Source organism: Ambystoma mexicanum, chromosome 12 (assembly GCF_040938575.1).
Source record: "Ambystoma mexicanum isolate Mex_15411 chromosome 12, UKY_AmexF1_1, whole genome shotgun sequence".
In the NCBI taxonomy this organism is placed as follows: Eukaryota; Metazoa; Chordata; class Amphibia; order Caudata; family Ambystomatidae; genus Ambystoma; species Ambystoma mexicanum.
This window is the reverse complement of record NC_090936.1, coordinates 1,086,824,177-1,086,896,265: the sequence shown is the minus strand read 5'-3', so window position 1 is coordinate 1,086,896,265 and position 72,089 is coordinate 1,086,824,177.

Genomic DNA, 72,089 nt, shown 5'->3' with positions numbered 1-72,089 from the left:
TGATTGGCCTGGGCGCGTGTATTTCAGAGGTGCGCGAGAAGTTTCACACGCGATCGGGCCTGGGGGAGCGTGTGCGTGTATTTCAGCGGTGCGCGAGATGTTCCACACGCGATCGGGCCTGGGGGAGCGTGTGCGTGTATTTCAGAGGTGCGCGAGAAGTTCCACACGCGATTGGCCTGGGCGCGTGTATTTCAGGGGTGCGCGAGAAGTTCAACATGCGATTGGCTTAGGCGCGTGTATTTCAGAGGTGCGCAAGAAGTTTCACACGCGATTGGCCTGTGCGCGTGTATTTCAGGGGTGCGCGAGAAGTTCCACACGCGATCGGGCCTGGGGGAGCGTGTGCGTGTATTTCAGAGGTGCGCGAGAAGTTCCACACGCGATTGGCATGGGCGCGTGTATTTCAGAGGTGCGCGAGAAGTTTCACACGCGATTGGCCTGTGCGCGTGTATTTCAGGGGTGCGCGAGAAGTTCCACACGCGATTGGCTTGGGCGCGTGTATTTCAGAGGTGCGCGAGAAGTTTCACATGCGATTGGCCTGTGCGCGTGTATTTCAGGGGTGCGCGAGAAGTTCCACACGCGATCGGGCCTGGGGGAGCGTGTGCGTGTATTTCAGAGGTGCGCGAGAAGTTTCACACGCAATTGGCCTGTGCGTGTGTATTTCAGGGGTGCACGAGAAGTTCCACACGCGATCGGGCCTGGGGGAGCGTGTGCGTGTATTTCAGAGGTGCGCAAGAAGTTTCACACGCGATTGGCCTGTGCGCGTGTATTTCAGGGGTGTGCCAGAAGTTCCACACGCGATCGGGCCTGGGGGACCGTGTGCGTGTATTTCAGAGGTGCGTGAGAAGTTCCACACGTGATTGGCCTGGGCGCGTGTAGTTCAGGGGTGCGCGAGAAGTTTCACACGTGATCGGGCCTTGGGGAGCGGGGTATGTGTATTTCAGGGGCTCGCGGGTGTTTTTACACGCGATCGGGCCTGGGGGAGCGGGGTACGTGTATTTCAGGGGCTCGCGGGTGTTTTTATACACGATCGGGCCTGGGGGAGCGGGGTTTGTGCATTTCAGGGGCTCGCGGGTGGTTTTACACGCGATCGGGCCTGGGGGAGCAGGGTACCACTCACCGTCTGCCTTGCGTGTAGAAGAACGCGTAGCCAACACCCACCCGCTGTGAAGTACTAGCGTGTGAACCCCAACGCCTGCAAAACACACGCACCGCACCCCACGAAAAGCAACGCCCGTGCGCGATACGTCACAGACGCGCATACGCGCTAAGGGCCTTTGGTCCAATGGAATCGCGTATGCGTGCTGATGCGCTTACGCGCTAAGGGCCTTTCCTCGATTTACACCCTGACTTGCAGAATTTTCACGTGCCAAATCACTCCGTATCAAGCTGGCCACGCGTAAGCACACGGAAGACCATGCTCCTGCCCAAAAGGCCGAATTACTGCCCCCCAGAGCCCGAGCAGCCTCCCACGAGCCATCTGCTGCTGCCTGCCTGCTGCTACCGTGCCCTGCCATTTGGTGCCTGCACATCAGCCATCTGCAGGGGTCCAGTTGCTGTGTCCACCCCTGCTGGAACAGAACAGTCCCGACTGGGATACCATCGCTCCACAGCCCATCCCCAGGACCCAGTTGCCCACCCACGCCTGCCTCGGGGGTCACCATGTCGGGGCAAACACCATCCGAGACCACTGGCGACCCCCAGTCAGAGGGGCAGAGGGCCACCAGCTTCAGTCAGAAGGAAGTTGGTGTCCTGGTGGAGCTTGTCCTGGGGCATTATGATGCCCTCTTCGGATCACCACGCGCCGACAAGGAAGGACGGGACAGGATCTGGGACGACTTTGTGGTTGCCATCAACGCGGAGGGGGTGGCAACCCGCAACATCAAGCAAGTCAAGAAGCGCTGGGAGGACTTCAGGTCCAGGACCCTCATAAAGGCCCGGCGCCTCGTGGAGGGGGGCCGGGGCAGCATGAGTACCATCCAGCTGAGGGTCCTGGAACGCATATGCCCAGCGCTCCATGCCCAGATCCTCGAGAGGCAGACCCGTCTGGAGTCGAGCGGTAAGTGGCCAAGCATTGCTGTGTGAGACAGGGCATGTTGCAGTGTGCTGGTTGTCTGATACTTGCCTGTATGTGTGACATAGGCCATGTACACGTGTGTGTGTGCAGGGACATCATGGTCATGCATGTGAGACCAGTAATGTGTGAAGCACACGGTTGGTGTATGTGTTTAAATGCAACATGGGGAGCCCTATGCAGAATGGACACATGAGAGCATGCCAGTCTCTGTTCCTGGACATGGGTGGGGGTGAGGGATGGGTGCTGATGCCATGTACATGTATTGTGTCCATGTCTGTGTTTCTGACCTGCGTGTCTGTGACTTGTGAATGCCATGGATGCATGACACATGTCTGTGACAATGTTCAGAATCACTGATGCAGCCTAGTTATCCTTGCATCCACTGTGTCTGGGGTGTACAAGTCCAGATGGATGAAAGTACGTTGAAGTGTGTGCATGTGATAGGCATGACCCATGATGCATGTGAGTCCAAAAACAACATTGTATGTTTCAGGAGTCCCTTGGACATGTTTGCCTAAGTCCATAGCATGCGCCATGCCTGTTACTGCATGTGTTTTGCCTGCACTGACCCATGTGTTGTGGAGGGACATGATGGAAGTGATCTTTGACAGTGCCACTCATCTGCTATTGTTTCCTGTCTAGGGGACCATTGTACAGTACCCTGATGCTTGTGTTCTATGTCTCCCTCTACACAGCGCAAAGTGAAGAAGAGGGCGGAGACGGCGCTGTGGAGCTAAGCGGCGGGGATGCCTCCACGGCTGCAGCGGAAGGGGGGGGTGAGCCCCCACAGGGGCTTGCAATGGCGGAAGATGGTGTGGAGCCATCCAGGTTGGTGGTTTCCACAGAGGAGGAGGAGGCCGCTACTGAGCCGCACATGGGGCCTGGTGGGGGCATCCCTGCTGGTGCAAGTGGTGCAGTCTAGGGGCAGGAGGCAGCACAGGCCGCCGTGGAGGTGCCTGTGCATGTCACTGTCCCTGACACTGTGACTGCACCACCATGCACCAGCAGGGATGCCCCATCCCAGGCCCGTCCGCAGGTAGGGGGGATGTCCATGTCATCTGACTCCCCTCCACCTGCGGACGAGGGGACCCCTGGCCGTATGGAGAAGGTCCTGATTGGTGTTGCGTTGCGCACGGCTGTCATTCGTGATGAGGTGCGTGCTTCCCGGGGGGAGCACGCATGTCATCACGAAGAGCACCGTGGCAACGTGGCCCAGTTGGGAGCGGTCATGTTCGGGGGTCTCGTACATGTGTCGGGCACTCTGGCGACCCTCTCCTCCTCTGTGGAGGCTATACGCCAGTCGTACTCCGTGCCATCTTCCGGCCCAGATGCCACCAGGGCCCCCTGTGGACCAGCCCCGACCAATGCAGCCACCTCGGTGGGGATCCCATCCCTGCCACAGTCGGGAGTCGGAGGTCCAGCAGGGGTGGACACACCAGCAACTGGACCCCAGCAGATGGAGGATGTGACGGCATCATCGGGCAGGGCACTGGCACGACGGCGTCGGTGGATTCCATCAGCCTGGATGCCGTCGTGCTGGCACAGGCAGTTGCGTCGGAGGCAGCGGCAGGCTCGGCGTGGGAGGCATCATGGCTTGGGGCCATCAACATCAGGGGTGCAGGCATCGGCCGGAGGGCAGGAGAACCCTGGAATGGGAGTGGCTTCGTGTGGGAGCGGTTGAGCCAGCAGATAGGTGCGGAGCAGTAGCGGGCAGAGGAGGAACGGCTCACAATGATCAGGGCGGAGAACTCCATGCGGAGGGCGCTGAGGCGGGCTGAGTGCCTCGAGGGTCTTCGCATGGAGTTGGAGCTGGACACTGCATTATCCCTGCGGGACCTCGGGGCCAGGGAACATGCCCGCCTCCAAGCCATTGAACAGGAGTTCGATGATGCCCTGGCCCATGACAACAACCAGTGAGCCGTCGGACTAGCCCGCTGCCCTTGTAAATAGTTATGTAGTTAGTGTTAGGTTTCCTTTGCTTTTTTATTTATTTTGGACCTTTTGGACAATGGGCCACATTTTTGTATACAGTTATTTTTATTAGGTAGTGTTGTTAGATAGGTTTCATTTCTTTTGTTGGGATCATGGACCCTGGCTTGTTCATCTGTACATAGTTCACTGTTGGATTTTCTTTTTATTTTACAATTTACCCATGGAGCAATGGCTTTCAATTATTATTTTCCATAGGATTTTCTTTTGTGGACTGTGACTTTGGACACCATTCCTTTGGATTATGATTTTTGGTTTTGCATTTTTTCACGGACATGCTTCTTTTTATTTTTTTACATTCCCATTTCTGTTTGTTTATTTTTGATTCAATTTATGTTTCCTTTAATACATATTTCTTGATCAAACTTCAATGTGTAGTATCATCTCATTGGTTTCATGCATATCATGATATGGGTTTTGAGATTCACTGACACCCATTGGGTGTATGTGAGGGACATGTGTTCGTTTCCAAACTTGCAATTGGTGTTCTATCATGTTATTGATATTTCTAAGTGGGTGGATGCAATACTCAGGTGGGTGTTTTGCATTTGGAGGCTGACCATAGGGACCAGGGATCTAGATTGTGATGACATGTTGGCTGGGGAACATGAGCTGGGGCCTGCTGGCAGGTGCCCCACAGCGCTGGGAGGTGGGGGTGCAGGGGAACATGAGTTGGGGCCTGGTGGAGGGTGCCCCACAGTGCTGGGGGGTGGGGGTGCAGGGGAACATGAGTTTGGGCCTGGTGGAGGGTGCCCCACAGTGCTGGGGGGTGGAGGTGCAGGGGGACGAGTGGGGGAGCAGGCTAGTCCCCCGTGGTGTGGGCTGCCTGCAGGGGCCGTGGAGGTTGTGGAGCGAACACCTGGGAGGACCCACGCGGCCAATTCACGTGTAGTACTCCACGGAACCCCTGAAATACACGTAACCTGCTGATGTCGCGTGTGAAACTTCCCGCGCACCCCAAGATACACGTAGCCAGGACATTCGCGTGTGGAACTTCCAGCGCACCCCTGGAATACACGTACCCTGCTGATATCGCGTGTGAAACTTCCCGCTCACCCCGAAATACACGTACCCAGCCCAATCGCGTGTGAAACTTCTCGCGCACCCCTGAAATACCCGCATGCAGCCCATTCGCGTGTGATACTTCCCGCGCACCCCTGAAATACCCACACCCAGCCCAATTGCGTGTGGAACTTCACGCGCACCCCCGAAATACACGTGCCCAGCACGATCGCGTGTAGAAATTCACGCGCACCCCCGAAATACACGCGCCCAGCACGATCGCGTGTAGAACTTCTCGCGCACCCCTGAAATACACGCGCCCCGGCCAATCGCGTGTGGAACTTCTCGCGCAACCCTGAAATACACGCACCCAGGCCATTCGCGTGTAAAACTTCCCGCGCACCCCTGAAATACACGTATCCAGCCCAATCGCGTGTGAAACTTCTCGCGCACCCCTGAAATACACGCACCCAGCCAGTTTGCGTGTGAAACTTCTCGCGCACCTCTGAAATACACGCACACGCTCCCCCAGGCCAGATCGCGTGTGTAACATCACGCGCACCTCCGAAATACACGCGCCCAGCACGATCGCGTGTAGAACTTCTTGCGCACCCCTGAAATACACGCGCCCAGGCCAATCGCGTGTGGAACTTCTCGCTCACCCCTGAAATACACGCACCCAGGCCATTCGCGTGTAAAACTTCCCGCGCACCCCTGAAATACACATACCCAGCCCAATCGCGTGTGAAACTTCTCGCGCACCCCTGAAATACACGCACCCAGGCCATTCGCGTGTAAAACTTCCCGCGCACCCCTGAAATACACGTACCCAGCCCAATCGCGTGTGAAACTTCTCGCGCACCCCTGAAATACACGCACCCAACCCGTTTGCGTGTGAAACTTCTCGCGCACCTCTGAAATACACGCACACGCTACCCCAGGCCAGATCGCATGTGGAACTTCACGCGCACCTCCGAAATACACGCGCCCAGCATGATCGCGTGTGGAACTTCTCGCACACCCCTGAAATGCACGCACCCAGCCCGTTCGCGTGTGAAACTTCTCGCGCACCTCTGAAATACACGCACACGCTCCCCCAGGCCAGATCGCGTGTGGAACTTCACGCACACCCCCGAAATACACGCGCCCAGGCCAATCGCATGTGGAACTTCTCGCGCACCCCTGAAATACACGCACCCAGGCCATTGGCATGTAAAACTTCCCGCGCACCCCTGAAATACACGTACCCAGCCCAATCGCGTGTGAAACTTCTCGCGCACCCCTGAAATACACGCACCCAGCCCGTTCGCGTGTGAAACTTCTCGCGCACCTCTGAAATACACGCACACGCTCCCCCAGGCCAGACCGCGTGTGGAACTTCACGCGCACCCCCGAAATACATGCGCCCAGGCCAATCGCATGTGGAACTTCTCGCGCACCCCTGAAATACACGCACACGCTCCCCCAGGCCCGATCGCGTGTGAGACTTCTCGCGCACCCCTGAAATACACGCACACGCTCCCCCAGGCCAGATCGTGTGTGAAACTTCTCGCGCATGCATGTTCCCGAAACCCGTAATACATGTTCCCCGCTTTGTGTTTGCTGTTTGCCAGTCCGGTAAACTGGTACAGGGTTGGCGCAGCCCTTTGCGATGGTTTTGCGATCTTGATGGCTTTTCCTTGCGCGAGGGCGTTCTTGGGGGCGTAACTGGCGCTGCTGCAGGGTCGCTGCGCCACTCTGCGCCACGTCTGCTTTTGGAGGCGAGAATCCATGAATACGCTGTGCGCGGAAATTGATTTTATCTCACGCGGCTGGCGCTGACATTCGCACGGGCACGCTGTGCGCCAGCCGCGTGCGACACTTTTGTGCGAATTTCCATGAATTACCCTGTTAATATGCCGGTCCGGAGACAACGGTGCCAGTAAATTTACAGGTACCGTTGTTTCCAGACCGGCATGGTCAGAATGAGCCCCATTGTTTCTTTTTGAAGTCACTCTGACTTCATTAAGAAATCATTTCTGTCAAGGACCGAACCATAATGGAAACTATTTATTTTTTAAGTCATAGGGCTCCCCTCCACCCCATGACATGGAGGGCTCCAGCCTAGGGTGTTCCATGTCATGGGGTGGGTGGAGCCCTCGGACTTCAAAAAGAAAGTTTCTTTTTGTAGTCACTATGGGCCTCATTACAAATCAGGTGGTCCGGAAATAACGGTGGCGGTAAACCCGCCGCCACCGTTGTTATCTGGACCGCCTGATCCCGACTCCTGCAGGCGGGAGGTGATGTTCCCGCCAGGTTTGACCTGGCGAGTTTAACACCGCCCGCCTGCAGGCAGACGAGGAAACACTGGCAGCATTACGAGATGCTGCCGGTGTTTCCATGATCCCCATTCCCATTGAGTCCCATAGGACGCAATGGGAATGGGGATTAACACCATTCCGCCTCCGTAATTCCCGGAAAACCGGAGTTGTAATGCCCTGGTAATTCCGGGAATCATGGAGGCGGAATGGTAATACGAGTCCGGCGGTAACCAGGTGGTTTTACCGCCTTTGGTTACCGCCGGACTCGTAATGAGGCCCTATGCCTTCATAAGGAAATTATTTCTGTTACAAAAATAATCTCTTTATGAATGCAGTTTGAATTCAAAAAGAAAGCTTTTTAATTTTTTTGGAAGAAAAATTATTTGCATTTTTTTTTCTCCAAGTGGGGCCCCCTCCCAGGACATGTGCTGCCAGGGGATCCCCGCACCGCGAGGGCTGCTGAGGCCCCTGTTATGCCAGTGTTTAGTGACTGAAATCCTTCGTAGTGGGGACATATCTTCCACTAGTTCCATTGAAATAAATGTACTTAAGAGCTAAACAAACATGTAGATAAAGGGGTGGGGTAGCCCAGTTGTGGATTGCTTGTGCATGATGTGCTGTTCATCTCTGTGTTGATGCTGCATTGCTGCTATTGAAGATTTACCAAACCAACCACATCCAAGATTCAAGTACAATGTTTTCCGCAACAACAGCACAACATAACATAACACACAAATGCAACAGATAAAAACAAAAAACTTCAGATCCAGAAAAATACTATGGATTTGGATTTCTAACAGCAGCGGAGAAAAAGACATGCACATTCATTACTAGGAATCACCCTATTGAAAAGATAGATTTAGGTGAAGCAGAAGTAGAATGTGAACTAGAAACAGTTCACTACATTACGAAATTGAATGAAATTGCGCCAGAAGGAATATCTAAGAGCAATACAATAAAATCAACTATTGTTTTAAATATTGGCCAATTTTAAATACAGTATCAATAAGACTAAGACTTCCGAATTGATGGTATTTATTTTTCTGTCATTTATGTCTCTATTTACCCATATTTATTTTTATTTTTTGCCCATGTTTGCTTATTTAGCCACATGTATTATTTGTCATATGAAACGAACTTGCAAACAGTATATTTCTGCATTTATTCAAATGCAAAAATGCATTTATTAAAACACATCACAATCATACAGGACACAAATGCAATGGTATTCCACATCAATGCCAGATCCATGTTTACCATATATACAAATGGTTGCTGCTGTGTATAAGATATATGACGCCACGAGGCCCTTGGGCTGCCTTGTGCGCTTTATAAATGCAAATAAATATGATGTCAGCAACATTAAAAACTTTAATACTATTTTGTATACAATGTTTACACTCTCCATGCTGCCAGTCTGCAATTTGATTCGCCTACAATGCATGATTGACAGCACTGGGAACTAAGCAGAAAGAATTCCTGTTTGATTTATTTCCATTTTTATAAATAAATACAGAGAGAAGATTGATTTCCCTCTGTATTCAAGTGTAGAAATCAGCAAAAATGGAAACAGTGAGCCTTAAGTATCAACTATTTTATAGGCATGCCGGGATTTGTCATTAAAAGCAAGAAAAACATTTTCAATGCAATCATCAGAGAATTTATCTCAACATTAGACTACTAACGTCAGGGTGCATTTCCATATCTCAGCTGCAGCAGAGTGAAGGAAAACCACCATACAATGCTAAATAAGTATTAAATATATGCAATTAAGTCCACATGCAGGCAATTGTGCATCAGGGAAACCCCAAGAACCATCCATGAAAGGACAACTGAACGCAAAAACAATATCTTAAGAATCTCCTCTTGGGAAGTAGCAGCATATACAGCATCACAGTTACAGTTTCAAGTAATATAGACAATTGAAAAGCATGTGAAAGGAGACAATGTAAAACAAAACAAGAACCCTACTGGATACACAGATGTATTTATCATATTTATTGGGTATTTCTAATGCCCCTCTTCACAATGTGTTTCAAGGCGCAACAAAACAAGAGGGGGATGACAAGAGCAAAAAACGGTCCTACTAGGCCTTGTGACATTCGGATTGTGCACGTGTAGTAACAAGAAGTGCGGAGCCCGTGAGATGGTGAGTGCCAGGGAAGGCCAGGTGGACAAAGCTAGGGGAATGCAGAGAGTGCAGGGGACGGAAACTACAAGGTAAAGGGCTGGAAGGGCTCAAGGGGTGCACGCCCAACCAGGCTAGTGCAGGGGGATGGGGTCCGAAGGGCAAGTGCAGGTTAAGGGGGCTGTCGGAGGGACCAAGACTGGACAAAGAATCTGAAAGAACCACGCAGCAAGCCAAGGCAGACAGGGACATTAGCAGGCAAGGGGAGAGGGAAGGAGGAAGAGAAAATGAAGGTCTTGAGAAGCTTCTGGAACTTAAGGAGATCCGGCTCAAGTCTGAGAGGGGCGGGGAGGCCATGCCAGAGGGAGGCCGCTGCTGCGGAGCGAGATCTACCCCCACACTCTCTGCTTGGAAAAGCATCTGATCTGCAGAGAGTTTTTTTAAGAATGTATTTTTTATTTAAGAATGTATAATGCGCCTAAGCTACCAGGCATCAAAGCACAAACAAAAACACAAGTGACCAAGACCAACAACAAAAAGGAAAGGACTTCCAAAATCGTACAGAAGTAGAATCAGAGTAAGCCAGCAGGGAATCAAGCAAATAATATGGTTTTGAGCCTTTTTCGGAACACATGGAGGCTCTTCTCCATGCCCAGATCTGCTCGAAGTGAGTTCCAGGCCCTAGAGGCGTGTACAGGAAAGGAGCGACCACCACCTCTTGTGCGTCTAACTCTAGGATGGGTCAATTTAAAAGTGCCTGCCGACCTTGTAGAATGAGTAGCTGATTGTTGGTGCAAACACGCTTTTAGATAGATATGGGCTTAGACAAAAGTACAACTAGGTTGTTCAGCTTGAATTCAATTTGGCTGAAAATGGAAGCCAGAGAGTCAAAAATCTTCTGGTGGATAGCTCCAATTTTGTCTTGAAAGAAGTTAGACAATGAAGTGCAAAGTTGCATAGAAGGAATGCCTATATTTGCTGAGGGCAGGGCAGAAAGAGCCTGAACCATTTAAACAGCTCCTGAGAGGAGTTTACAGCAGCTTCAATACGTCCAGAGAAGTAAACCTACTTAGCTTTGAAGATGGTGAGATGAGAAACTGACGTGGCTTCGCGAAAAGCCAAACGAGCTAGCGGGCAATAAACTAGCTACCATTTTTGTTCAGAATGACATTGCTGCTGGTGAAGACCAGCCAGGACCTCTGTAAACCAAGACTCCGAAGGGCGGGCTTGAGATTTGGAGGGTTTCAGGTGAACCAGAGAGTTGGCTGTGGACAGTAAGGCCATAGCCAGAGAATCAATATCTATCAAAATAAACGGGGCCAAGGCCTCCGTAATCCCAGCACCGACCGTGGTGGTAAGAATGTTGAACCAGCGACGGGAGAGGGGACGTAGGAGAGCTGAGAGATGACGTGTGGGCTCAACCTAAATAGAAAAAGGCACGACCCGGTGGTCAGTCCAAAGGATGGAAAAACTGGGATAGACTGTGACCAAAGAGGGAGAGGCAAACATAAGATCCAAAGTGTTGCCAGGCACATGCGTTGGACCCACAATCAGCTGTGCCAAATTAAGGTCACTCAGACACGAGACCAAGTTAACCACCACTGTATCTTTAATATTATTGGGGTGAAGATTAAAATCCCCCAGTACAACAAAGGGCTGATATTGTAGGCACAAGTCGATGAGCAGAGCCACGAAGTCAGCCACAAAGCTGGCATCATAGCCAGGAGGTCTATAGACAAGCAAAGCGTGCATTGTGCAAGAAGGCGGAAATTCCATAGGTAAAAGACATGCCTCCATATTAAGAGCAGGTGTAAAGGCTACTATGGGGCAGGGGAGGTCATTGCGGTGTATAAGTGCAATATCCCCACCTGCCCGCGGGGGAGATCTATCAAGTCTAACAATACTATACTCCACCGGGAGAGCGTGCATAAACGAAGACTCAGACGTATCTTTCAGCCAGGTTTCGGTGATGAACGCCAAGTCAGATGACAATCCTGCAAGAGATCATAACAATCTCCAGCATGGGCCACCACGGATCTGGCGTTCAGTAAAACACATCTTACCTGTGACTCAGTGCGAGTGGGTTTGAGCTTATAAGTCGCTGAGGTCGATACACAAGATCAGCCTACCAGAAAGGTATTATCACCAGGAGCAGAAAAATAAGTTCCTCACGTGAATAGAATTTAATACTAGGCGTATGAGCTGTGGCCCAATGTGCGTCTGTGCCGCGGATGGCTGCCGATGGGCAGGACTTTGGCCGGACTCCGGCACGGCTAGGTACTTCCACTGCTTTTTGCCAGGAAATACACTTATTCGGCACATAGTATTGACAGGAGCCAATCCGTGTTGAGGAAATCAGGGGCAGCGAAAACAGACTACCAAGGTGAATGCATGTCTGAAAAAAATAAGACAGGTGCGCAGCAGGACGAGCGTTGCACCCGCCAGGAGGCCAGGCAACCTCGCCCGCACCGCACAGGAATACACAGAAAATAACCCCAATAAAATAAAAGCAAATAAAGGAAGGTGACAAAGTAAAAAAAGCAAATATGCTGAATGCAAGAAAATAAACAAATAAATAACCAGGCATCCAGTCACCCGTCCGAGGCTTGAGTCCAACTCAAAGTCCCTGCAAGGAAATAAAAATAAAACGGAAACAAAGAATAAAATGTATTTACAAATGCAAGCGCTAGAAAATGCTGCTTAGCATAGTAAAAGCCAACTCCCCAATGAGGTCGAGGGCAAGCTAAAACACACAGCCCCATAACTGTATGGGGTCCTCGGGACTCCTCCCTGACTCCATGAATGAAGCCAAAGTCATCTTGATACACAAACAGGGCAAAGATCCGACTGATTGCGCATCCTACTGCCCAATCGCGTTAATAAACATGGACCCCAAGATCTATGCTAAAGTGTTGGCCAACCGCCTCGAGACCATCCTCCCTAAACTTGTTCATAGGGATCAATCGGGATTTATAAAAGGTCGACAAACATCAGACAACGCCAGAAGACTGACTCACCTTATCGAAAAGGTTCAGAAAAAGAATATCCCAGCCCTCCTTCTGGCGATTGATGCCGAGAAGGCTTTTGATCGGGTTGAGTGGGGGTTCCTGTTTGCGGTTCTAGGGGGAATGGGATTTGGCCCGGGCTTTATCTCACGGGTAAGGGCATACTACCAAAACCCAGTTATACGACTGGCAATAAATGGCCAAGTTTCCGCCCCGATACGGGTGGGAAGAGGCACCAAGCAGGGTTGCCTGATGTCACCGCTCCTTTATGCGCTCCACCTGGAACCGTTCTTGGAGATGGTGCGTGCGGCAGAGGATATTAAGGGAATCCCGTTTGGGGGCGAGGTCCACAAGATCGCAGCTTTTGCTGACGATATGATCCTGTCATTGACTCACCCGATCACCTCATTGCAGGCAGTGGCAAGAGAACTGACTAGATTCGGCCAAGTTGCGGGCCTAAAGATCAATGCCCATAAATCTGAGGCCCTTCCTCTCACTCTGTCACTCAGCGCAACCCGGGACCTCAGGAAGGCTTACAATTACAGATGAGTTGACTCCTCGCTGAGCTATCTGGGGATCTATCTGACCAAATCTGTGGAGCAACTATATGTAGCAAATTACCCTCCGCTCTTTCAGAAGGTCAAATCGAATTTGGTGGACTTGGGCCCCCTAGAGATCTCGTGGTTGGGTAGGATCAACACTTTAAATATGGCAATTCTCCCTCTGCTCCTTTATCACTTCACAGTCTTATCGGTCAGTGTCCCAACATCTTTTTTCAGGGCCCTGCAAAGAATAATTATCCGGTTCGTATGAAACCAAAAGCACCCGAGGGTGGCAGCATCCATTATGAAAGCCGTGCCATATCGAGGGGGAGTGGGACAGCCGGACTTTCGAGTGTATTACTTAGCAGCACAGATCAGGGTGATTAGGGACTGGCAAAGGAATGACAGGGGCAGGGTGTGGAGGCCAATGGACAGGGCGGTAATAGGTAAGGACTTGGAAGGGGTACTGTGGATGCCGAAGCAGGATAGGCCTACCAGAATGTATTGTAGTGCAATAACAGCGACGACAGGGGATGCCTGGGACCAAGCCATCAAGAGAGCTCAAATCACTTCCTTCCCTTCTCCGTTCTCGCCCCTGCATGGCAACCCGCAATTCACTCCAGCGGCCACAAACAAATTAAATTTTGATCCATGGTTCCTTGGGGGCTGCAGGATGATACGGGATATGATACTGGGGGGAGAGGTGAAAAACTTTGAGCAGTGTAAGAAGGATTTTGGTGTGGGAGAGAACCAGAGGTTTTCATATCTCCAGATCAGACATTGGATCTCCCATCCGTCTGTACGGCAGGCGGGTTCTCGTGCCCTTACCCAGTTTGAGAAGTATCTCGACACGGACACGGGATACAGGGGGGTGGTCTCGTCCATTTATAAAGTTATAAAACGGGAGGAAACTATATATTCTAGGACCTACATGAGCAAATGGGTGCAAGATCTAGGCTCGGATATAGAGGAACAGGAATGGGTCAAGCTGTGGTCCCAAATCCCAAAACTTGCAAGATCTATTCAAATCTGCGAGATCTGGCTGAAGCTGCTATTGCGGTGGCATCTAACCCCTCTCAGGTTAAATAAAATCTATCCCACGGTATCAGTTTATTGCAGAAGGGAGTGCGGCGCAGTGGGCTCCTGGGCTCACATTTGGTGGGAGTGCCCAAGACTCGATCCCTCCCTTCTGGTCTCTTGTTCAGCGGGCGATCACCCAGGTGTTGGGTATCCAGCAGGGTTGCGGTAGGGGGCGGGATTTACTGGGCCTTAATGCAATGCTGATAACTTTGCCCACCAGAGCGGACCGTAAACTGTATATGATAATGATGTTGTCGGCTGCATTGGTCCTGGCCAGGAAATGGAAGTCAAAGGACCCTCCACAGGAACACGAGTGGGCCGCGAAATTGTGGGCACTGGTGGCAATGTAAGGGCTTACCTACTCCATCCAGGGGTCACACATGAGGTTCATCTCGGACTGGGCCAACCTGTTGACATTTCTAAAGGCGGGAGTCCGCCGCGCCTGGTGCCCCAAGGCTATGAAACTATTGGGCATTGTTCGCCCTCAGGACGAATCAGACCTGTGAGGTCTTATATACTGTTGCTTTTCTAGGCTTTTTTTCTTGTTGTTTGGACCCCGCTTGGTGTCTTGGGCTTAAAACCCTACCTGGGCTACTGGACCGTTTTAATGAGAATAATGCATTTAATTCATCTCTTGAATTTGAGCTGTTGGCAAACCTGTAGAATCTGGGGGGGAGGGGGGCGAGAGGAGGGGAAGTGGGACAAAGGGGAGTTTCTGTTAGTATTAATTGCTTCCTTTTACATTGAAAACTGTTAATAAAAACTTATTGGGGAAAAAAAAAACACAGCCCCAGAATAGGCCAATCCGTGTTGAGGGAATCAGGAGCAGCGAAAACAGACTAGAAAGGTGAGTGCATGTCTGAAAAAAAAGAAGAAGGGCGCGCAGCAGGACGAGCCCTGAACCCACCAGGAGGCCAGGCAACCTCGCCCGCAATGGTTAAAGATTAAGGAGGAGGAGAGGAGGAGAGCCATTAAAGCCTTGGTGACTCTGACCCACGGTCTTAACCAACCCTAGCTTTCATGACATCAAGATTCTATCTTGGAATGCATGATGTTTGATACATTTTTGGTGCACGGGGAATGGCTCCCGACACTAACGAAATTGCAACATCATGTTTATTCAGGAAACTATGTATATGCATAATCTTAAATTGAGGGGGTTTTCCACTTTTTGTTCACCAGCAACTTGTTTGGCCAAAGGGCGACCTAGCAGGGGCCTAGTTATCGCAATTGACATCAACTCAAATATGACCTCTACCTTGTGGTTTGCCACTGACGGAATTCTGGCTGTTAAGTCTACACTGCCAGACCCTGTGGGGGAATATTTACTAGTTAATGTATACTAAAACCCGGCCAAGCATTCTATTCATGATTTTCACCTTTCTTTGTTGACAATTTTTGAATCCTGGCTGTTGGAAGGTCACTACCCCGCAATGATTGTGGGGGGTGATTTCAACGTCCATTGTGCCGAGGGCCACGGTTATAACCAACTTTCTTGTACCCCCTGAGTGCTTAATCAAAATCTTACATGGGGTCTTGAATGGGTAGCCCTCATGCATAATTGGGATCTACATCAATTGGATACCACAAGGTCCCTTACGGCTACCATTTTCACTTGGCACCGTGGCTCGTTGACATACTGGATCAATCACTTTTTTGTCTCTTCAATTGTTGTTTCAATGTGCAGTAAATTGATCTTTGTCGATCCATGTGTGGGAGATCATCTGATTATCAAGTTTTCCTTGAAAATGTCAATTCTAAAGCATGAAGTATGGCCCTTGTTGGTCCCAGTCATGCCGGACAGGAATGGCTCAGCCTGTCGTTGGGATAGGAGCACTTATAATAAATTAATCAAGTTTCCATTCCGGATTGACATGTTGGATCATGGTGAGATGCCTTTGCCTAACGGGGACATGTTTGTGTGGCTGCCGTACCCTTAGACGTAGGCATCATCCAAAGCATTACAAAGGTATCCTTTGAGTTGTAACTCGAATTGAGAAAACAACTCATCCGTATCATTTTGATCGAAGCATCAAATCCTCTAAAGATCAAAAACGACTTGATATCAAGTCACTGAGTGTTAAGGATCTTTCTGTGGAGGATTACTCAAAGTATAAGAAACTAGCCTGTCAGCAGCACAGAAGTTTTGCCAAATCGTTAAAGTAGGATCTTTACCTAAGAGATAACCAGTCTAATTCGAGACAATTCTGGGCCTGCATAAACAACACATTGAGCACTAGAATTTTTTCCACTGGAGATTCCATCTACAAAGACATTTGAGTGCTCTTTGTTACTAAGAAAGTTTGCACCCCGGATAAATTTACCAATCTTCCTGATTCGCTTGGAGCTATGGTCACCAATGGTGTGTGCCCCTGGGAAATTGAGGACGTAGTCTGGGCGATCAAGAAACTCAAACCATCAAAGGCCCCCAGCCCTGACGGCCTTCCACCTTTCATATTAAAAAAAGATCCTGTTGCTTGGGCTCCCTTCCTTAAACCGCATTTTGATTTCATCTATGGAACACACATTGTCCCTCTTTCTTGGTCCCAATCTATCATCATTCCTATCCATAAGAATGGAGTCCCGACTGACACAGGTAACTACAGGCCCATTGCCCTAACAGACTTGTTTAGCAAAGTATTTGATACTCTGCTGCTCAGAGACTTAAACATCTGTCTGAGCAAGTCTGACATTTTTTCTCGCTTTCAGGTGGGCTTTTGCCAAAACATGGGCACCTCCCTGAGCGCAATGCTACTGAATCACTTACTGCAAAACATTAAGGGCGGCCATGGCGGTAACATTTACATGGCATCACTGGACATGTCGTCAGCGTTCAATTGCGTTGTACACGAGCATCTATGGGGAGAATTGCTCAGATACAAAGTACTGTTGAAGTTCTTTCAGTTGATTGCCCTTTTGCATCGTAATTCCACCTTGTGAATTCGACTAAACAGGGAAGGCTTGGTTACTAGGCCTATCCCTGTTAATCTTGGCCTTAGAGACAGGGCTGTATTTTGGCACCCACTCTTTTCAACATCCACTTATGTGACATAGACAATCCGTGGAGCACTCACAACGTGATACCAGTAAAGTTGGGCCACTTGAAGATCCACTGGGTGGCCTTTACCAATGACATTATATAATTTGTTAGGCCCCATTGTGGCCTCCAACAAAAGCTTAACATCTTTCATTCTTACGCCGCAGGTAACAACTTTGTGGCCAATGGTGGTAAATCGAAGGTGGTCATTTCGTCCTAACAAAAAAAAAAATCATGTGGTGGTGCTTGGGTGCCGAAAGGGTCGAGTTGATGTTGTCTCTCCGTTACTTAGGCTATAATCTAATGAATATATACCCCCTAACTATGTGGAAGGCAGTCTTAAAAGATAACCTTTCGATTCCAAGATGGCCACCGACACAATAACACTGTAAGGGGAAGGCTCCCACCCAGCGCCGGAGAAACTGCAAATGGAACACTCCATACCCTAGGGTAGCAGGTAAATTGTTGTGGCAACCTGAGGAAGGCGTGGGTCCCCTGGAATTAAGGATACAGAGCGATCCTGCTGGATGGTGAGGGATATGCAGGAAACTACATCAAGACCCCGTTCGATCGCCATTTTAGAATTAAGGCTTGTTATGGATCGCTGAGGAATGGCATGGAACTTTCACTGGGGTAATAGCAGACTTGTCTGGACATTTTAGGCGGCTAGCAGTGTAGCGGGGCATAAAGATTTCCACCACTGTGAACTTGGAATCGATCGAATCAGGTGGAAAGAGGACTCGTGCTCTATTGGAAGTAGCGTCCGAGAGCCGCAAAGGAAGGGTACAAGGTGTGGCTCCTTGGAAGTGGTAGGACCTTGGCGAGCTCTGGTGAATAAAAGTGGAGGGCTAGGGACTCGAATCTGTGGCACCCTACAAGAACAGCAAATGACAGGATTAAGGTGAGCCTTCTAGTTGGACAGCTGAGATGGCAGCAGCGATAAGAAGGCATTGCATAAACCTTTTCAAGATGTCAAAGAACAGGCCAAAGGACACTAAGAGGGGGCACATGCCCCAAGCGGGGCAAAAAAGCATCAAGATGGTGCGCTGCAAAACCTTTGGCACAAGGAAGGGGAAGTGGAATTAGCTGAAGAACAGACCACCCAGGTCCAGGAAGATACGGCAGGGCCCCCAGGCCGGTCTATGTAACAAATGATCACTAAAGAAGTGTTTCAACAATGTTTTAAGGACTTCAGTGATCAAATAGCAGAGACCATACACTCTCAGCTGTGTTTAATTAGAAGTGAACTGGCTCAATCCCTCCAGGAGGTGAAAGGTGCAGTAACAGAATTAGGGGAAAGATCGGAATCTGTGGAAAACGTCATACAGGAACTGGTAGAAGATAACCGCAAGATTGATACCCTGACTGAAGAACTTGCAACAGCCACGCATAATTTGGAAATTCAGACTGAAGATCTTGGAAATTGCCCGAGGAGATCTAACATTAGAGTCATAGGGCTTCCCAAGATTGTGGCTGATTGCGATCTAAAGGACACGATACAACACGTTTTTGCTGATCTGCTCGAGCTAGAGGTGGGGGAAGAGGTGCCCCTCGATTGCATTCATCGAGTAGGTCCAAGAAGAGGGGAATCAGGTGACAGACCTTGGGATGTTGTTACAGCTATTCAGTGGTATGAACAAAAATAGACACTGTTGCAGGCGGCTAGAAAGGCTAGCCCCATTTAAGTGAATGGTGTGAAAATTCAGCTGTATCAAGACCTAGTGCAGGCTATGCTGGTAAAAAGCAGATTGATGGTTCCAGTGGTCAGAGCCTACTGCAGGCTCAAGTAAAATATAGATGGACATTTCCTTTTGCATTGTTGTTTGCGTGAGTAGGACGGCAACATCGTATCACTACCTGCAAGGAAGGTCTTAGGGTTTTGAAATTGGAGGAAAAGGGGAGTGAGCGACAAGGCCTGCCGAAAGAGACATTAAAGAAACACGGGGAATGGAGAAGAGTTCGAGGGCCTCAGTCGAGAAAGAGGCCTTCAAATGGACCTAAGGGACAATCAACAGCATGACTTGTGTACCAAGAATAATAGGTACATGGTTCCCTGGGCTCTGAGAGGGGAGGGATTGGTGGGCAGCAGGTTGGACGAAGATGAGCACATACCTCTGGGGTGGTGGATTATTGTTCTAGGGGCGTCGTGATTGGTGTGAGATGATCCTGGCACTTGGAATGAGGGAGTTGAGGGGTTCTATGGGTCCTAGTAGACCCACACAAGTTATTACCGGGCGAGTAATGAGATTCAATCTCCATGGTTCGTTGCATGGGAGGAGAGTTGGGTTGAGTCCGAGCGGTATGGGTTGGGGAGGGAGGACAGGGGGAGCAGGGATTAGTTGGGGATTGGGGGGACAGCTACCAGGTGGGAAAATGTTGTGTAAAAATGTATATGGGGGTGTAATGAACTCATGGTGGCAACAGTAAAGACAGACACAAGTGATCGCAGTTCAAGGGTGTTTATTAAACTGTATTTGCAGGTTGGAAAACTGCCTAATCTAAACCTAAATCTAAGATGGGAGCAAGCTACGACCATCAAATAATAAGGCAGTCCTAGTTACGCCTTGTCAAATAAAAGGGCCTATACTGAAAAAAAACGATTGCCAATCCTTACAGCTAAATACAAAAGGAGTGTAGGTTAAGATTGACAAGAAAGAAAGAAGTGTTCACAAATGATAAATCAGGATGTGGTAGCTGGGGGTCTCCCTTTCCCACGTTTTGAGCATGAGATGAGCCGGTACTCTGGAGCACAGCACACGCTCGAGCTTTCCCAGCATGAGACTACAGTTCCATTCTCAGGTATCGGGACCTTCGGTGGTTAAGTCTGTTTTCTACAAAAAATCTCTTGCCTCCGAGGACCTGATGTGCTCAAAATAATAAACAAGAAATTCCTTTTCGTATGTACGCTGTGTGATGACTTTCTCTAATGGATCCCCCTCTTCCGGGCTCAGATCCACCAAACGTTTCTAGTGATACCAGGACCAGTGATTGGTTGTTAGGAGAAAGACAGTTCAGAAGTGAAACTGAGTTTTTCTTTACTGAGGATTCCCAGCCTGACATGGAATATTCATGAGCATGTGGATCCATGCCAGACCTATGCTGGAGAACAACAGTTACAGGTAAGTAACTTGTTCCTTCTTTCTGTTTACTCCCTCCCCTGTGTGAAGAGTTCTGAAGCAGTAATATTGCAGCATTACATCTATATAAAAACTGTAACTAGAACAAGTATCTCATCGTGAAATGTGGCAATTGTGAAAAGCCACTAATTCGTTTTCTTTCTATCTTGAGTTGAACTTTTAGCATTACATAAGTCCTTAATTGAGCCTCTAGCATGTTGCATTGTCAAAATCCTTTTATAACTACAATAAATTCCACTTGATAAAGGACTTGACAAGCAGAGCCCTAGGCTCCTCCAGATTCTGTACACATATTTAGAAGCATTTTATGCATACCACATGGTACCAATCTGTCGCTGGAGCTCTCTCTCTCACTTTTCTCTAAACGTAGGCCACATTTTTTCATAGTTATGCCTGATCTTATTTAACTTAATTGTTTTGTTTGTTTGTTTGTAATCTATGTTTAAATCTGTGAATATGCCCTTTTTGCCAGGTTCAGCACTGAGTAAAATATGACATTGGAACGCAGTCTTGTTTGGCCAAATACATTTCCTTCATCATGAAAATGTTGTCTCGTGTGTGCTTTTGTGTATTCACTGATCAGCTAATGGTTATGGGTTTAAGACACACTATGGCATGGAGCCAGTGCTACAAGCATATGCATGTTTGCATTGCTGCATCAGTTTGCTTAATACATTCAAAAGAATTGTCAATTTTAGTCTAATTTGTTGTGCTTTCTCTTGGCGATTGAGCTGCAGGACTGTGTAGGGATTGGCTGCTTATTTGCCTCCAATCACCAAAGGTGGTTTGCTTTGGCGGAGAGCCCACTAATATTTCTCTTTCGTTCTTGGGACTTTTTTTCAGTTATTTTCTTTTAATGCATAATTCTCAAACAATGTAACTAAAGACTGCATTTGAAATGTAATCCATGGAAACATCAAAAACAAGAAGTGTTATTTGACCAATTATTGGCCATGCGTAGGAGTCTACAAAGTCCATCCTAGACTGTTCAGTCCAACAATACATTTATGTATGTTTCTGAGTTAAGATCATTCATGAGAGCGAAGCACAGCATGATCAAACCTCCCTATGTGCAGTCGAAGTTATTTGTTCCCTAACCAGTCCTGTAATATAGCCTTACAGACCGTTCGAGGGGTCATTATTGCAGGGTAATGACCCACAATCTTGTCTCTGGCATAAGTTGGGAAGGGACATTATCCCAAGAGATACCCTCCCGAGGTGTAGAAGGCTTTAAGTACATAGTGGTAGTAGCAATACATGTTTTTGAGATTTGTTGATGAAGTAAAAAATGTTACATTAGTTCTGGGTAAAGTAAGTACAGCGAGTAAATAAATGTGGTTTTATTTTGCAGTATTTCAATAACATGGTTGTTTTCCTAAGGTAAGCATTTTTATTGCAAAACTGGACCAGGTTTATCACATGCTTATTAGGTGTTCTGGAGGGTCAGAAGGCGGAGACAGGCCAGATTTTGTCATCTTTACTGATGCTTTATTTAAATAATAAGTAAATGGAAAAGGCCTCACTGTCCTAAACTGTGTGTTTCCCTGCTTAACAAAACTAGTGGGCTTGTCATCAATGTGTGATGTGCAAAAGTAAGCTCTGTCCTCAGTCCAAAACTAAACTATGCTGACCCTACCACTAAGACTAAACTAAAACCCAGGAGATTGACTCCCTTCTCCTGGAATGGCTACCTCAGCCTTGATATGGAATCATCAGATAGTTCTTGGCTATCCGTTGCATTAAGTGATTTAGTTCACTTAGGGGACTTTTCTAACTCCCTAGCTCCCCTTTACCCTGGTTTTGTGATGTGTTCTTTTCCAGCGTTCCTTGCCTTAGAATCAATCTTGTTGTTCCCATTCTCAGTCTTCCTCTGGTTATTTTCCACTTTACAGGGACTAATCTGATGCTCTAAGCAATAACTCTTAGTCTCTTGTTTGTTTGCTCTCACCAGGATATGTACTACAAATCCAATGATAATTCTCACCTTCCCGGTCCCTTGTATTACTGGGACAAGTAGGATGACCCCAGTAATGATTTTATCGCTTGACATTTCACTCTTTCACTGGGATTAGTAGGATGTGCGGGAGATCATATTCATTCCTAGCATTTGTGCGTTTTGTCACACCATTCATCAATGTTTTTTCTCTTACTGATACGAACAGGATTATGCCAGTGATGATCCACACTTGACCTTCTCATATCAATATTACTGGGACAAGTATAATTGTGCCAGTATTCATTCACTTCTGAACTTAATTTCTCACGATTACTGGAATGAGTGTGATAGTGCCAGTAATGGTCTGTTCTTGACTTTCTTACATCAATATTACTGGGACGAGTATGATTTGGGTACTTGTTATATTCGTGCTCCCTTCCGGGTCCCCCGCCGTCCACGTTGCCTTCTCTGCTGGGGTTTAGCATCAACAGGCCTGATTGTAGGACGGAGTCAGGGGGGAGTCCTCTTGTTGTCAGGTTGGCTCCTGCCTACTCTCTGAGGGCCAGGTAGGTTCAAAATTAAAAACATAAGTTCCTTTCTGATTGTACTTCGGTTGATAATTCTTCACCCATGGGTCCCCTTCTTCCGAACTCATACCCCTCTCGAATCTCAGCCTCCCTTGGTCGGGATCACTATGGCTTGTATTCAAACAAGTTGGTCTGTTACCTTCATGTGCCGTTGGGTGTTGGCTTTTCACCCCTGGATCCCCCTCTTTTGGGCTCAGACCCCTCTTGAATAGCAGCCTCCCTCTGTCAGGTTCACTATGGCTGTCATTCACATTCTTTCTCCTTTTGCATTCACAAATCTTTGGGTGATGGCTTTTCACCCCTGGATGCCCCTTCCGCGCTCAGGCTCTTCTTAAATGTTAGCCTCCCTCGGTCGGGTTCACTATGGCTTGGTGTCCCAAAAATTTCACCTTTCACATTCACAAGTCTTAATGTCTTTTTAAACAGTTCACTGCTGACATCTGTGAGAAACGTGAAGGTGTCTCCCTGACTAAACCCTTGGGATCTGTCATCCAGGTGGACAGGACACGACCATCGCTATTGGACCCAGTTCCTGCCGGTGGACCAGTGAGGGAGGATAACGTGGATGGGTGGTCCTCGGGGAGTGGGACACTGAGGGGTGAGACGCGGTATCCCCCTTCCTTTGGCACCTCTTCCCCATCCTCTGACATAGGATATTAAAAACCACTGCCCTCCCCCTTTTTCAACACAAATACTTTCGCACAACACAAAGGACAATGGACTAACATTAGAGCCGTTTACCTAACATGTCCCAATTCAAGGGTCAGGCAAAGTCGGGCAATTGATCAGAATCACACACACCTAACGGCCCTTTCCCTTGCCCACAGGGATAAAAGGTGGAGCCTGAGAGCACAGTACGAGCACGGCGGACAGCACAACAAAACGGCTAACCAGGCGCTGCAGTTCAAGAGAAGGAGAAAAGCGTCAGGAATCAAGAGAGTAGCGTTGATAGAAGTGACCTTGCCCTTTTCGTCCGAGGCCTGTGGTACCTTCGTGGAAGAGAGCCTAAGACCGCGAACAATAGCACAAGAGTCTTGCAGCAGATGTCAACAGTACACGGGGCAAGCCTACGCCGATAAGCAGGAGCGAGGGAAGTTCCCGCGCACGTGGTAACAGCCTTGACTCCAATCAAGAGGAAAGCCAAGCGGTTCATCACAGCCGGTGAGGCTAGGGGAGAACCGATAAGAACCGGGCTGTGTTAATTGAGTATCGCAAAGTGGCAAGTTTGAACCAAGTTCAATGAACTACGAAAGAACTGTAAAAGTGTTAAGGGGAGACCAGCTGCAGAGGGAAACTGGCACCATGTAGGTGCTAACTCTAGAGAATCTGGTCGATCCCCATCTGAGTGAAACTACAGAAACCAAGAGGCCATAGGAGGGCTACCGAAATAGGTCAAAGTGGTCATACTGAGGGTCAATCAAAATCCCTGGACTATCAAAATACTTTGATCTACAAACTGTGTGAAAGAAAGAGAAGTGAATCCCACAGTGAGAGGAAACAAAAGAAGCTAATCCCACCAACCTTGAAGTGTATGTATAAGTCATATGAGGATACTCTGGCCCCACTTTTGGCCCAGGTGTTTAACGAGGCCTATGAACGCGGTACCATTCCGGACTCCATGAGAGAAGCCGTAATTAATTATCCCCCTACTTAAGCCTGGAAAGGACGGAACGGACTGCGGCTCATACAGGCCTCTCTCTATGTTAAACGTAGATAGCAAGATTCTAACTGCCTTGCTAGCGAATAGATCGCGTAGAGTAATCCCCCTGTTGATCCATCAGGACCAAATGGGCTACGTGCTGGGGCGCTCCATCACAAGAACCTGCGCAGGTTACATCACGTCATATATAGCATGGAGCGAAGGCCTCAGAAATACGCAGTTGCGTCACTAGACGCCACCAAGGCCTTCGATTCGGTGTGGTGGGAATGGCTATATGCCACCATGGTTAAAATGGGGATAGGGCCAGTTTTTTTTAAATGGACCCTACTGGTTTACACCAACAGCCAGGGTGCACACGAACAAGACATATTCCGACAAGTGGTCCCTCCATAGGGGCACCCGTCAGGGATGCCCTCTGTCCCCCATGTTATATATCATCGCCGCTGAACCCGTAGCTGCTTACCTCAGACAGGAATACGGAGATGGGGCATTGAGATAGACGGTGTGACCCACCTCGTCTCCCTGTACGCTGACGATACACTATTGTACCTACACAACCCTGAGCATCTCTTGCCCTACATACTTGAGACCCTAGACGGTTTCCACAGACATACAGGGATCCAGATTAACAAAGACAAGTGTTGTCTCTACCCTCTCGCTGCACTATATAACAACGAATTCAGATCCCTGCCCCCCTTAGATCTTCAATGGCAGGTGACTTCCTTTAGATACCTGGGAATTACTATACATCGCAATCCAAACACAGAACACATCCTCAATACGGTTAGAGCTAAAGACACCCTTGAGAAATCTATGGAATTTTGGGGTAAGCTCCCGCTCTCAGTGGCCAGAAGGGCAGGTCTCCTCAAGATGGTGACACTCCCCCGTCTACTACACAATTTCACCAATTCCCCTTCAACACCCACCACCCCTCATTCTTTAGAGACATAAATAAACTCTGTAGGAGATTCCTCTGGCAGGTGGGTAGGCACAGGGTGGCATTGGAGACACTCCAAAGACCCTATGAGAGGGGAGGAATGAAAGTTCCCAACTTCGAGCTATACTACCTTACAAGTCAACTGAGACATGTGATGCGATGGATGGCCGACGAGATCACAACAGACACCCGACTCCTCCAACCAGCCCTGCCTCGACTGTTACTCAGAGACCTACTTTGGGTCGAGGAGGGTGTTATGCGACACTGTCCATACCTGGCCAAGCTTGGGACCCAGCTTTGGAAACAGGCCTGCAGATCAGTGGGGTCAGCGGATCCGTACTCCCCACAAATCTCCATAGCTGCAATCATGGCAAAATACTCATGTGGACAATTAGAAGCGCGTACCCAGTGGGAACCATATGGTGTGGCTATACTAGGAGACTTGATTCAGGAACAAGACATCTTAACATTCACCGAACTCAGCGAAGCCACAGGCCTACCTGCAGGACAGTTTTTGCTCCACAGGGCAGTGGTACAGGCTATGAGGAACAGATGGCCTGGGGCTGCCAACCTGGCAACGCAGAACGAGATCATAGAAACAATGCTAGACACTGCTTAAGGAGGCCATGAAACTTCACGACTCTATGAAGCCTTGATGCGGGGCATGACCAGAAATGAACTCAAATACAGAGAGAAGGGGGAAAATGAACTGGGCCTCGAATTCGAAGATAAAGAATGGGAGGAGATAACCCACTATCACAAAAAAATCTCCAGAAATGCCTGTTTACAACTTATCCAACTGTACATCACCAACAAGGCTTACCTCACACGGGAAGCCATATCGAGGTTCAGGGGTGCAGAAATCCAGATATGCCCCAAATGCGAGCCTAGGGCGGGGATGACTCATATGTTCTGGGGCTGTCCACTGATACGAGGTTTCTGGGCACAAGTGAAGGAAAGAGTGGCAAACGCGGACATTGAAGTGGAAGTGCATGAGCCAGTGGCCTGTATTTTGGGGAGATACAAACGCAACAGGAAAAACAAGCCTCTAAACAGACTCAAAGACCTAATTTACATAACGGCGAAAAGACGTATAGCCATGGGATGGAAAAGCCCCAGAAGCTTGAGCGAGGCTCAATGGTGGGGAGACCTTAGGAGGTGGATAGCCGCTGAGACTGGAGCATGGGAAACCGCAATCTGTCATGAACAGAGGCTAGACATCAGCGAAGAACTACACCGTTGGGTAACGATAACAGTGCCATTGCTCCACCCCATAGCGTCAGATGGTACCTCAGACGGTAGTATGAGTAGCCCTGGCCCGTAAACTGGCTCGATGAGGACTGAGGGATCGACCGTGGTCTTGGAGGGGGGAGGGAAGGGAGGGGAGGGAAGGAAATTAGATTTGTGATTAAGTATATTGCCTTGATAAATAACAGTGGTTTGTTTATATTGTTAAAACCCAATAAAGAAATAAACAATTTAAAAATAAAAACCTTGAAGTGTATAAAAGAGACGGCAATAGTGAACCCGACCGAGGGATGCCAGTGAGTAAAAGAGACAGCAAGAGTGAACCCGACTGAGGGATGCCATTGAGAAGGGGCAAATTCTAAATTCCCAAGAAACAGTGTGATGACAGACGTGAACCCAGCCGAGGGATGTCCACTATGAGCTGGTTGAAAAGACATTGAGAAACTAAGGGAAGAGAAATCCTGCTAAAGTATAGTGAACTCGGAGGAGGGAGGCTGAGATTTAAGAGGGTCCTAGCCCGACCGAGGGAGATCCGGGGGTGAAGCTATCACCCAAGTGTTGACAGTCGAGAGAGGTCCGAGCCTGAATGAGGGAGATCCAGGGGTGAAGCCATCACACAAGTGCTGGCAGTCAAGAATGATCCGAGTCTGACCGAGGGAGATCCGGGGGTGAAGCAATCATACAAAGCTCATTGAGAAAAGAAACATATGTAAATTGAGGAATACAATAAGTGAGGGGTCAGCTCCCAGAAGAGGGGGACCCAGGGGTGACGCCATCCCCCTATATGAACTGTGGTTAATAAATGAGAAAGGTCAGCGCCGAGAAGAGGGGACCAAGGGGAGAACCATTATCACCCTTAAGAACATTCATTTGGTTAAAGGAACTTTTGTTTTGTTTTACTTATTTAGAACATGTCACGCCCTTGAAGGCAAGAGACTTTCAGGAGAAACAAGACTTGGCCTCGGCAGTCCTGATAGCTACAAATGGAACTGTCATCTTGTGCTGGAGAAGCCCGAGGCTGTACTATGCTCCAAGATCCCACCTTACCCAGTACTCAAAACGGGGGGAAGGGAGACCCAAGCTACCGCATCCTGATATGTTATTTGAGAACACTTCTTTCTTTCTTCTGAAAATTACCCCACACCCTTTTTGTATTAGTTATAAGGTTTTGCAATAGGTTTCTTAGTATAGGCCCTTTTATTTTGACACAACGCCACTAGGACTGCCTTATTTTTCATTTGATGGTCGACGCTTGCTCCCATCTTAGATTTAGGTTTAGATTAGGCATTTTTCAAACCGGCATACAGCATTCATAGTTCAATAAACACCCTTAAACTGTGAACACTTGTGTCTGTCTTACTTGTTGCCAACATGAGTTCCTTATATGTGTATGCAGGAGTGGGATATGATTCAACTGAAGAAAATTGAAAACCTATGCTAATAATTGTGGGAAAATAGAATAGTTGATCTCCTAGACTCTGACTGTGTATCCATGATGAAAGAGGTATTATCCTCTCAACTACTTTTCCATCTAGTCAACAGGATTGTAACGCTCACCTGATTCCCGTAGAGGCGCCGGTCTTGACTGGGCGTATACCGTATCTGCAAAGGTGATGTGTAACACACGGCTGGCTCTTTGGGCTGGACCTCTGTGCACTGTATGTCTGACTTGAAGGGTAAGATGTCTGCAGATAGAAAATATGGGATTAAGGAACTGGGTTATTGAATGTCTCTCTCTTCTTCCCTTTCTCTTCTCCTGTAGAACCCCAAAGGTTAACGCTCTCACCTTAGGTAAGTGAACGCTGTGCTCTCCATCTGCCTCGGGGCAGGGTGCTGTAACCAGTTTCTTCACTGGATAAGGGGAGCAGGCCTCTTGACTTCAGAGGACTGCTGTCCGTCGTTTACTGCACGAACGGTAAGTTTCGAGTAATTCTAATGTCTTTAAAGTCTTTAGTAATGATGTTTCTTGTTTTGCAGGGTTCCGGCGATGGCGGATGCCGGGCTGAAGTGAGTTGAAGATGGAGCCCGTGTGATGAATAGAAGCGCCTGGAAGCACGTAAGTAAGCGCTTGTTGCCTGCTTCACGATGCGCTCTAACTGTCTTTTTATTTTGCAGGTACAAGTTCGGAGCGGCTGCAGGGTTCCGGAATACCCACTGGGTTAGATGTGGAAAGGAGTAATGGCACGTGAGTATTAAAGTTCCCCAATGTCTTTAAAGGCACCTTGTTTTGTCTTTCAGATGCGGGATGCAGCGCCGAAGGCCTCCGGAGCGTGCGAAGAGTTGGTAAGCTTTTGTCTTTCAGATGCCGGAATGCAGTGTGAAGACCTCCGGAGCGCACGAAGAGTAGGTAAGCCTTTGTCTTTCAGATGCCGGAATGCAGCGCGAGGCGTTGGTGACAGCCGATGGACCAGGTAAGTGAAGAGCTGTCACTGAAGACCGTAATGCTAACCTGTTCTTTCTTGTCTTTATAGGTGTTGCTGAAGACTGGATTCAGGATGGTAAGCCTTTTTCCTTAGGCCCAGGATCAGATGCAGAAGACACGATGAGCGTTCTGCTGCAGAGGATGCAGAATAACGCAAAGCAAGATTCATCCATCGGGTGTGGTTTAAATAGCCTCCTGTAGTGCTTAGGTGTCTCCTTCCACAGCCACGCCTAGGTAAGAAAAGAGTTCCTGCTTTCCAGAAGAGTTCCAGTGTTCTGAATCTAGGGAGTGGCTCCTGCCCCACCCAACAGGAAAAGTAGTTCCAAACAGAAGAGGATCAGAGGCTCAACTGGCAGGCAAGTAAGCAGCATGGTCTGCTGCAGGTAAGTCCACCCAAGCATTATGAGCCCGCCGCTTCCAGCGCTGGGACTGGGCATATTTATGAGCCTGGTGCCACTGGCGCCAGGACTGGGTCCAAAAGGTCCCAATTGGGACTGGTTGGCACTCGGAACCTGGGTTATGGATCTGCTTCCAAGGGAGTTGGGAAAACCCTGACCTTTTGGAAGCAGAGATCATGACAGTACCCCCCCTCAAGGCCCCTCCCAAACCGGGCTTCTCCGGGGGTTTTGGCTTGTCAGGAAATGTTCGGTGAAATCTTTTGATTAGGCGAGGAGTGTGGACATATTCAGCAGGTTCCCAGGATCTCTCTTGGGGGCCGTAGCCTTTCCAGTCAATTAGGTAAAATAGTTTAGATTTGGAGATCTTGGAGTCCAGAATGCTTTTGACTTCAAACTCGAGTTCTCCATCAACTAGGATAGGTTTTGGAGATTTAGTTAGTCGGGTTTGAGGTTGCACGGGTTTTAATAGAGAGACGTGGAAGACCGGATGTATCTTCATGTGCGGGGGCAAGTCCAACTTGACCGCTACTGGGTCTACTATGGTAGTGATGGAATAGGGACCAAGGTATCTTGGGTTGAATGTGCGTGGCCCTTTTAGAGGTAGATATTTGGTGGATAACCAGACTTGATCCCCTACTTGATATTGAGGGGCTTCCTTCCGATGTTGATCTGCTCCTTTCTTGTATTATTCTTTAGCCCTTTGAAGGTGAGAAACAGCTTCCTTAAAGGCTTGGGTGATTGTAGAACGCAGGTAGTCTACTGCTGGTGTTTCAAGATCTTGGAGGGGATCCAACTCCGAGGTTCGAGGGTGACTGCCGGACAAAAGAAAAAACGGGGTTTTCCCAGTTCCCGAATGGACAGAGTTATTGTAGGCATATTCGGCTATCCAAAGGATGTCTTACCAAGTTTTTTCAGTTTGTTGCAGCATGCAGCGTAAATACTGTTCCAGAGTTTGATTGGTCCTCTCGGTTTGTCCGTCGGTCTGAGGGTGGTGACAGGTCGATAGTCTCACTTCAATTTGAGCCGACCGACAGCAACTTCGCCAAAAATGAGAAATAAATTGACTACCTCGATCCGAAATTAGAACCGAAGGAAAACCGTGCAGTCGGACGATGTTTTTCGAGAAATTCTCGGGCCAGAGTTGCTGCTGTTGGCAAGCCTTTGAGCGGAATGAAATGCGCCATCTTGGAGAATAAGTCCACGATTACTAGAATCGTATTGTATCCGGAGCATGGAGGTAGATCGGTGATGAAGTCCATAGAAAGCGTATGCCAAGGGCGAGGTGGGATGTCAATAGGGCGTAAGAGGCCTGCTGGTCTTTCCTTTTGACTCTTGTTTTGGGCGCATACTCCACAGGACATTATAAAGTCTCTGATATCTTTTTTCCAAGACGGCCACCAGAAGTAGCGCTTGATCTTTTTTGAGGTCTTGGCCATACCGGGATGTCCTTCCATTAAAGAATCGTGATAACAAGAGATTACTTTTTTCTGTAAATCTGTGCTGGGTAGGTATAATCGTTCTTGGAAATACAATAAGTTGTCCTTTACTGCAAAGTCCTTTCCCTGCAGATGCCAATTCTGTATGTCTGCTGGAGTTACAAGTTGCCTGGCCTTATCCTTAACTTCCTCTATGGATTCTGTGGCGATTACACCCAGAATTCTTTGTTCGGGAATGATTGGTACAGGTTTAGGGTTGATCAAGTGTTCTTCCACTCCCATCCGAGAAAGGGCATCAGCTTTACCGTTCTTTGTACCAGGTCGATAGGTAATTATGAAGTCAAACTCGGCAAAGAATAATGCCCAACGGAGTTGTCTAGAGGATTGGGCTTTTGCGGTTTTCAAATATTGCAGGTTTCGGTGATCCGTAATCACAGTAACGGTGTGTCGGGCCCCCAGCAGATAATGCTGCCAAGCCTTAAAGGCAGACTTGATAGCCAGAAGTTCCTTGTCAGTAATCGTGTAATTGATTTCAGGAGGCGAGAATTTGCGGGACCAAAATGCCACGGGATGCAACTGATTGGTTACCGGGTCCTTTTGTGATAGAACTGCCCCCCATGGCAAGGCTTGAAGCATCAGTTTCAACGATGTTGGGGAGTTCGGGGCGAGGGTGTTTTAAGATTGGTGCAGAGATAAATTTAGTCTTCAAATCCTGGAAAGCTTGTTCCGCCTCGGTAGACCATTCAAAACGTTTGTTTTTCTTTAACAAGGCAGTGATGGGCTGGACTATTCGAGAGAATTCGGGGATAAACCTGCGGTAAAAGTTAGCGAAGCCTAACATGCTTTGCACACCTTTTACGGAGGATGGTGATGGCCATTTGAGAACTGCATCGACCTTCTTTGAATCCATACGCACTCCGCCAGGTGATAATATGAATCCCAAGAATTCAACTTCAGTCACGTTGAAAACACATTTTTCCAACTTAGCGAAAAGTTTGTGTTGACACAATCTTTCGAGGACCATTTTCACGTGTTTCCGATGTTCAGATTCCGATGAAGAATAAACGAGGATGTCGTCAATGTAAACAACAACACACACATCTATGAGCTCTCTGAGGACATCGTTCATAAAATATTGAAAGGCGGCCGGGGCATTGCAAAGTCCGAAGGGCATGACCTGATATTCAAATAGCCCATACTTGGTGCGGAAGGCCGTCTTCCATTCATCGCCCTCTTTTACTCGTACCAAGTGGTAAGCTCCTCTAAGATCCAGCTTTGTATATATGCATGCTTTTCTGACTTGGTCCAGGAGTTCAGGGATCAAAGGTAACGGATATCTATTCTTAACGGTGATCTGGTTCAGGGAGCGATAATCTATACAAGTTCTAAGGTCTCCTTCCTTTTTTGGAACGAAGAACAAAGCTGAAGAAGCAGGGGACTTGGAAGGACGAATAAACCCATTTGCCAGGTATTGATCCAGGTATTGTCGAAGGTGAAGGTGAAGGTTCTCAGGCTCGGTGAGGGCATAAATTCTACTACAAGGAGGAGTAGATCCAGGTATCAGGTCTATCTGGCAGTCATAAGACCTATGAGGAGGTAGAGAGTTAGCCTGATCCTTCCGGAAAACATCTTGGTATTCTAGGTATTCAGGAGGTAACTGGGGAGTCTCTGAAGAAATTGCTGCCAGTGCAACACCAGGTGGAGGGTGACAAGTAGAGACACATTCTGGAAACTGGACCGTTCTTGCTCGCCAATCGATCAGAGGATTGTGTTTCTCTAACCAAGGTATTCCTAGAATAATCTGAACCTGAGGGGCCTTGATCACATCGAACACGATCTTCTCATGGTGTCCATCTTGACTTACTAGCGTCACCTCTTGAGTGGTATGCGTTACTGGCCCGGAGGCTATCTCCGTACCATCCACCGTAGTAATGACGTCCTTTACAGCCTTGGGACAAAGAGTTAGATTCATCCTCAAAACCATTTCATGATCCACATAATTGCCGATGGCACCGCTGTCGACGTAAGCTTCAATTGCATGTAATCGATCCGGATTATCAGGGCTAATGAGGACCATAGGTATAACGAAATGCGAGGTCACGGAACTGGTTTTCACGCTCGGCAAGAGGACCTCTATTCTTGTCAGGCAAGGTCGTTTCCCTGCTCAGAGTTTGTAACTTTGGTAACTGCAGCTCCTACTGCCTTCTTGGCAAGTTTCACCGGACAGTCTCGAAGAAAGTGCCCTGAGTTTCCGCAATAGAGGCATAATTGCAACTGTTTTCTCCTTTCCCGCTCCTTTTGTGTTAGAGGACCTTTCAGACCCCCTATTTGCATGGGTTCCCCGGAGTCTACTCCTTTGGAAGGAGTTGGCGGTTTGGAAAATACTCGAGCATCAAACTTGGAACGATCGGCCTTCCTGTTCTGCAGTCTGTGATCTATTTGAACGACTAAATCTATATAGTCCGAACAATCTTTTGGGGGATTCCCTACTTGGGCTAACACATCTTTGAGCTCTCCACGTAGATCTCTATAAAACAGCGTAATCCTTTTGTCCTCAGGCCATTGAGTTTCCACTATCAGTCTGGTGAAAGACGCAATATAAGCCAAAAGGTCTTGATTACCTTGTCGCAACGAAAGAAGCTCATTGTCCAAGGCCTGCCCCTGTGAATGTCTTGCGAACAGTTTTTCCATACTGAGCTGAAAAGCTTGAAAATCATGGAGGACCGGATCATCTTGATTTACTAGAGGGATCGACCAGTCTGCCGCATTGCCACTAAGGTATGAAAGCATGAAAGCTACTTTAGCTTGATCAGTTGGAAAGGCTGCTGGCCGGCATAAGAAATGCAAGCGGCACTGATTGATAAATACTGCAAACCTCTTTGGGTCACCAGAAAATCGTTCGGGCGGAGCCAGAGGTACATTCCCAGGTAGGTTGATCTGCACTGGATTCATAGAGGATGTAGAAGGAAGATTTCCCCCAGATGCGGGTAATGGGGTCTGTCCGGCTTGTGACTGTAGCAATTTTCTAGCGAGATCATCTGTTCGCTCCTTGGAAATAATCAGTTCCCTTCTTAGAGCGTTTGTTTCCTGACGGGCTGCATGCACTTCTGCCCTTAGTTCGCCAAGTAACTGGGCTAGCTGGTCGGTATCCGAGGTTTCCATAGCGCCTGGATGGGAGTTTTGTGGTAGGCTTTGCGTTCTGTAACGCTCACCTGATTCCCGTAGAGGCGCCGGTCTTCACTGGGCGTATACCGTATCTGCAAAGGTGATGTGTAACACACGGCTGGCTCTTTGGGCTGGACCTCTGTGCACTGTATGTCTGACTTGAAGGGTAAGATGTCTGCAGATAGAAAATATGGGATTAAGGAACTGGGTTATTGAATGTCTCTCTCTTCTTCCCTTTCTCTTCTCCTGTAGAACCCCAAAGGTTAACGCTCTCACCTTAGGTAAGTGAACGCCGTGCTCTCCATCTGCCTCGGGGCAGGGTGCTGTAACCAGTTTCTTCACTGGATAAGGGGAGCAGGCCTCTTGACTTCAGAGGACTGCTGTCCGTCGTTTACTGCACGAACGGTAAGTTTCGAGTAATTCTAATGTCTTTAAAGTCTTTAGTAATGATGTTTCTTGTTTTGCAGGGTTCCAGCGATGGCGGATGCCGGGCTGAAGTGAGTTGAAGATGGAGCCCGTGTGATGAATAGAAGCGCCTGGAAGCACGTAAGTAAGCGCTTGTTGCCTGCTTCACGATGCGCTCTAACTGTCTTTTTATTTTGCACGTACAAGTTCGGAGCGGCTGCAGGGTTCCGGAATACCCACTGGGTTAGATGTGGAAAGGAGTAATGGCACGTGAGTATTAAAGTTCCCCAATGTCTTTAAACGCACCTTGTTTTGTCTTTCAGATGCGGGATGCAGCGCCGAAGGCCTCCGGAGCGTGCGAAGAGTTGGTAAGCTTTTGTCTTTCAGATGCCGGAATGCAGTGTGAAGACCTCCGGAGCGCACGAAGAGTAGGTAAGCCTTTGTCTTTCAGATGCCGGAATGCAGCGCGAGGCGTTGGTGACAGCCGATGGACCAGGTAAGTGAAGAGCTGTCACTGAAGACCGTAATGCTAACCTGTTCTTTCTTGTCTTTATAGGTGTTGCTGAAGACTGGATTCAGGATGGTAAGCCTTTTTCCTTAGGCCCAGGATCAGATGCAGAAGACACGATGAGCGTTCTGCTGCAGAGGATGCAGAATAACGCAAAGCAAGATTCATCCATCGGGTGTGGTTTAAATAGCCTCCTGTAGTGCTTAGGTGTCTCCTTCCACAGCCACGCCTAGGTAAGAAAAGAGTTCCTGCTTTCCAGAAGAGTTCCAGTGTTCTGAATCTAGGGAGTGGCTCCTGCCCCACCCACAGGAAAAGTAGTTCCAAACAGAAGAGGATCAGAGGCTCAACTGGCAGGCAAGTAAGCAGCATGGTCTGCTGCAGGTAAGTCCACCCAAGCATTATGAGCCCGGCGCTTCCAGCGCTGGGACTGGGCATATTTATGAGCCTGGTGCCACTGGCGCCAGGACTGGGTCCAAAAGGTCCCAATTGGGACTGGTTGGCACTCGGAACCTGGGTTATGGATCTGCTTCCAAGGGAGTTGGGAAAACCCTGACCTTTTGGAAGCAGAGATCATGACAAGGATCTATTCTTCAAGACTCAAGCCTTACTAGATACTCTTCCTCTATTGCACTATAACATACAGCCTTGGGACCAAGTCATTCTAAAAGTTTGCCGGTCTTTTCTTTCATTAGACCTAGGTGCACTAAATCTTCCTCCGTCTGAACCTTTTTTTCCCCAAGGTATTCAGTCTTCAGCGGGGCGGGACCAACAGGTTTACAAACCAATTTATCCCAATCCACTCCTTCGATAGACTCGGAATCAGAAGACTGAGAGGATTTTGAAACCTTGTCTGAGGGAGTTGAGAGTTGTTTTTTCTCTGATTCAGATACGACAGAGGGAACCATTACACCCCCAGAATAGATGGCTGACCTAACCAATATCATCACCCAATTATCGGCCCATCAGATACAGGCCGAAAGCAGACTACAAGAGAATTTAACTAAACTCATTGAATTGCAAGCAAGGCCTTCCCTACCACGAGATTTGCTTCAACCATATCTCGAAGGCAAAGATTTAAGAAATGTTATCGTAAACTTCAAATGCCTAGCTGAACAACTAGGGTGGGAGAAAAACCTCAAGAGATGCTATTTGAGACCCTTGCTAAAAGGGAACTCCAAACTTCCTATCAGCTACTCAACCTTGCACAAGGATCCACCTTCTTATCCATCAAGGAAGGCGTATTGATAAGAGTAGGGCAAACCTGCCATTTTTATCGGCAGAAATTACGAGCCATTAGGTACAACCCAGGAGAAACTCCTTTAGAAATGGGTGAATGGCTCAAAACACGGTGGCTCTACGAACTAGTAATAAAACTCTAGATGAACTGACAGGGATTTTTACTGTCACACCCCTGGAGTATCACACAACTCCTTCCTAGCCACGGAAGCCAAATGTAGTTGACCCCCCCCCCCCCACCTTGGTTGGCACAAGCTCCTGACTTGAATATAACAGGTACTTCGAGGCAGCCGAAGGGGGGGAAGAGAGTTAGGGCGAGGTTATAGATAGGTAGGGGGTGTTTAGGGAAACCGGGAAAAGGTTTAGGGTTGTCCAGAACTCAAGGTTCTGGCTGATCTCAGATAATGTACATTTCTATGATCAGTGATAACCAGTAATGGATGTCGAGCCCCCATTAAATAGTGACGCCGTTCCAGAAAGTCCTCTCTAATGGCCAAAAGTTCCTTGTCCATAATGGCATAATTTAGTTCACATGCTGTCATTTTACGAGAAAAGTAGGCCACCGGATGTAAAATGCCACCCTCATTGGCCTGTGACAATATTGCCCTTATGACCAGTTTGGGCATCAGTCTCCACCTGGAACTGTCTCTCTATATTTGGATGGCACAGAATCAGGGCTTTAGTAAAGGCCGTTTTTAACTTTTCAAAAGCTATCTCTGCTTCCAAATCCCACTGCAACTTGGTAGCTTTCTTTAACAGGTGAGTAATTGGTGTAATGATAGCAGAAAAGGTATTAATGAATCATCTATAAACGTTGGCAAAGCCCAAGAATGATTGAATATCCTTTACACATTGAGCATTCAGCCATTTGGTAACAGCATGCACCTTCTTGTCATCCATAACAACTCCCAACGGTGTGAAAATGAACCCTAAAGATTCTACTCTGGTGGCATGAAATTCAAGTTTTTCCAACTTCGCAAATAAATGATATTCCTGCAATCTGGGTAGCACTGCCTTGACATGCTGCATATGTTGTTCCACTGACTCAGGAAAAAGCAAAATGTCATCAATGTAAACAATCACAAATAAATCCAGATATTCTAGCAATACCTCCTGCATTAAATGTTGAAAAGCCGCAGGAGCATTGCACGAACCAAAAGGCATCACCAAGTATTCAAATAAACCAACTTTTGTGCGGAAAGCCGTCTTCCATTCACCCCCCTCCATCACCATGATGAGATGGTACGCTTCCCTCAAATCCAATTTAGTATAATTCTGAGCTGCCTTTACCTGATGTAGCAATACTGAAATTAAAGACAAAGTGAAACGATTCTTAATGGTCACCCTATTCAGTGCTCTGTAGTCTATGCAGGTCCTTAATGTGCCCTCCTTCTTAGGCATGAAAAACAAAGGAGATGAAACTGGGGATTTAGAAGGTTTTATGAACCCACAAGCTAACATCTCGTCTAAATATTCTTGCAAATGTTGTGTTTCCTTTTCAGACAAAGTATATATCCAACTGCAAGGTAACTTGGCCTGTGACTCCAACTCAATCACATAGTCAAAAGGTCTATGGGGTGGCAACGGCGACGCTCCGCCCTTATCAAAAACACCAGCAAACTCTTGCTATACCGCCGGAAGCGTAGTAACCACTGCCCCTATTTGAACATGCTGGTTCACTCCTTCCACCAAAAAGGTTGTGGGACCCCTGATGTCTGTTAAATGCGAGCCACACTACTCCTTTCCAAAAGTCAATGGCCCTCATTACGACCCCGGCGGTAAGTAATGGACATTACCGGCATGGCACAACTAACGTGTCCGTGCTGGTCTTGAACCGTTAAAAGCGGTAAATTATGACCTCTCGGGCACGAGCATTGCGCCATGCCGTTAATGTAATCAGCGCCATGCCGGTAACCTCCCAAAAACGTCAGATACCGCCATCGTATGCCGTGTAAACTGCACCACCGCCTCCCTACCCACCGATGTTAGCATGCACCGCAAATAGCGGTCACCGCTATTAGCGGTGATCGCTATTAGCGGTGACCGTAAAAAGCCGGATCCGGAAATTACGCCATCGCACCGGAACGGGAAAGAGCATGGCGGCCATCTTTAAAAACACAATTAATTGCAATCCTCCACAACCACTGCACATCTGACCCCGAGACCTTGCAGAAAACTACACCCACATCCACGCATCCCCACAATGCCAAAAGCTGTTAAAAAAGCCTGCTATCGGCAGCGGCAGGACCGCTTCAGCAGGGAAGAGCTAACAATGTTGGCGGAAACGCTCCAGGAAAAGGCACACATCGTATTCTCCACCGAGATGACCAGACCGGCCATAGCACACAAAAAGGCCATATGGGAACTAGTTGCACAACGGGTCAGTGCCGTAGGAACTACACCCCGCACCACCAAACAGTGCCGTAAAAGGTGGGATTACCTCCGGCTCCGGGTAAGGAGCATACTGTCGGCCAACCGCAACATGGGCATGGCAACTGGCGGAGGAGCAGACTCCCCAATTAAAATGCAGCCGTGGGAGGAGATATGTGCCACGACGATCGGCATTGAGAGCATCGAGGGGGTCGGTGGAATGGACAGAGGAGACCCGACATCAGGTAGGTGCCTCCAATTAAGCCATGTGAAACTCCCTGAAGTCCACTTACATGGGAATCACAATGTTGCCCTATAGGGTTAACGCAACACATCAGCAGAAGTCTGCCAACAGGCATCATTGACCTACACCCTGCACACATGCATTATGCACACTCCACAGTAGGCACCCACATTCCTGCATGCTCAACCCACCCAAAAGGGAGCCAACCTGTATGTCACAGCCTACAAAGTGCACCATCTATCCAACAAATTCATGGCAGTCATCACAATGCCTGCTCAATGTCTGCTGACCCATCAATAACACTTTCCCTCCTCTGCTCCACCACAGGCTCCCAATCGGACACCGGCAGGGACGAGATGGCACCACACCTGCAAAGAAGGCCAGGCCAGAGGCAACAGCACACCAACCCTCCACCTCTGCTGGACCCAAAAACAAATCACAGCAGCCAAAATTGCCTGCCACAACACAGCCCAGGGCAGCGATGATCCCCAAGGCAAGCAGCATGCTACCACCCACAGAAGACACGCAACAACTGGTGCCCACTGAGGGGAATGTGTCTGCAGGAAGCAGTACAATTGGGGAGACTGCTGCCATTGCAGCCTGCTCTGTGTCATGATCTCTGCTTCCAAAAGGTCAGGGTTTTCCCAACTCCCTTGGAAGCAGATCCATAACCCAGGTTCCGAGTGCCAACCAGTCCCAATTGGGACCTTTTGGACCCAGTCCTGGCGCCAGTGGCACCAGGCTCATAAATATGCCCAGTCCCAGCGCTGGAAGCGCCGGGCTCATAATGCTTGGGTGGACTTACCTGCAGCAGACCATGCTGCTTACTTGCCTGCCAGTTGAGCCTCTGATCCTCTTCTGTTTGGAACTACTTTTCCTGTTGGGTGGGGCAGGAGCCACTCCCTAGATTCAGAACACTGGAACTCTTCTGGAAAGCAGGAACTCTTTTCTTACCTAGGCGTGGCTGTGGAAGGAGACACCTAAGCACTACAGGAGGCTATTTAAACCACACCCGATGGATGAATCTTGCTTTGCGTTATTCTGCATCCTCTGCAGCAGAACGTTCATCGTGTCTTCTGCATCTGATCCTGGGCCTAAGGAAAAAGGCTTACCATCCTGAATCCAGTCTTCAGCAACACCTATAAAGACAAGAAAGAACAGGTTAGCATTACGGTCTTCAGTGACAGCTCTTCACTTACCTGGTCCATCGGCTGTCACCAACGCCTCGCGCTGCATTCCGGCATCTGAAAGACAAAGGCTTACCTACTCTTTGTGCGCTCCGGAGGTCTTCACACTGCATTCCGGCATCTGAAAGACAAAAGCTTACCAACTCTTTGCACGCTCCAGAGGCCTTCGGCGCTGCATCCCGCATCTGAAAGACAAAACAAGGTGCGTTAAAAGACATTGGGGAACTTTAATACTCACGTGCCATTACTCCTTTCCACATCTAACCCAGTGGGTATTCCGGCACCCTGCAGCCGCTCCGAACTTATACCTGCAAAATAAAAAGACAGTTAGAGCGCATCGTGAAGCAGGCAACAAGCGCTTACTTACGTGCTTCCAGGCGCTTCTATTCATCACACGGGCTCCATCTTCAACTCACTTCAGCCCGTCATCCGCCATCGCCGGAACCCTGCAAAACAAGAAACATCATTACTAAAGACTTTAAAGACATTAGAATTAGTCGAAACTTACCGTTCTTGCAGTAAACGACGGACAGCAGTCCTCTGAAGTCAAGAGGCCTGCTCCCCTTATCCAGTGAAGAAACTGGTTACAGCACCCTGCCCCGAGGCAGATGGAGAGCACGGCGTTCACTTACCTAAGGTGAGAGCGTTAACCTTTGGGGTTCTACAGGAGAAGAGAAAGGGAAGAAGAGAGAGACATTCAATAACCCAGTTCCTTAATCCCATATTTTCTATCTGCAGACATCTTACCCTTCAAGTCAGACATACAGTGCACAGAGGTCCAGCCCAAAGAGCCAGCCGTGTGTTACACATCACCTTTGCAGATACGGTATACGCCCAGTCAAGACCGGCGCCTCTACGGGAATCAGGTGAGCGTTACAGAACGCAAAGCCTACCACAAAACTCCCGTCCAGGCGCTATGGAAACCTCGGATACCGACCAGCTAGCCCAGTTACTTGGGGAACTAAGGGCAGAAGTGCATGCAGCCCGTCAGGAAACGAACGCTCTAAGAAGGGAACTGATTATTTCCAAGGAGCGAACAGATGATCTCGCTAGACAATTGCTACAGTCACAAGCCGGACAGACCCCGTTACCCGCATCTGGGGGAAATCTTCCTTCTACATCCTCTATGAATCCAGTGCAGATCAACCTACCTGGGAATGTACCTCTGGCTCCGCCCGAACGATTTTCTGGTGACCCAAAGAGGTTTGCAGTATTTATCAATCAGTGCCGGTTGCATTTCTTATGCCGGCCAGCAGCCTTTCCAACTGATCAAGCTAAAGTAGCTTTCGTGCTTTCGTACCTTAGTGGCAATGCGGCAGACTGGTCGATCCCTCTAGTAAATCAAGATGATCCGGTCCTCCATGATTTTCAAGCTTTTCAGCTCAGTATGGAAAAACTGTTCGCAAGACATTCACAGGGGCAGGCCTTGGACAATGAGCTTCTTTCGTTGCGACAAGGTAATCAAGACCTTTTGGCTTATATTGCGTCTTTCAACAGACTGATAGTGGAAACTCAATGGCCTGAGGACAAAAGGATTACGCTGTTTTATAGAGGTCTCCGTGGAGAGCTCAAAGATGTGTTAGCCCAAGTAGTGAATCCCCCAAAAGATTGTTCGGACTATATAGATTTAGTCGTTCAAATAGATCACAGACTGCAGAACAGGAAGGCCGATCGTTCCAAGTTTGATGCTCGAGTATTTTCCAAACCGCCAACTCCTTCCAAAGGAGTAGACCCCGGGGAACCCATGCAAATAGGGGGTCTGAAAGGTCCTCTAACACAAAAGGAGCGGGAAAGGAGAAAACAGTTGCAATTATGCCTCTATTGCGGAAACTCAGGGCACTTTCTTCGAGACTGTCCGGTGAAACCTGCCAAGAAGGCAGTAGGAGCTGCAGTTACCAAAGTTACAAACTCTGAGCAGGGAAACGACCTCGCCCGACAAGAATAGAGGTCCTCTTGCCGAGCGTGAAAACCAGTTCCGTGACCTCGCATTTAGTGATACCTATGGTCCTCATTAGCCCTGATGATCCGGATCGATTACATGCAATTGAAGCTTACGTCGACAGCGGTGCCATCGGCAATTATGTGGATCATGAAATGGTTTTGAGGATGAATCTAACTCTTTGTCCCAAGGCTGTAAAGGACGTCATTACTACGGTGGATGGTACGGAGATAGCCTCCGGGCCAGTAACGCATACCACTCAAGAGGTGACGCTAGTAAGTCAAGATGGACACCATGAGAAGATCGTGTTCGATGTGATCAAGGCCCCTCAGTTTCAGATTATTCTAGGAATACCTTGGTTAGAGAAACACAATCCTCTGATCGATTGGCGAGCAAGAACGGTCCAGTTTCCAGAATGTGTCTCTACTTGTCACCCTCCACCTAGTGTTGCACTGGCAGCAATTTCTTCAGAGACTCCCCAGTTACCTCCCGAATACCTAGAATACCAAGATGTTTTCCGGAAGGATCAGGCTAACTCTCTACCTCCTCATAGGTCTTATGACTGCCAGATAGACCTGATACCTGGATCTACTCCTCCTTGTAGTAGAATTTATGCCCTCACCGAGCCTGAGAACCTTCACCTTCGACAATACCTGGATCAATACCTGGCAAATGGGTTTATTCGTCCTTCCAAGTCCCCTGCTTCTTCAGCTTTGTTCTTCGTTCCAAAAAAGGAAGGAGACCTTAGAACTTGTATAGATTATCGCTCCCTGAACCAGATCACCGTTAAGAATAGATATCCGTTACCTTTGATCCCTGAACTCCTGGACCAAGTCAGAAAAGCATGCATATATACAAAGCTGGATCTTAGAGGAGCTTACCACTTGGTACGAGTAAAAGAGGGCGATGAATGGAAGACGGCCTTCCGCACCAAGTATGGACTATTTGAATATCAGGTCATGCCCTTCGGACTTTGCAATGCCCCGGCCGCCTTTCAATATTTTATGAACGATGTCCTCAGAGAGCTCATAGATGTGTGTGTTGTTGTTTACATTGACGACATCCTCGTTTATTCTTCATCGGAATCTGAACATCGGAAACACGTGAAAATGGTCCTCGAAAGATTGCGTCAACACAAACTTTTCGCTAAGTTGGAAAAATGTGTTTTCAACGTGACTGAAGTTGAATTCTTGGGATTCATATTATCACCTGGGGGAGTGCGTATGGATTCAAAGAAGGTCGATGCAGTTCTCAAATGGCCGTCACCATCCTCCGTAAAAGGTGTGCAAAGCATGTTAGGCTTCGCTAACTTTTACCGCAGGTTTATCCCCGAATTCTCTCGAATAGTCCAGCCCATCACTGCCTTGGTAAAGAAAAACAAACGTTTTGAATGGTCTACCGAGGCGGAACAAGCTTTCCAGGATTTGAAGACTAAATTTATCTCTGCACCAATCTTAAAACACCCTCGCCCCGAACTCCCCCACATCGTGGAAACTGATGCTTCAAGCCTTGCCATGGGGGCAGTTCTATCACAAAAGGACCCGGTAACCAATCAGTTGCATCCCGTGGCATTTTGGTCCCGCAAATTCTCGCCTCCTGAAATCAATTACAGGATTACTGACAAGGAACTTCTGGCTATCAAGTCTGCCTTTAAGGCTTGGCGGCATTATCTGCTGGGGGCCCGACACACCGTTACTGTGATTACGGATCACCGAAACCTGCAATATTTGAAAACCGCAAAAGCCCAATCCTCTAGACAACTCCGTTGGGCATTATTCTTTGCCGAGTTTGACTTCATAATTACCTATCGACCTGGTACAAAGAACGGTAAAGCTGATGCCCTTTCTCGGATGGGAGTGGAAGAACACTTGATCAACCCTAAACCTGTACCAATCATTCCCGAACAAAGAATTCTGGGTGTAATCGCCACAGAATCCATAGAGGAAGTTAAGGATAAGGCCAGGCAACTTGTAACTCCAGCAGACATACAGAATTGGCATCTGCAGGGAAAGGACTTTGCAGTAAAGGACAACTTATTGTATTTCCAAGAACGATTATACCTACCCAGCACAGATTTACAGAAAAAAGTCATCTCTTGTTATCACGATTCTTTAATGGAAGGACATCCCGGTATGGCCAAGACATCAGAAAAGATCAAGCGCTACTTCTGGTGGCCGTCTTGGAAAAAAGATATCAGAGACTTTATAATGTCCTGTGGAGTATGCGCCCAAAACAAGAGTCAAAAGGAAAGACCAGCAGGCCTCTTACGCCCTATTGACATCCCACCTCGCCCTTGGCATACGCTTTCTATGGACTTCATCACCGATCTACCTCCATGCTCCGGATACAATACGATTCTAGTAATCGTGGACTTATTCTCCAAGATGGGGCATTTCATTCCGCTCAAAGGCTTGCCAACAGCAGCAACTCTGGCCTGAGAATTTCTCGAAAACATCGTCCGACTGCACGGTTTTCCTTCGATTCTAATTTCGGATCGAGGTAGTCAATTTATTTCTCATTTTTGGCGAAGTTACTGTCGGTCGGCTCAAATTGATGTGAGACTATCGACCAGTCACCACCCTCAGACCGACGGACAAACCGAGAGGACCAATCAAACTCTGGAACAGTATTTACGCTGCATGCTGCAACAAACGGAAAAAACTTGGAAAGACATCCTTTGGATAGCCGAATATGCCTACAATAACTCTGTCCATTCGGGAACTGGGAAAACCCCGTTTTTTCTTTTGTACGGCAGTCACCCTCGAACCTCGGAGTTGGATCCCCTCCAAGATCTTGAAACACCAGCAGTAGACTACCTGCATTCTACAATCACCCAAGCCTTTAAGGAAGCTGTTTCTCACCTTCAAAGGGCTAAAGAACAATACAAGAAAGGAGCAGATCAACATCGGAAGGAAGCCCCTCAATATCAAGTAGGGGATCAAGTCTGGTTATCCACCAAATATCTACCTCTAAAAGGGCCACGCACATTCAACCCAAGATACCTTGGTCCCTATTCCATCACTACTATAGTAAACCCAGTAGCGGTCAAGTTGGACTTGCCCCCGCACATGAAGATACATCCGGTCTTCCCCGTCTCTCTATTAAAACCCGTGCAACCTCAAACCCGACTAACTAAATCTCCAAAACCTATCCTAGTTGATGGAGAACTCGAGTTTGAAGTCAAAAGCATTCCGGACTCCAAGATCTCCAAATCTAAACTATTTTACCTAATTGACTGGAAAGGCTACGGCCCCCAAGAGAGATCCTGGGAACCTGCTGAATATGTCCACGCTCCTCGCCTAATCAAAAGATTTCACCGAACATTTCCTGACAAGCCAAAACCCCCGGAGAAGCCCGGTTTGGGAGGGGCCTTGAGGGGGGGTACTGTCATGATCTCTGCTTCCAAAAGGTCAGGGTTTTCCCAACTCCCTTGGAAGCAGATCCATAACCCAGGTTCCGAGTGCCAACCAGTCCCAATTGGGACCTTTTGGACCCAGTCCTGGCGCCAGTGGCACCAGGCTCATAAATATGCCCAGTCCCAGCGCTGGAAGCGCCGGGCTCATAATGCTTGGGTGGACTTACCTGCAGCAGACCATGCTGCTTACTTGCCTGCCAGTTGAGCCTCTGATCCTCTTCTGTTTGGAACTACTTTTCCTGTTGGGTGGGGCAGGAGCCACTCCCTAGATTCAGAACACTGGAACTCTTCTGGAAAGCAGGAACTCTTTTCTTACCTAGGCGTGGCTGTGGAAGGAGACACCTAAGCACTACAGGAGGCTATTTAAACCACACCCGATGGATGAATCTTGCTTTGCGTTATTCTGCATCCTCTGCAGCAGAACGCTCATCGTGTCTTCTGCATCTGATCCTGGGCCTAAGGAAAAAGGCTTACCATCCTGAATCCAGTCTTCAGCAACACCTATAAAGACAAGAAAGAACAGGTTAGCATTACGGTCTTCAGTGACAGCTCTTCACTTACCTGGTCCATCGGCTGTCACCAACGCCTCGCGCTGCATTCCGGCATCTGAAAGACAAAGGCTTACCTACTCTTCGTGCGCTCCGGAGGTCTTCACACTGCATTCCGGCATCTGAAAGACAAAAGCTTACCAACTCTTCGCACGCTCCGGAGGCCTTCGGCGCTGCATCCCGCATCTGAAAGACAAAACAAGGTGCGTTTAAAGACATTGGGGAACTTTAATACTCACGTGCCATTACTCCTTTCCACATCTAACCCAGTGGGTATTCCGGAACCCTGCAGCCGCTCCGAACTTATACCTGCAAAATAAAAAGACAGTTAGAGCGCATCGTGAAGCAGGCAACAAGCGCTTACTTACGTGCTTCCAGGTGCTTCTATTCATCACACGGGCTCCATCTTCAACTCACTTCAGCCCGTCATCCGCCATCGCCGGAACCCTGCAAAACAAGAAACATCATTACTAAAGACTTTAAAGACATTAGAATTAGTCGAAACTTACCGTTCTTGCAGTAAACGACGGACAGCAGTCCTCTGAAGTCAAGAGGCCTGCTCCCCTTATCCAGTGAAGAAACTGGTTACAGCACCCTGCCCCGAGGCAGATGGAGAGCACGGCGTTCACTTACCTAAGGTGAGAGCGTTAACCTTTGGGGTTCTACAGGAGAAGAGAAAGGGAAGAAGAGAGAGACATTCAATAACCCAGTTCCTTAATCCCATATTTTCTATCTGCAGACATCTTACCCTTCAAGTCAGACATACAGTGCACAGAGGTCCAGCCCAAAGAGCCAGCCGTGTGTTACACATCACCTTTGCAGATACGGTATACGCCCAGTCAAGACCGGCGCCTCTACGGGAATCAGGTGAGCGTTACAGAACGCAAAGCCTACCACAAAACTCCCGTCCAGGCGCTATGGAAACCTCGGATACCGACCAGCTAGCCCAGTTACTTGGGGAACTAAGGGCAGAAGTGCATGCAGCCCGTCAGGAAACGAACGCTCTAAGAAGGGAACTGATTATTTCCAAGGAGCGAACAGATGATCTCGCTAGACAATTGCTACAGTCACAAGCCGGACAGACCCCGTTACCCGCATCTGGGGGAAATCTTCCTTCTACATCCTCTATGAATCCAGTGCAGATCAACCTACCTGGGAATGTACCTCTGGCTCCGCCCGAACGATTTTCTGGTGACCCAAAGAGGTTTGCAGTATTTATCAATCAGTGCCGGTTGCATTTCTTATGCCGGCCAGCAGCCTTTCCAACTGATCAAGCTAAAGTAGCTTTCGTGCTTTCGTACCTTAGTGGCAATGCGGCAGACTGGTCGATCCCTCTAGTAAATCAAGATGATCCGGTCCTCCATGATTTTCAAGCTTTTCAGCTCAGTATGGAAAAACTGTTCGCAAGACATTCACAGGGGCAGGCCTTGGACAATGAGCTTCTTTCGTTGCGACAAGGTAATCAAGACCTTTTGGCTTATATTGCGTCTTTCAACAGACTGATAGTGGAAACTCAATGGCCTGAGGACAAAAGGATTACGCTGTTTTATAGAGGTCTCCGTGGAGAGCTCAAAGATGTGTTAGCCCAAGTAGTGAATCCCCCAAAAGATTGTTCGGACTATATAGATTTAGTCGTTCAAATAGATCACAGACTGCAGAACAGGAAGGCCGATCGTTCCAAGTTTGATGCTCGAGTATTTTCCAAACCGCCAACTCCTTCCAAAGGAGTAGACCCCGGGGAACCCATGCAAATAGGGGGTCTGAAAGGTCCTCTAACACAAAAGGAGCGGGAAAGGAGAAAACAGTTGCAATTATGCCTCTATTGCGGAAACTCAGGGCACTTTCTTCGAGACTGTCCGGTGAAACCTGCCAAGAAGGCAGTAGGAGCTGCAGTTACCAAAGTTACAAACTCTGAGCAGGGAAACGACCTCGCCCGACAAGAGTAGAGGTCCTCTTGCCGAGCGTGAAAACCAGTTCCGTGACCTCGCATTTAGTGATACCTATGGTCCTCATTAGCCCTGATGATCCGGATCGATTACATGCAATTGAAGCTTACGTCGACAGCGGTGCCATCGGCAATTATGTGGATCATGAAATGGTTTTGAGGATGAATCTAACTCTTTGTCCCAAGGCTGTAAAGGACGTCATTACTACGGTGGATGGTACGGAGATAGCCTCCGGGCCAGTAACGCATACCACTCAAGAGGTGACGCTAGTAAGTCAAGATGGACACCATGAGAAGATCGTGTTCGATGTGATCAAGGCCCCTCAGTTTCAGATTATTCTAGGAATACCTTGGTTAGAGAAACACAATCCTCTGATCGATTGGCGAGCAAGAACGGTCCAGTTTCCAGAATGTGTCTCTACTTGTCACCCTCCACCTAGTGTTGCACTGGCAGCAATTTCTTCAGAGACTCCCCAGTTACCTCCCGAATACCTAGAATACCAAGATGTTTTCCGGAAGGATCAGGCTAACTCTCTACCTCCTCATAGGTCTTATGACTGCCAGATAGACCTGATACCTGGATCTACTCCTCCTTGTAGTAGAATTTATGCCCTCACCGAGCCTGAGAACCTTCACCTTCGACAATACCTGGATCAATACCTGGCAAATGGGTTTATTCGTCCTTCCAAGTCCCCTGCTTCTTCAGCTTTGTTCTTCGTTCCAAAAAAGGAAGGAGACCTTAGAACTTGTATAGATTATCGCTCCCTGAACCAGATCACCGTTAAGAATAGATATCCGTTACCTTTGATCCCTGAACTCCTGGACCAAGTCAGAAAAGCATGCATATATACAAAGCTGGATCTTAGAGGAGCTTACCACTTGGTACGAGTAAAAGAGGGCGATGAATGGAAGACGGCCTTCCGCACCAAGTATGGACTATTTGAATATCAGGTCATGCCCTTCGGACTTTGCAATGCCCCGGCCGCCTTTCAATATTTTATGAACGATGTCCTCAGAGAGCTCATAGATGTGTGTGTTGTTGTTTACATTGACGACATCCTCGTTTATTCTTCATCGGAATCTGAACATCGGAAACACGTGAAAATGGTCCTCGAAAGATTGCGTCAACACAATCTTTTCGCTAAGTTGGAAAAATGTGTTTTCAACGTGACTGAAGTTGAATTCTTGGGATTCATATTATCACCTGGGGGAGTGCGTATGGATTCAAAGAAGGTCGATGCAGTTCTCAAATGGCCGTCACCATCCTCCGTAAAAGGTGTGCAAAGCATGTTAGGCTTCGCTAACTTTTACCGCAGGTTTATCCCCGAATTCTCTCGAATAGTCCAGCCCATCACTGCCTTGGTAAAGAAAAACAAACGTTTTGAATGGTCTACCGAGGCGGAACAAGCTTTCCAGGATTTGAAGACTAAATTTATCTCTGCACCAATCTTAAAACACCCTCGCCCCGAACTCCCCCACATCGTGGAAACTGATGCTTCAAGCCTTGCCATGGGGGCAGTTCTATCACAAAAGGACCCGGTAACCAATCAGTTGCATCCCGTGGCATTTTGGTCCCGCAAATTCTCGCCTCCTGAAATCAATTACAGGATTACTGACAAGGAACTTCTGGCTATCAAGTCTGCCTTTAAGGCTTGGCGGCATTATCTGCTGGGGGCCCGACACACCGTTACTGTGATTACGGATCACCGAAACCTGCAATATTTGAAAACCGCAAAAGCCCAATCCTCTAGACAACTCCGTTGGGCATTATTCTTTGCCGAGTTTGACTTCATAATTACCTATCGACCTGGTACAAAGAACGGTAAAGCTGATGCCCTTTCTCGGATGGGAGTGGAAGAACACTTGATCAACCCTAAACCTGTACCAATCATTCCCGAACAAAGAATTCTGGGTGTAATCGCCACAGAATCCATAGAGGAAGTTAAGGATAAGGCCTAGCAACTTGTAACTCCAGCAGACATACAGAATTGGCATCTGCAGGGAAAGGACTTTGCAGTAAAGGACAACTTATTGTATTTCCAAGAACGATTATACCTACCCAGCACAGATTTACAGAAAAAAGTCATCTCTTGTTATCACGATTCTTTAATGGAAGGACATCCCGGTATGGCCAAGACCTCAGAAAAGATCAAGCGCTACTTCTGGTGGCCGTCTTGGAAAAAAGATATCAGAGACTTTATAATGTCCTGTGGAGTATGCGCCCAAAACAAGAGTCAAAAGGAAAGACCAGCAGGCCTCTTACGCCCTATTGACATCCCACCTCGCCCTTGGCATACGCTTTCTATGGACTTCATCACCGATCTACCTCCATGCTCTGGATACAATACGATTCTAGTAATCGTGGACTTATTCTCCAAGATGGGGCATTTCATTCCGCTCAAAGGCTTGCCAACAGCAGCAACTCTGGCCTGAGAATTTCTCGAAAACATCGTCCGACTGCACGGTTTTCCTTCGGTTCTAATTTCGGATCGAGGTAGTCAATTTATTTCTCATTTTTGGCGAAGTTACTGTCGGTCGGCTCAAATTGATGTGAGACTATCGACCAGTCACCACCCTCAGACCGACGGACAAACCGAGAGGACCAATCAAACTCTGGAACAGTATTTACGCTGCATGCTGCAACAAACGGAAAAAACTTGGAAAGACATCCTTTGGATAGCCGAATATGCCTACAATAACTCTGTCCATTCGGGAACTGGGAAAACCCCGTTTTTTCTTTTGTACGGCAGTCACCCTCGAACCTCGGAGTTGGATCCCCTCCAAGATCTTGAAACACCAGCAGTAGACTACCTGCATTCTACAATCACCCAAGCCTTTAAGGAAGCTGTTTCTCACCTTCAAAGGGCTAAAGAACAATACAAGAAAGGAGCAGATCAACATCGGAAGGAAGCCCCTCAATATCAAGTAGGGGATCAAGTCTGGTTATCCACCAAATATCTACCTCTAAAAGGGCCACGCACATTCAACCCAAGATACCTTGGTCCCTATTCCATCACTACTATAGTAAACCCAGTAGCGGTCAAGTTGGACTTGCCCCCGCACATGAAGATACATCCGGTCTTCCCCGTCTCTCTATTAAAACCCGTGCAACCTCAAACCCGACTAACTAAATCTCCAAAACCTATCCTAGTTGATGGAGAACTCGAGTTTGAAGTCAAAAGCATTCCGGACTCCAAGATCTCCAAATCTAAACTATTTTACCTAATTGACTGGAAAGGCTACGGCCCCCAAGAGAGATCCTGGGAACCTGCTGAATATGTCCACGCTCCTCGCCTAATCAAAAGATTTCACCGAACATTTCCTGACAAGCCAAAACCCCCGGAGAAGCCCGGTTTGGGAGGGGCCTTGAGGGGGGTACTGTCATGATCTCTGCTTCCAAAAGGTCAGGGTTTTCCCAACTCCCTTGGAAGCAGATCCATAACCCAGGTTCCGAGTGCCAACCAGTCCCAATTGGGACCTTTTGGACCCAGTCCTGGCGCCAGTGGCACCAGGCTCATAAATATGCCCAGTCCCAGCGCTGGAAGCGCCGGGCTCATAATGCTTGGGTGGACTTACCTGCAGCAGACCATGCTGCTTACTTGCCTGCCAGTTGAGCCTCTGATCCTCTTCTGTTTGGAACTACTTTTCCTGTTGGGTGGGGCAGGAGCCACTCCCTAGATTCAGAACACTGGAACTCTTCTGGAAAGCAGGAACTCTTTTCTTACCTAGGCGTGGCTGTGGAAGGAGACACCTAAGCACTACAGGAGGCTATTTAAACCACACCCGATGGATGAATCTTGCTTTGCGTTATTCTGCATCCTCTGCAGCAGAACGCTCATCGTGTCTTCTGCATCTGATCCTGGGCCTAAGGAAAAAGGCTTACCATCCTGAATCCAGTCTTCAGCAACACCTATAAAGACAAGAAAGAACAGGTTAGCATTACGGTCTTCAGTGACAGCTCTTCACTTACCTGGTCCATCGGCTGTCACCAACGCCTCGCGCTGCATTCCGGCATCTGAAAGACAAAGGCTTACCTACTCTTCGTGCGCTCCGGAGGTCTTCACACTGCATTCCGGCATCTGAAAGACAAAAGCTTACCAACTCTTCGCACGCTCCGGAGGCCTTCGGCGCTGCATCCCGCATCTGAAAGACAAAACAAGGTGCGTTTAAAGACATTGGGGAACTTTAATACTCACGTGCCATTACTCCTTTCCACATCTAACCCAGTGGGTATTCCGGAACCCTGCAGCCGCTCCGAACTTATACCTGCAAAATAAAAAGACAGTTAGAGCGCATCGTGAAGCAGGCAACAAGCGCTTACTTACGTGCTTCCAGGCGCTTCTATTCATCACACGGGCTCCATCTTCAACTCACTTCAGCCCGTCATCCGCCATCGCCGGAACCCTGCAAAACAAGAAACATCATTACTAAAGACTTTAAAGACATTAGAATTAGTCGAAACTTACCGTTCTTGCAGTAAACGACGGACAGCAGTCCTCTGAAGTCAAGAGGCCTGCTCCCCTTATCCAGTGAAGAAACTGGTTACAGCACCCTGCCCCGAGGCAGATGGAGAGCACGGCGTTCACTTACCTAAGGTGAGAGCGTTAACCTTTGGGGTTCTACAGGAGAAGAGAAAGGGAAGAAGAGAGAGACATTCAATAACCCAGTTCCTTAATCCCATATTTTCTATCTGCAGACATCTTACCCTTCAAGTCAGACATACAGTGCACAGAGGTCCAGCCCAAAGAGCCAGCCGTGTGTTACACATCACCTTTGCAGATACGGTATACGCCCAGTCAAGACCGGCGCCTCTACGGGAATCAGGTGAGCGTTACAGAACGCAAAGCCTACCACAAAACTCCCGTCCAGGCGCTATGGAAACCTCGGATACCGACCAGCTAGCCCAGTTACTTGGGGAACTAAGGGCAGAAGTGCATGCAGCCCGTCAGGAAACGAACGCTCTAAGAAGGGAACTGATTATTTCCAAGGAGCGAACAGATGATCTCGCTAGACAATTGCTACAGTCACAAGCCGGACAGACCCCGTTACCCGCATCTGGGGGAAATCTTCCTTCTACATCCTCTATGAATCCAGTGCAGATCAACCTACCTGGGAATGTACCTCTGGCTCCGCCCGAACGATTTTCTGGTGACCCAAAGAGGTTTGCAGTATTTATCAATCAGTGCCGGTTGCATTTCTTATGCCGGCCAGCAGCCTTTCCAACTGATCAAGCTAAAGTAGCTTTCGTGCTTTCGTACCTTAGTGGCAATGCGGCAGACTGGTCGATCCCTCTAGTAAATCAAGATGATCCGGTCCTCCATGATTTTCAAGCTTTTCAGCTCAGTATGGAAAAACTGTTCGCAAGACATTCACAGGGGCAGGCCTTGGACAATGAGCTTCTTTCGTTGCGACAAGGTAATCAAGACCTTTTGGCTTATATTGCGTCTTTCAACAGACTGATAGTGGAAACTCAATGGCCTGAGGACAAAAGGATTACGCTGTTTTATAGAGGTCTCCGTGGAGAGCTCAAAGATGTGTTAGCCCAAGTAGTGAATCCCCCAAAAGATTGTTCGGACTATATAGATTTAGTCGTTCAAATAGATCACAGACTGCAGAACAGGAAGGCCGATCGTTCCAAGTTTGATGCTCGAGTATTTTCCAAACCGCCAACTCCTTCCAAAGGAGTAGACCCCGGGGAACCCATGCAAATAGGGGGTCTGAAAGGTCCTCTAACACAAAAGGAGCGGGAAAGGAGAAAACAGTTGCAATTATGCCTCTATTGCGGAAACTCAGGGCACTTTCTTCGAGACTGTCCGGTGAAACCTGCCAAGAAGGCAGTAGGAGCTGCAGTTACCAAAGTTACAAACTCTGAGCAGGGAAACGACCTCGCCCGACAAGAATAGAGGTCCTCTTGCCGAGCGTGAAAACCAGTTCCGTGACCTCGCATTTAGTGATACCTATGGTCCTCATTAGCCCTGATGATCCGGATCGATTACATGCAATTGAAGCTTACGTCGACAGCGGTGCCATCGGCAATTATGTGGATCATGAAATGGTTTTGAGGATGAATCTAACTCTTTGTCCCAAGGCTGTAAAGGACGTCATTACTACGGTGGATGGTACGGAGATAGCCTCCGGGCCAGTAACGCATACCACTCAAGAGGTGACGCTAGTAAGTCAAGATGGACACCATGAGAAGATCGTGTTCGATGTGATCAAGGCCCCTCAGTTTCAGATTATTCTAGGAATACCTTGGTTAGAGAAACACAATCCTCTGATCGATTGGCGAGCAAGAACGGTCCAGTTTCCAGAATGTGTCTCTACTTGTCACCCTCCACCTAGTGTTGCACTGGCAGCAATTTCTTCAGAGACTCCCCAGTTACCTCCCGAATACCTAGAATACCAAGATGTTTTCCGGAAGGATCAGGCTAACTCTCTACCTCCTCATAGGTCTTATGACTGCCAGATAGACCTGATACCTGGATCTACTCCTCCTTGTAGTAGAATTTATGCCCTCACCGAGCCTGAGAACCTTCACCTTCGACAATACCTGGATCAATACCTGGCAAATGGGTTTATTCGTCCTTCCAAGTCCCCTGCTTCTACAGCTTTGTTCGTCGTTCCAAAAAAGGAAGGAGACCTTAGAACTTGTATAGATTATCGCTCCCTGAACCAGATCACCGTTAAGAATAGATATCCGTTACCTTTGATCCCTGAACTCCTGGACCAAGTCAGAAAAGCATGCATATATACAAAGCTGGATCTTAGAGGAGCTTACCACTTGGTACGAGTAAAAGAGGGCGATAAATGGAAGACGGCCTTCCGCACCACGTATGGACTATTTGAATATCAGGTCATGCCCTTCGGACTTTGCAATGCCCCGGCCGCCTTTCAATATTTTATGAACGATGTCCTCAGAGAGCTCATAGATGTGTGTGTTGTTGTTTACATTGACGACATCCTCGTTTATTCTTCATCGGAATCTGAACATCGGAAACACGTGAAAATGGTCCTCGAAAGATTGCGTCAACACAAACTTTTCGCTAAGTTGGAAAAATGTGTTTTCAACGTGACTGAAGTTGAATTCTTGGGATTCATATTATCACCTGGGGGAGTGCGTATGGATTCAAAGAAGGTCGATGCAGTTCTCAAATGGCCGTCACCATCCTCCGTAAAAGGTGTGCAAAGCATGTTAGGCTTCGCTAACTTTTACCGCAGGTTTATCCCCGAATTCTCTCGAATAGTCCAGCCCATCACTGCCTTGGTAAAGAAAAACAAACGTTTTGAATGGTCTACCGAGGCGGAACAAGCTTTCCAGGATTTGAAGACTAAATTTATCTCTGCACCAATCTTAAAACACCCTCGCCCCGAACTCCCCCACATCGTGGAAACTGATGCTTCAAGCCTTGCCATGGGGGCAGTTCTATCACAAAAGGACCCGGTAACCAATCAGTTGCATCCCGTGGCATTTTGGTCCCGCAAATTCTCGCCTCCTGAAATCAATTACAGGATTACTGACAAGGAACTTCTGGCTATCAAGTCTGCCTTTAAGGCTTGGCGGCATTATCTGCTGGGGGCCCGACACACCGTTACTGTGATTACGGATCACCGAAACCTGCAATATTTGAAAACCGCAAAAGCCCAATCCTCTAGACAACTCCGTTGGGCATTATTCTTTGCCGAGTTTGACTTCATAATTACCTATCGACCTGGTACAAAGAACGGTAAAGCTGATGCCCTTTCTCGGATGGGAGTGGAAGAACACTTGATCAACCCTAAACCTGTACCAATCATTCCCGAACAAAGAATTCTGGGTGTAATCGCCACAGAATCCATAGAGGAAGTTAAGGATAAGGCCAGGCAACTTGTAACTCCAGCAGACATACAGAATTGGCATCTGCAGGGAAAGGACTTTGCAGTAAAGGACAACTTATTGTATTTCCAAGAACGATTATACCTACCCAGCACAGATTTACAGAAAAAAGTCATCTCTTGTTATCACGATTCTTTAATGGAAGGACATCCCGGTATGGCCAAGACCTCAGAAAAGATCAAGCGCTACTTCTGGTGGCCGTCTTGGAAAAAAGATATCAGAGACTTTATAATGTCCTGTGGAGTATGCGCCCAAAACAAGAGTCAAAAGGAAAGACCAGCAGGCCTCTTACGCCCTATTGACATCCCACCTCGCCCTTGGCATACGCTTTCTATGGACTTCATCACCGATCTACCTCCATGCTCCGGATACAATACGATTCTAGTAATCGTGGACTTATTCTCCAAGATGGGGCATTTCATTCCGCTCAAAGGCTTGCCAACAGCAGCAACTCTGGCCTGAGAATTTCTCGAAAAAATCGTCCGACTGCACGGTTTTCCTTCGGTTCTAATTTCGGATCGAGGTAGTCAATTTATTTCTCATTTTTGGCGAAGTTACTGTCGGTCGGCTCAAATTGATGTGAGACTATCGACCAGTCACCACCCTCAGACCGACGGACAAACCGAGAGGACCAATCAAACTCTGGAACAGTATTTATGCTGCATGCTGCAACAAACGGAAAAAACTTGGAAAGACATCCTTTGGATAGCCGAATATGCCTACAATAACTCTGTCCATTCGGGAACTGGGAAAACCCCGTTTTTTCTTTTGTACGGCAGTCACCCTCGAACCTCGGAGTTGGATCCCCTCCAAGATCTTGAAACACCAGCAGTAGACTACCTGCATTCTACAATCACCCAAGCCTTTAAGGAAGCTGTTTCTCACCTTCAAAGGGCTAAAGAACAATACAAGAAAGGAGCAGATCAACATCGGAAGGAAGCCCCTCAATATCAAGTAGGGGATCAAGTCTGGTTATCCACCAAATATCTACCTCTAAAAGGGCCACGCACATTCAACCCAAGATACCTTGGTCCCTATTCCATCACTACTATAGTAAACCCAGTAGCGGTCAAGTTGGACTTGCCGCCGCACATGAAGATACATCCGGTCTTCCCCGTCTCTCTATTAAAACCCGTGCAACCTCAAACCCGACTAACTAAATCTCCAAAACCTATCCTAGTTGATGGAGAACTCGAGTTTGAAGTCAAAAGCATTCCGGACTCCAAGATCTCCAAATCTAAACTATTTTACCTAATTGACTGGAAAGGCTACGGCCCCCAAGAGAGATCCTGGGAACCTGCTGAATATGTCCACGCTCCTCGCCTAATCAAAAGATTTCACCGAACATTTCCTGACAAGCCAAAACCCCCGGAGAAGCCCGGTTTGGGAGGGGCCTTGAGGGGGGGTACTGTCATGATCTCTGCTTCCAAAAGGTCAGGGTTTTCCCAACTCCCTTGGAAGCAGATCCATAACCCAGGTTCCGAGTGCCAACCAGTCCCAATTGGGACCTTTTGGACCCAGTCCTGGCGCCAGTGGCACCAGGCTCATAAATATGCCCAGTCCCAGCGCTGGAAGCGCCGGGCTCATAATGCTTGGGTGGACTTACCTGCAGCAGACCATGCTGCTTACTTGCCTGCCAGTTGAGCCTCTGATCCTCTTCTGTTTGGAACTACTTTTCCTGTTGGGTGGGGCAGGAGCCACTCCCTAGATTCAGAACACTGGAACTCTTCTGGAAAGCAGGAACTCTTTTCTTACCTAGGCGTGGCTGTGGAAGGAGACACCTAAGCACTACAGGAGGCTATTTAAACCACACCCGATGGATGAATCTTGCATTGCGTTATTCTGCATCCTCTGCAGCAGAACGTTCATCGTGTCTTCTGCATCTGATCCTGGGCCTAAGGAAAAAGGCTTACCATCCTGAATCCAGTCTTCAGCAACACCTATAAAGACAAGAAAGAACAGGTTAGCATTACGGTCTTCAGTGACAGCTCTTCACTTACCTGGTCCATCGGCTGTCACCAACGCCTCGCGCTGCATTCCGGCATCTGAAAGACAAAGGCTTACCTACTCTTCGTGCGCTCCGGAGGTCTTCACACTGCATTCCGGCATCTGAAAGACAAAAGCTTACCAACTCTTCGCACGCTCCGGAGGCCTTCGGCGCTGCATCCCGCATCTGAAAGACAAAACAAGGTGCGTTAAAAGACATTGGGGAACTTTAATACTCACGTGCCATTACTCCTTTCCACATCTAACCCAGTGGGTATTCCGGCACCCTGAAGCCGCTCCGAACTTATACCTGCAAAATAAAAAGACAGTTAGAGCGCATCGTGAAGCAGGCAACAAGCGCTTACTTACGTGCTTCCAGGCGCTTCTATTCATCACACGGGCTCCATCTTCAACTCACTTCAGCCCGTCATCCGCCATCGCCGGAACCCTGCAAAACAAGAAACATCATTACTAAAGACTTTAAAGACATTAGAATTACTCGAAACTTACAGTTCGTGCAGTAAACGACGGACAGCAGTCCTCTGAAGTCAAGAGGCCTGCTCCCCTTATCCAGTGAAGAAACTGGTTACAGCACCCTGCCCCGAGGCAGATGGAGAGCACGGCGTTCACTTACCTAAGGTGAGAGCGTTAACCTTTGGGGTTCTACAGGAGAAGAGAAAGGGAAGAAGAGAGAGACATTCAATAACCCAGTTCCTTAATCCCATATTTTCTATCTGCAGACATTTTTCCCTTCAAGTCAGACATACAGTGCACAGAGGTCCAGCCCAAAGAGCCAGCCGTGTGTTACACATCACCTTTGCAGATACGGTATACGCCCAGTCAAGACCGGCGCCTCTACGGGAATCAGGTGAGCGTTACACTCTGACAGTGATGTGGGGAATGATGAGGATGACACGGAATGTACCCCCACTGTCCACCTTCATTCCCCCCACCTGTCCCTAAGTAGCCTGCACGATGACAACACACAGGGGCTATCCCCTGAGAACTCCTGGCCAGCCACTCCCTGCCCAGTGGGAGGTGTGGAGGAGGGGAGTAGCCCAATGAGCCCGGCAATTGCATCATCCAATGCCCCAAATTACCAACAGTCGCTGGACCAAATATTGACGAGGCAACACCAACTGTCCTCACTCCTCACGCAGCATGTGGCCGATTGTGGAGGTGCCAGTGCAGACATGCAAAGAAGTGCCGAGACTGTCAAGGCAGCCATCGAATCCTCCAGCAAAGACATCTGTGCTGAACTAGCCGCGGTGTGGAACGTGCTCAGTGAGCTCGTACAGACAATGAGGGACATGCGGCGTAGCGAGCAGCCCAGTACCTCCTCCGCTGCCAGTTCTGCCCCAAGCAGCCCCGTCCGCAGGTCGGCCAGGAACCTGCGGAGTACAGGCAGGGGTGCCCCGGGGGCCGGCAGAGGGGACTGCCAGTAGAGGCCACCCAGTGGATCAATTCCACATTAGGCACTGCGACACAGGGATCCACACACTTTTGTGGGGAGTTGAGGGGGGAGGCGGGAGTGGGTGTGTTGGGGAGTTGAGGGGGGAGGCGGGAGTGGGTTTGTTGGGGAGTTGAGGGGGGAGGCGGGAGTGGGTGTGTTGGGGAGTTGAGGGGGGAGGCGGGAGTGGGTGTGTTGGGGAGTTGAGGCAGGAGTGGGTGTGTTAGGGAGTGGAGGGGGGAGGGGGAGTGGGTGTGTTGGGGAGTGGAGGGGGGAGGGGGGAGTGGGTGTGTTGGGGAGTGGAGGGGGTAGGGGGGAGTGGGTGTGTTAATTGAATTCACATTTACAATATATTTTTTCTTGATCACAAATCACATGTGTGGACATTGCTCATTGCGTATGTGTGCTTTATTGGTGAACAGTCCGCAGTGTCCATATCCCAGACACACACAGTGCCCCAATTGCCATCTCCATGTGACACCCCCCATTTGTGTGTGCTAGAAATATTGGTTGATCAGAGTCTGACGCAATTCACGTCCCTCCTGTGCATCGCTGCCTCCCTGAGGTGCTGCCCCATCCCCACCCTCCTCATCGTCAGGTGGTTGCAGTTCAGCATCAGGGGGCAGGGCCACATTTCGTCTGATGCACATATTGTGTAGCATGACACATGCCATGATGATCTTTCCAACCTTCTCATGGCGGTACAGGAGTGCCCCACCAGACCTGCTGAGGCAGCGAAACCGTGCCTTCAGTAGGCTGAATGCCTGCTCAATCACCACAAGGGTACGTGTATGTGCACGGTTGAAGTCCTCCTCGTGCTGGTTCTGTGGGTTCCGGACTGGTGTAAGGAGCCACCTCTTCAGGGGATAGCCTGCATCACCTGTATGTGGGCAACAATGTATGTGTCAGTCATGACATCAAATACCAAACATGATGTGCCACCATGGCATGCATTTCACTGTTACTTTGTACCAATTTGACATGCACAAATGGATTCACACTATGTGACCGGTATATGTGTATTCCTCTCATGAACTGTTTTGCATGCCATCAACCAATGTATGCAGGGGGGTCAAGTGCCTTGTGAGTGCCCATCCACTGTGTTCGTTCATGGCGCTTGTTTTGGTGACCTGGCACGTGTCCTGTGATATCAACGCTCACATCATGGCAACATTGCTGTCAGCCTCATGATGACCCCACTGAGCACTACTGATGTTGATAGGGCCATTTTTGGGGCCTCGCTGTCTGTGTAATGGTGTATTGATGTTTCTGTCCGTCATGTGCCTCCTTTGTGCGCAGTTATGGGGGACAGGCCTTTCAGTTGATGGTGTTTGGTGCCGTGCATGTAGGTGCATTTCGTTGAAGTCAATGTGGTCCGAATCAGTACAATGCACTTGCAGATGGTTGTGTCATGGTTGGGACACACCTTCATTCACATGGTAGGGCTGCTAACATCGGGCATTATGTGTACAGGTGTCAGCTGACGTTTGTGCTGCTTTAGGGTATGAGCTGGCTCTATTGCCTCTGCTACTCACAGCCAGGTTAAATATGCATCATCCCCCCCTTTCAGCCAGGTGAAGTATGCATCATTCCCACCCCCCTTTCAGCCAGGTAAAGTATGCATCATTCCCCCCCCTTTCAGCCAGGTAAAGTATGCATTGGTACGCCAATCACCTACCCACTTCATATTTCCATGGCCATGACATGGGACTCACTGAGTAGCCAGGATCTTGGCCCTGCATGTCGCTCCATGTAGCGTGGTATTGTGGGGTTCCTCAGGACCATTGAATCATGGGTTGATCCGGGGAATCGGGCACAACAATGTGTGAAGATCCTGTTGGAGTCACAGACCATTTGCACGTTGATTGAGTGAAATAGTTTACGGTTGCGGTACGGTACCTCCATGGCATGTGGGACCACCAATTCAACATGGGTGCAATCGATGGCACCAATGCAACCAGGTATGCCGGCTAGTGCATGGAAACCCACTTTGCTGTTTGCAATCTCCTGGGCAGACCGTGGTAATTAGATGTGGTCGTCTGTGTGCTTGAGGAGGGCATCGAGCACTTGGATCAGTGTACGTGAGAATAATGGTTGTGAAATGCCATGCAAGTGCCCCACTGTGTGCTGGTAGGTGCCTGTGGCCAGGAAGTGGAGCCCGGACACTACCTTCAGTAGGGGGGGGGGGGGATGGCGGTGGGTGTTTCTATCATGCTGACGATGTCGTTGTGTATCATGTCCACGATGGTGGTGATGGTGTCCCGGTCCAAACGGTACAGGGTGTGGATCTGCTCAGCGGTGAGGTTGAATGGACTGGCTCTTATTGCGTGGGATTGGGGGCTGCCTGCGTGGTGGCACTGGCTGTGCTGGTGGGGCTTGCTGGACCTGCCTTGCCCTCCTTCTCCTCCTGCGTCTCCTCTGTGCTGCCTGTTGTTGTAGTTGTAGTTGTAGCACTTGCGTTGCAATCAGGTCCTCCAGCCCCAACATTGCTAGTCGTATGGGAATCATTGTGGAGTGTGACTGGGTGTGGGAAGGGGTGGGATGTGCTCTTTTTGTACTTGGTGAGTCTGTATTGCCTCCACCTGTGCTGATTCTGTGCACCTGTGGCAGCTGTGTACACTGCAGATGGCCATTTACGGTTGGTTCGCGATGGCGGAATTAGCACCATGGCGGTAAGGTACTTAACGGCCTTTGTGATGGCGTTAAGAGCATGTCCGCTTGGTTTGTGATTCGCGTACCTTTGCTCGATGCCGGTATTTACGGCGTGGGAGGTCGCATGCGCACGACCTTGGTGCAGTTAGCGGCACCGTTAACTACGATGCCGCTAAGAGCACTTTCACGGGTCATGATCGTACCTAGCGGAGAACGATGCCGGTAATCATTTAGCAGCATCGTTTTTCACTTACCGCCGGGGTCGTAATGAGGGCCAATGTCCGTCCTTGCCAATCATTGCTAGGGTTATGTGTCACTAACCACAGCATTCCCAAAATCATACCGAATTGAGGCTCTGCAATAAAAAAAAACGTGATCATCTCCTCATGACCCTCCCCACACCACATCCTCACCTCCTGGGTCTGTGTAGTAATTGGCCATGATGTCAAATTGGAACCATCCACTGTCTGCACCAATTCTCTCTCTTCCTTGGGTCTTGTGGGAATTCCTAATTTGGTTGCCAGTGCAATATCCATATAACAAAAGCGGTTCGTGCTTGAGCGGACTCAAATGCCGTAGGCTTGCACAAAAAATGTAATTTGCATTGCGTCCAAAAGGTAGAAAATGTCCTAGGATTTCCTGCAAATCTCTCGGGTGCTGCCAATGGAACACCTAAATGTTGTACCACCACTGTGTTTGCGCAATTAGATGCGCCTGCAGATGATGCCCCTGCCGCCTACCCTGAAGCGGTGTTCCCCATGCAATCAAAACACTGACCTGCATTTTCAGTTTAGCAGTATCCTGTCGTAACTGAATCAATTCGGTCTGAATCTCCTGTAGTGCCTTTAGCACCTCTGTTAAGGGTGGCAGGGACTCCATCTGACCTGAGTGGTTGAATTAACCCAATTTGGGGGTTGGTGATTATGTCACACCCCAAGTGTATCACACAACTCCTTCCTAGCCACGGAAGCCAAATGTAGTTGACCCCACGACCTTGGTTGGCATGAGCCCCTGACTTGAATATAACAGGTACCTCGAGGCAGCCGAAGGGGGGAAGAGGGCTAGGGAGTGGTTGTGGATAGGTAGGGGTGTTCAGGGAAACCGGGAAAAGGTTTAGGCTTTTCTTGCAACTGCATGGGTATGAAGGAACTTAGGGAAAATAACATACAAGATATGAGTTTACACTGAATGTGACAGCACCTCCTGACACCTCAAATCCAGAATTACACCCTTTTTGGTTAGGATGTAGCTATCTTAATTGTTTCTGACTAATCCTACCTCCTTCCTAAACATAGCAACAGATATAAGCACATACAGTTACAGATGGCCATGGATAACTGTCACTGCAAACAACATGGAAAGCCAATGCATAAACTTCAATGTGATCATTCCCATGCACCACTTCCTGAATGGTGCCCTCAAGCCTTTTCGAGTTTACAACCTTAATGCTCTTCTCATGTTTACATAATGATTTGCTGGACAACATGAAAATGATAAGAGCAAGCAGCACACACAACATAGCGTTTCCTTCTCTGCCTTTGAAATGATGCAAGCAAATACAATTCCTGATTTCCACTTGATACAGAAGGTTCTTAGCAAGTTCACTAGGTTTCCCACACTCTAGTTTCTCAGCGGACAACATGAAAGTTCAGTGCAGTGTGAACGGTGCGCGAAAATGGCAGCAAGTATCAAGCGTACCCCACACAAGTCTTCACAGCGTGCAACATGAATTAGCGTAGCGCACTTGACTGGTGCGCGAAAATGCCAGCAAATTTCAAGCGTGCACACACACTCCAAGGTCCCTTAACTGAGGCCTTGGGGGGGTCATCGTCACCTCCCCAGGCGTGAGCTGATCCTGCGTTGGACGGGCCACCGTCATAGCCTGCTCCGCTCCAGAAAGGAATGAAGCATCAGGAACGCTTTGTTTCACCGCCCGGCCCGGATCATTCAAAACTCCTGCATCTGTGCTCCTGCTCTCCTCGGCCCGTGCCTGCCACACCCAAGATCACCAACAGGCAGCACGGGCCGGGAAGGAACTTAGGTAGCGCTCCACATGAGCCAGCACACCAGCTCGCTGGTCTGGGTCCCTGTGGCACGCGGTGGGGTAGTGGCGGGCCCGGCGCAATTCGCCTTGAGTGCGGGTGCCAGCTTGGGCCCTGATCACCATCTAGTGGAGCCCCGGTGCTCGCGGACACCTGGAGTGGAGTTGTCTGACCCAAAGAACACCTGCTGTGGCCCTGCCACAGTAATACTGCTTAGGACCAACTCATGGGCGCATGCCATCTTGCTGCTGTACCTGCTAGCCACCTGGCTTTCCTATAGCTGCTGGGTCCATGGGCTCGGGGGGGGAGAGCTGAGAGGTGAATATGTTGCTGACGCCTGGTGTAATACTGTTTATCTAGATCTGAATCCCGGACCACTTACCGGACCTGCTCTCAATTTAAATCTGTATGCCTGGAGTGGATACTAGGTGACACCCTCGAACATGATCGGATTGAAAGGCAGCACAGTCCGTTGGACCACCGAACTACGCTACAGTTCCCCATGCTCGAGGTCACCACCGTTGATAACGGTGCCGGTGCAATCACGAGTTCTGCTCGTGAGTGCCGCACAGCCCGCCAGGTCAGACCTAATTCGGCGGTACGATATGAACGGTAACCGCCAACATTATAATGAGGCCCAATGTCAAATAGATCACGGGGAGCAAACAAGGTCGGCGCCATGGACAAATTTACCAAAACAGCACCCAGGCCAGATCAGGGGCAAGCTTTGACTAACCAATAAGACGTGCCAACATCCGCAGACTTGCCTGCACCAGACCTAATCGCTATGATGGAGTTTATGGCCAAAAACTTAGCATCTTTCCACGAAAAACTGGATGACATCAATGCAAATGTGGCATCACTCAAATCGCAGTTAGACCACGCAGGCACCAGAATCACAGAGGCCGCAACCAGAATTAGTACTAATGAAGATGGGATACATGTGCTTCAAGGTACTGTCGCCTCCCTCACCAGGGATATGAAATTTGTTAAGGCAAAATGCTATGACCTGGAGTCCAGGTCATGCAGGAACAACATTCGAATAATTGGTGTGCCTGAGAATGCCCTTAAAGGACGAATGGAGCTGGCTACTGAGAACTTGCTTAAAGAGCTGCTGGACAATCCTAAACTGTCTCCTTTCTTCACTGTTGAGCGAGCTCACCGTGCTCTGGCCCAGCGTGTCATGAACCATCGGATGCGTCCTTTCTGGACTTCCTGGTCCCTGACCCATAGGGGCTTGCACTCAGCAGTACTCCCAACATGGCCGGCAAACATGGAATACTGTTTACCAGTTTCCGCGCCGTACGCATTACGTTCTATAAAGCAGACACGCCCCACGGCCCTGTGCGTCTCAACGCTACTGCTTGCCGTGGCTAGACGTGTGCTGCCGTATTTCGCTTGTGTTTTTCCTTTGATTCCTGGTTCCCGGTTCCCCTAAATTCCTCCTCCTTCATTCCCCCTCCTTTTTGTCCTCCTTGCATCCCGGATCTCCGTGCACTCGTCTTCCGTGTGCACTCTTCGCTATTTCCTGGATTTCCTCGGACTTCCCGGACTTCTGAACGTTCCCAGGACTCAGAACGCTGAACGCACGCTGGACCCCGAGGACCTGCACACTGGGTTATGCAAGACCCGAACTCTACGAAAGAAGACTCCATCGAAGAACTCCAACAAACAACAAAGACAGGTGAGAAGGGGGGAAACCTGTGACAGATTGAGATGCCAACAAACTGATACAGATACAACATGGAGGCTGCAGTTCAAGACCTCATGCACGGCATGCAAGAGTTAACCACAGAAGTTCAGAATCTCAAAGCTGAGAATGCTGCATTAAAACAACTAGTCCTATCACGTGATTCTGCGACCAAGGAAAGTGTATTGCTGGGCGGAGTAGTGGATAAATATGATGGTTCCTCAAAGAACCTTTGTGGCTTCCTTGATTCATGTTTAGTGCACTTTACCTTTAAACCCTACTACTTTTCCACCCCCAGGGCAAAGGTGGGCTTTATGATTTCGCATCTCTCCGGGAATGCATTAACCTGGGCTACGCCCTTAGTTAATTCTGGAGATGCCCTCCTGGATGATTATGAAGGGTTCGTACGGGCTATAAAGACCATGTTTGACCACCCAGAACAGGTTTACCGTGCCCAAGAACGTCTATTGGATTTCCAACAAGGATCCCAGGACATGCTTACCTATGTAACACGCTTTAAGCAACTGGCCAAGGAAGCAGATTGGTACCCGGAGGCCTGTTTTACTCTATTCCGGAGAGGACTAAACAAAGAAAGAAAAGACGAGCTAGCCAGGGTAGCTCACCAAGGTTCTTTCCAGGCCCTTATGGACCTCTCTTTACAAATAGACTTTCGAATCCAGGAAAGGAAGGCAGAAAAGAAGAAAACAAAGATGCCTTACCAAAACACCTCTATAGAATCTCCCTCTAAACCCGAGCCCACTCCTGCCCCGACCACAGACCCTGAACCCATGCAACTGGGGGCCTACCGCGGACCCATATCCCCGCAAGAAAGATTGCGACGGATTCACACCGGGGTGTGTATGTACTGTGCCACAGATAAACATCTTGTGAGAGAATGTCCTTTGGCCCCGCCACGGCCTTCAGGAAACGCCAGCTCCCGATCCTAGATGGAGTCAGGCTTCGGGAGAGAGATGTTTACTCCACATCTATTCCATCCTTGAACTCTCCTGGACAAAACAACCTTGTGATCTTGCGGGCCTTTCTATCGCCATTCAAGAAAGAAACTTACCCCATTCTGGCATTAGTGGATTGTGGAGCTATGGGGATTTTTATAGATCAGGATTGGGTCACTACCCACCACATTCCATATGAAACTCGAGACATCATGCAACCTGTAGAGGCCATCGATGGACGACCTCTCTCTTCAGGACCAATCACCCTGCAAACCAAAGAGATCCAGCTCTCGATAAACCATCATCAAGAGATGATCAAGTTTGACATCATAAAGTCTGCCCATTATCCAATGGTACTGGGTATGCCCTGGTTACAGAAGCACAACCCATACATCAACTGGGCAGCAGGATCCTTGTTTCTTGGCTCTGAACATTGCATGTCTCACTGCCTATCCCTGGATTCCTCATCAAGATCCTCTGAAGGTATGCTGACAGACCAGCAAGGCCCACTCACGGTCTCAAATATTATCCAGGTCGCCAGAGCCTATCAGGACTACACTGATGTGTTTTCAACTGCCATAGCTCAAGCCCTACCCCCTCACAGACCTGAAGACTGCGCTATCGATACTGAACCCTCTGCACTGATTCCCTTTGGAAGGATGTTCATCCTATCAGAACCAGAGAAAAGGGCCCTCCGAGAATACTTGGATACCAACCTAGAAAATGGCACCATACGACCATCCAAATCCCCAGCGGTAGCTTCGTTGTTTTTTGTTCCCAAGAATGATACTAAGGAGCTTAGGCCTTGTCTTGATTATCGTGTTCTTAATCAATGCACCTCAAGGACCGCTACCCATTGCCCTTAATCTCGGATACACTGGAAGCGGTGAGGGGAGCCGTAATCTTCACGAAATTGGATCTCAGAGGTGCCTACCATCTGATCTGTATAAAGGAAGGTGACGAATGGAAAACAGCCTTTAGAACACCCTTTGGTCACTTTGAATACCTGGTCATGCCTTTCAGACTCGCCAATGCCCCAGCGGTATTTCAACGTTTTATGGACCGGGTGTTCTCCGATATGCTGTTCCTCTTCCTCATAGTTTACCTGGACGACATACTGATATACTCCAAGGACCATCTTAAGCATGAAGAGAATGTCAAGGCAGTCTTACAACAGCTACGTGAACATAAGCTCCTGGCTAAACCCGAGAAATGCCTTTTTCATGTCTCTACTGTTCAATATCTCGGATTTGTCCTTAGTCCAGAAGGAATTGGAATGGACCCCTCAAAAGTAAATTCCATACTATCCTGGCCTGTTCCAACTACTGTGAAACAGATTCAATCCTTCCTGGGGCTTGCCACCTTCTACCGAAAAATTCATACCTTTCTTTTCGGAGATAGTTCAACCGATCATTACATTGTTGAAGAAGGATACTCCCTTTCTCTGGACCGCAGCCCAAGACGAAGCGGTCCAACGTTTGAAGTCGGAATTTACACAAGCCCCCATCTTGGCTCAACCTGACATTGATCAACCTTTCCTAGTGGAGACTGATGCCTCTAACTACGCCATCGGAGCAGTCTTAACGCAGGAATTCGAGGACAAGTTAGAACACCCCATCGCTTATCTCTCGCGATCCCTAACTCCTAGCGAGACCCATTATTCTGTTCTGGAAAAGGAATTGTTGGCCATCCATCAAGCCTTCACAGAGTGGCGTCATCTACTCCTGGGAGCTAAACATCCTGTTCAGGTCCGTACGAATCATTGGAATCTCCAAGTCCTACAATCCATGGAATGTAGGAATAGTCGTCAAGCCTGTTGGGCCTTCTTCTTTGCCCAATACCAGTTCCAAATCCATCATGTACCTGGAACACACAACATAATTGCTGACGCCTTATCCCGACGTCCCAACTACGAAACTCTTGAAGATCGATCCTTCCCAAAGATGTTACCCCATACAATTTTCGTAGCTCAAGCAATCACTCTCCTGGACGACATTTGGATTCAAACCCAGTCCTCTGAGATCTGGAAGGAATTTACTGGGAAGAATCGATGGAATCTTAAAACCAAGGACGGGTATTTGTTCAAGGACAATGGCCTGGTCATTCCCACACAGAGACTGCGACAAAGGATTACAAGCCTCTGTCATGATACCCTTCATTCAGTACATTGTGGCATTACCAACACTCTCCGTTTAATACAAAGACAGTTTTGGTGGCCAAAAATGAAACTTGACGTCCAGCAGTACATCCAAGCCTGTGCAATCTGCAATCAAAACAAGCATGATAACAAGAGGCCGGCGGGTCTCCTACTCCAACCAACGCTACCAACAAGGCCCTGGGAATTTATTGCTACAGACTTTATTGTGGAACTACCACCTTCCAGGGGATACACAACTATCATGGTTACCATTGATTTATTCACTCACATGGCTCATTTTACACCCTTGTATAAATTACCATCTTTCTCAGAACTCGCTGGAATCTTCCTGGAACACATATTCCGACTTCATGGACTCCCTTCCAAGATCATATCAGACAGAGGTCCTCAATACATATCTCAATTCTGGAAACACTTATGCCGTATACTAGGAATCCAACGTGCCCTCTCCTCAGGTTATCATCCACAGACCAACGGAGCTACAGAACGTGTGAACCAAACCCTGGAGCAGTATCTTTGTTGTTTCACCACCAAGGTCCAGGACGATTGGTCTCTTTTAATACCTGTGGCTGAATTTGCCTACAACAATTCAGATCACTCGGCTGTCAGGACCAGCCCCTTCTTCTGCAGCCAAGGATTCCACCCTTTGGTTCTACCATCCCTTCTCCCACATCCTACACCAGTTCCTACAGTCGACTCCTGGATTGAAACCCTCATCAACGTACACAAGGAAGCCAAAGAACACCTCGAAAGGGCTCGAGCTAACACCAAGCACTATGCGGACTCCAAAAGAAGACCAGGACCTTCCTATGCAGTGGGTGATAAGGTCTGGCTATCCTTGAAACTACTGCCTCAACACTTACAACCTAATAAATTGGCTCCTCTGTACTATGGCCGTTTTTTCCATAAAGGAAATCATTAACCCAGTGGCCTTCTGACTCAAATTACCAGACTCCTGGAAGAGGATCCACCCAGTGTTTCACACATCTCTAATGAAACCATACGTCCAGACCTCCCAGTCTGCTACAAGACCTACCCCTGTGGTTGTCGATGACCAGCTAGAATACGAAGTGTCCCGAATATGTGACTCCAGGTACAGACGTGGTCAGCTACAGTATCTGGTGGAGTGGAAAGGCTATCCACCCAGTGAACGCACCTGGGAACCGGTCTCAAACCTAAACGCCCCCAGGCTACTTCAAAGGTACCACCTTATACACCCGGGCAGACCCGGAGGAACAGGCCTTCGGAGGAGGCATGCTGTCATGAACCATCGGACGCGTCTTTTCTGGACTTCCTGGTCCCTGACCCATAGGGGCTTGCACTCAGCAGTACTCCCAACATGGCCGCCGAATACGGAATACTGTTTACCAGTTTCCGCGTTGTACACATTACGTTCTATAAAGCGGGCACGCCCCCACGGCCCTGCGCGTCTCAACGCTACTGCTTGCCATGGCTAGATGTGTACTGCCGTAGTTCGCTTGTGTTTTTCCTTTGATTCCTGGTTCCCGGTTCCCCTAAATTCCTCCTCCTTCATTCCCCCTCCTTTTTGTCCTTGCATCCCGGATCTCTGTGCACTCGTCTTCCGTGTGCACTCTTTGCTGTTTCCTGGATTTCCTCTGACTTCCCGGACAGCTGAACGTTCCCAGGACTCGGAACGCTGAACGCACGCTGAAACCCGAGGACCTGCACACTGGGTTATACAAGACCCGAACTCTACGAAAGAAGACTCCATCGAAGAACTCCAACAAACAACAAAGACAGGTGAGAAGGGGGGAAACCTGTGACACCGCGCCCTAAACCAGGGGATTTCCCAAGACCCATAATCGCAATAATCTTAAGCTACAGAGACAGGGATCAAGTACTCCCCCTCACGAGAGAGAAAGGTGAACTCAAGCTGAGCTCGAAAATCATGAGCATTTTCGCAGACTTCTCGGTTGGGGTGCAACAGGAGGGACGTCAATTTACTGGAGTAAAGAAAATGCTTAGAGAACGGGACATCCCCTCTGCAATACTATTTCCGGCATGCCTTAAGTTCACTTTTAGAGATAAACTCTACTTCTTCACAGTACCGGATGAAGCAGTGAAATTTACCGAGACGCACGTCCTACTGAACAACCCTGCTGATGATTCAATGGACGACTGAATGGTGTGAGAGTCCCCTGCGATGCGCCCCTTCTTCGGCCCCCACCCGCCCCATGGACGGGGTGGCTGGTGATGTGGGCACTCGCCGTCCGCTCATGGCGGGCTGCATTGGACAACTGGGTAGGGGCTATTGCCCACTTTGCAATGGTTTGTCAGCGATTACTATGTTCCATTAGGCTGCGAGATGTTGTTGGTTCATGCTGCCACCTGTCGCTCACTTTATATTGCAATGTTCGTAATGACGGAATTTGGAGTGGTTGCTGTTAAAAGGCTCAGCAATCAAGTTCAATTAACCTTTCTTCTTATGAGTCAATAGAGTAATCTGAAATGTGACCCTTCAATGTATGCAACAATGTGTGGTGCTTCACCACGGATTCTATTAAGTTGGTAGAAAAGCAGCATTGCGCCCCACTGCGGCTGCAATGGATACCCTGGTGGTACTGTTACGTGTGAGCGCCTGTTGGGCTTGTGCTGCAGGTCAGTCAAGTTGGGGGCAGCCCACAAGTACTAGGACTAAAGGGGAGGGATGCTACATTGCTCGTTGGGTGAGGGCGGTGAGGGAGGGGGGAATGGATCGGGGATGTTATATCAAAAATGGTGGATGTAAAGCAGTACTGCACATATCAGGTGAGCAACAAGATGACATTGTAGGCGCAGAGCTAGATACACAGTGGAGCACTTGTTGGGATGTCCCCTGAAGAAGTGACATGGCTATACGAATTATGTCGTGGAATGTCCGTGGGATAGGCAATTTCACAAAGGCCCATAAGATCACTGCATATGCACAGAGACATGGGGTAAAGATACTTATGCTACAGGAGACCCACGGCCAGGGGCGTCTTGCAAGGGGCCTAACACCATACTGGGGACCAAGCAGATTCTATACAACCTATTCCACACAGGCTAGAGGAGTCCTGACATTAATCCACAAGACAGTCAAGTTCATGCTGAAAAAGAGTTATATAGACCCTGAAGGTAGATATGTTATCCTAAATTGCACAATAGCTAATGGAGAATATTTGGTTGTGAACACAAATGGCCCTAATGTGGATATTCCAGACTTCTTTGATGCCATCGCCTCCATACTCATGGGCTATGTAGGGGTACAGATCATCTCGGGGGGGGCATGAATCTGATACTAGACACAAGCTTAGATAGAACAGGAGCTACACCTAGGACTCTGTCACGTGCGGCCTGTAGGCTACACGCACATATGGCAACACTTGGAATTCGGGACACCTGGAGGGTCCTCAACCCCCAAGA